Source organism: Anomaloglossus baeobatrachus, unplaced genomic scaffold (assembly GCF_048569485.1).
Source record: "Anomaloglossus baeobatrachus isolate aAnoBae1 unplaced genomic scaffold, aAnoBae1.hap1 Scaffold_78, whole genome shotgun sequence".
In the NCBI taxonomy this organism is placed as follows: Eukaryota; Metazoa; Chordata; class Amphibia; order Anura; family Aromobatidae; genus Anomaloglossus; species Anomaloglossus baeobatrachus.
The window spans coordinates 397,204-469,292 of NW_027445162.1; the positions used below are offsets into that span (position 1 = coordinate 397,204).

Below are 72,089 nucleotides of genomic sequence, written 5' to 3' on the forward strand. Positions count from 1 at the left end.
CCCAATTTTTGGCTGCCCTGCCTAAGGGCTATACTACAATAGACCCACTTCCTTACAATGGGCACTTCAGGTTTACAGGCCATCATGCACGTCTGTATGCAGGGGCATTGGTGAACCTCACAATTTTGGACTGCCCTGGCAAAGGAAAATACTACAAAGACTCAGTTCCTCAAAATGGGCACATTAGACTCAGAGGCCTTTATGTACGTCTCTTCTCAGGGACATCGGAGTGCCACACAATGTTTTACGTAAAATCTTTCATGTATTGATCTCAAAAAGTAACATACATTAGCTCTATCTCACTATTGGGTATGTGCCCTTAACATTTCCGCTATGAAAAATCATTTTGGTGTCATTTTGGAAGGTTTTCTGGTGAGTCCGTAAAAATGGCGTAAAACGCGGACAAAATTATTCACAGCTGTGACTTTTGAGTGATAAATGCTTCAAGGGGTCTTCCCCATGCTGTTGCCATGTCATTTGAGCACTCTTCGGAGACTTTTGTGCCATTTTTAGGGTTTCTACATGCTGCCGGTGGTCATTTCACAAAAATACTCGGGTCTCCCATAGGATAACATTGGGCTCGGTGCTCGGGCCGAGTACACGAGTATCTTGGGAGGCTCGGCCCGAGCTTCGAGCACCCGAGTTTTTTAGTACTCGCTCATCACTACTAATAAACCTAAAAAATAAAAATAAATTGAATAAAAATCATGAATGTTGTGTTATAACAGGAAATTCGGTGTAAGAATGAATATCCGGGATGAGAGTTCAGCGAATGAGTTATAGAAATTGTTACAAAAAGGAGTGTGTACGGTTTATGCGTAAATTTTCAGAATGCGTACATGAAAATTATATGTATGTGAGAATGTCCCCCATGCTTTGTAAAAAGTTATTTATGAAAATGTAAATAAGATATATAAAAATGCCTAATTATTTATAATTTATGAGAAAGATATATATGTATGGAAGAATGTTATAAGGTGTCCAAGAACCATAAAGAAAAAGGGTGCATATATAATGTTAGAGGTCTAGAGTTCCACCAGGCTATATCACCCCTAAAGAAATAGAAAGAAGACCTTACTACCTGTGTACCCCAAAAAAAGCTATATTTCTTAGCCAGGATTATGGTGGAGATATGCACAAGTGAAATAAGAATATAAAGTAATACAATAAGATTATAAAACCAATATGTGTGTAATACTATTGTATGTTTTGAGGATTTCGATAGCGTTAGGGCAATGACAACCAGAGACGAGTTTGTGGTACAAGATGTTTATAATATGTAACCACGGTAGATACACAGCGGAAATACACAAAACACATGAAAATACCTTTCTGAAACGGAGCGAAGGGGATTCCCGGGGCCACGCACCGGACTCCCCCAGGGAGACCACCAGAGCGAACCCCTATACAGGGACTGTCCGGCAATCAACCCCGGAAGGCCTAAATGCGCCGCAGCCGGGACACAAGGGGCAAGTGGTAAAGTCCAGAAGTGTCCGTACGGGATGAAAGTCCAGAATGGTTATGAGCCGGAAGAAACCGGGCAGACGTGCTGACCAAAGACGGCAGACGGAGTCCGGGCACAGCTTGAAGAAACCGGGTATGGTCCAGAGTCGGTCGGTAGACTTTCAGGAGGATCCAAAGGTAATCAAGAAGTAGCAGCAGCAGCAAAGCAGGAGCACACAGCAAGCCGTATACTCAGGCACTGGACTAGGCTTAGAGGCGGCCTTTTAAGCAGCTGGACAGGAAGTAGGGCAACAGAACATAAAACTCCATGTTAACCGAGGGCAAGCTCATGCAAAAAAGAGAACTGGAAAACCCGGAAACCTGACATTACTCCCCCCCCAGAAACGGCCTCAGGACGGGTCAGGGCCTGGCTTGTCCGGGTACCGTCGATGAAACTGAGCGATCTTCCGGGGAGCTCGAATGTTACCCACCGGTTCCCAGGAATCGTCCTCGGGGGCGTACCCCTGCCAACGTACCAGATACTGAAGCCGACGACGATGGAGCCGGGAGTCAATAATGTCCTCAACCACGAACTGCTCCTCGCCGTCGACCATCACAGGCGGAGGAGGAGGCACGACACGACCATGAAACGTATTGGGAGAGACGGATTTGAGGAGAGAAACATGAAAGACCGGGTGTACCTTGAGATGGTGCGGTAACCGCAGCCGACAGGCCACAGGGCTCACGATCCCGGTGATCTTAAATGGACCGATGAATTTTTGTCCCAGCTTCTGCGAAGGGACACCCAATCTCAGGTTCTTGGTGGACAACCATACAGAGTCCCCTACCTTATACATGGGTGCCGGTTTCCGGTGAGTGTCTGCCGACCTCTTGTAACGCTCCTGGGCCGTAGCCACACTGTCCTTTAGAACCTCCAGATTTTGTCGAAGCTCTGTCAATCTGTCCTCCACCGCAGGCACTGAGACCGCAACCGGTGACCTAGGCAAAATAGTCGGATGGTAACCCAAGTTAGCAAAAAAGGGCGTTACCTTAGTGGAGCTGCTCTGAGTGTTGTTATACGAGAACTCCGCCAACGGAAGCATCTTCAACCAATCGTCCTGCAGATGGCTGACATAACATCGAAGGTATTGTTCCAGGGTTTGATTGGTCCGTTCGGTTTGCCCATTTGTCTGAGGATGGTATGCAGAAGACAAACAGACATCAATCTGGAGTGCCGTACAAAACCCCTTCCAGAACCTAGACGTGAACTGCACGCCCCGGTCAGAGATGATCTCGTCTGGTACCCCATGCAATCGGAATACGTTCTGGATAACCAAATCCACTGTCTCTGCGGCTGAGGGAAGACCGGCACACGGAATAAAGTGAGCAGCTTTAGTCAACCGATCCACCACCACTAAAATGGTATTGTGACCGTCTGAGACGGGCAACTCCACAATAAAATCCATTGAGATAGACCCCCAAGGGCGAGATGGCACGGGTAACGGTTGGAGGAGTCCTGTAGGAGCCACACGAGGGACCTTGCACCGGGCACAAACCACACATGAGTGGACATAGTCCTTTACGTCCTTTAAACAGGTAGGCCACCAGAAGAAACGGTTCAGAAATTCCTGCGTCTTCTGTACCCCCCTATGACCAGCCAACACGGAGTCATGGACCAACTTGAGAACCCGAAGTCTTACGGCCTCCGGGACATAAATGCGTCGCTCTCTCAACCACACACCATTCCGAAGAACAAGAGTTACATCATTCGGGGGGGCAGCAAGAAATACGTCACCATCATAGGCCAGCTTGATGTCCTTCCACAAGTCCTGGTCCTGGATTACTCCAACGAAATTGGCATCCGATAACACGGTCTGAGACGGGGTTCCAGGCACGGAGTCCACGGCGTGGATTCGGGACAAGGCATCGGCTTTCCCATTACGTGAACCTGGACGGTATGTAACGACAAAATTGAACTGGTTAAGGAATAGGCTCCAACGGGCTTGCCGTGGAGACAGGCACCTGGCAGACTTAAGAAACTCCAGATTACGATGATCTGTGAGTACTATCACTTGCTGCGCGGCTCCCTGTAAGTGGTGTCTCCATTCCTTGAAGGCGGAAATAATCGCTAACAATTCTTTGTCCGCAATGTCATAGTTCCTTTCTGCAGGGGACAACCGGCGGGAAAAGAAAGCACACGGATGTAAGAGACTCTTGTCCCCAGTCCTTTGAGAAAGGATGGCCCCTAATGCGTAGTCGGAAGCGTCGACTTCCACGATAAAGGGAAGTGCGGGATTCGGATGTACCAATATAGGCGCTGAGGTAAAACAGACCTTGAGACGATGGAAGGCTTCCTGGGCCTGGGCGGACCACACAAACTTCTGTCCTTTCTTGGTTAACAGAGTGATGGGACGAACGATTTCTGAAAAATTACGGATAAAACGTCGGTAAAAGTTGGCAAAACCGACAAAGCGTTGTACCTCTTTGATGTTTCCCGGTTCCGGCCAGTCTAGAATCGCTTGTATTTTGCCAGACTCCATGTTCAGTCCCTGAGGAGAGATGACATAACCTAAGAATTGTATCTGTGAGCAATGGAATTCGCATTTCTCCAGTTTGATGTACAGGTGGTTTTCCCTCAGCCGGGTAAGTACGGTCTTGACGTGCTCCTGGTGTTCCTGTAGGGAATCAGAAAAGATTAGGATATCGTCCAGATAAATCACCATGAATTGGTCCATGATATCCCTAAAAATATCGTTAACTAGATGTTGGAAAGCCGCGGGAGCGTTACAAAGTCCAAAAGGCATCACTAGGTACTCAAAATGTCCATACCGACATCGGAACGCGGTCTTCCACTCGTCTCCGGGACGTATGCGGAGTAGATTGTATGCCCCACGGAGGTCCAATTTGGTGAATATTTTTGCCTGTTGGACCCTCTCCAATAGCTCAGGAATCAATGGTAACGGATACCGGTTCCGGATGGTTATTTTATTCAGTTCCCGGTAGTCAATACAGGGTCTTCGAGTCCCCTCTTTCTTTTTCACAAAAAAGATGGGTGCCCCTGCTGGTGAGGTAGACGGACGAATAAATCCCTTCGCCAGACTTTCATCAATGTAGTTTTTTAGTGCTTCTAGCTCAGGTGCCGCCAACGGGTAGACATGACCAAACGGGATCTCCGCCCCTGGGAGTAAGTCTATGGGGCAATCATACGGTCTATGCGGGGGAAGCCGATCGGCTTTTCTTTTGTCGCATATGTCCGCAAAGTCGTTATACACCGGGGGTAGAACAGGTACCTGTACAGTGCCCTCCGCATTCGGCGTTACTGGAACCGGAACAGTTGGACTAATGGTCGGAATACTCTGCGGTGGGAAGGATATTTCCTTAGTTTCCCAATCGATGACCGGATTTGTAGACCGTAGCCACGGAATACCTAAAATAATCGGAAAATGAGGAGAAGAAATTAGCATGAAAACAAGGGTCTCCTGCTGACCTGGCTTCATGACGCACTCTAGCGGTACGGTTTCCCGATCAACTGGTCCAGAGATTAACGGAGATCCGTCTACCGTCTCCATGGTAACCGGTGAGGCTCTTTGCTGAGTCCGGATACCGTGTTTCCTGGCAAAAGAGGAGTCCATGAAATTTCCCCCTGCCCCAGAATCTATCATTGCAGAGGTAGGTATTAGCTGTCCCTCCCACCGGATCTGAATGGGGAGCGAGCAATGGGTATATTTCCCTTCCGAGTCCTTCGGTGAGGTTGACATTACAGTCAAGGGAAATACCGCATCCAAGTGTCCACTTGCCTCAGAGATATCGGACTCTGCGTCCGTGTTGTCACACTCTGCCATGGCTGCCAATACCTTATTTGGGCGATTCGGACGTTTCGGGCAGTCGATCAAGAAATGGTCTGATTGACCGCAATAGAAACACAGACGCTCACGGAGCCGGTGTTCGCGACGTTCATTGGTCTCTCGCTTTTGCAGAGAGTCCACTTGCATAGGAACGTCCTCGGCCTCCCGTGGCGTCCTGAGAGCGGGTTCTCTGGAAGGAAATGCAAAGTTGTTTACACGGTTTACAGCTGCCCATTTTTCCTGTCTACGTTCCGTCAAGCGGGTATCAATACGCACACAGTGCTGGAGAAACAGTTCAAAATCCCCTGGAGATTCAGAACGAGCTAACTCGTCCTTGATGGTACCGGACAACCCCTTTCTGAAAACAGACAATAATGCATTGTTTCCCCAGTCGGTGTCTACCACTAACCTCTTGAACTCAGTGGCATATTCAACTACAGAACGCTTTCCCTGACGTAAGGAAAGGAGAGCCGATTCAGCGGTAGCACGGCGATTCGGATCATCAAACATCTGCGCCATTGCGGTCAGAAAATCATCTAGGTGATTTAAACGGATGTCCCGGTTCTCTATCATAGGATTAGCCCAAGCCAGTGCTTGTGAGGTTAATAACATAATTATACATAACACTTTGGACCGGTCAGAACGGTAATAATCAGCATGTACATCAAAAAACAGTATACATTGGTTCACAAATCCACGAAACTGACTACGGTCACCATTGAAACGGAATGGGGGTAACCTAGGCATACCGGCAGCTGATACGGACGTAGTGGGGCCGGCTTCCTGAGCCTCCACTCTGACTTGCAAGTCCTGTATAGCCGGACCCAGTACCTGGTGATCATGGCCCAGCTGTGCCTCCATATCTCTAAGTTTAGTCTGCACCACCTCCATCTCCTGCTGCAAGGAGTTAATCATAGAAAAGAGCTGATCTACTCCTCGTGTCTCAGTCATTGCCCCAGTGAAATCCTCTTGTGGCCTGAGTATAATGTAATACTATTGTATGTTTTGAGGATTTCGATAGCGTTAGGGCAATGACAGCCAGAGACGAGTTTGTGGTACAAGATGTTTATGATATGTAACCATGGTAGATACACAACGGAAATACACAGTATAACAAACACATGAAAATACCTTTCTGAAACGGAGCGAAGGGGATTCCCGGGGCCACGCACCAGACTCCCCCAGGGAGACCACCAGAGCGAACCCCTATACAGGGACTGTCCGGCAATCAACCCCGGAAGGCCTAAATGCGCCGCAGCCGGGACACAAGGGGCAAGCGGTAAAGTCCAGAAGTGTCCGTACGGGATGAAAGTCCAGAATGGTTATGAACCGGAAGAAACCGGGCAGACGTGCTGACCAAAGACGGCAGACGGAGTCCGGGCACAGTTTGAAGAAACCGGGTGTGGTCCAGAGTCGGTCGGTAGATTTTCAGGAGGATCCAAAGGTAATCAAGTAGCAGCAGCAGCAAAGCAGGAGCACACAGCAAGCAGTATACTCAGGCACTGGACTAGGCTTAGAGGCGGCCTTTTAAGCAGCTGGACAGGAAGTAGGGCAACAGAACATAAAACTCCATGTTAACCGAGGGCAAGCTCTTTCAAAAGAGGACTGGAAAACCCGGAAACCTGACAATGTGTGCATTCATGCACCACCCGGTACGCTACCCTTGCCAAATTGCTCACTCTAGATCCCCACACGATCCATGAAGCCGTTCCCCCGGTCACACCGCCTGCTGCCGGTTCCCACTCATCCCTGGGGGAGTTAGGCGAGTGGTATCGAGAGCTACATGTCGGCACTGATGATACCCCCATACACCACAAGGAAGGGGTATACCGGGTGGTACAGGAGTATGAGCGGGTTTTTAGCAAGCACCCTCTAGATTTTGGGCAGATTAAAGGGGTTCAACACCACATCCCTACCGGTACACACTCCCCTATTAAAGAGAGATACAGGCCTATTCCCCCTGGCCACTACCAATGCGCCAAAGACATGTTGAGGAACATGAAGGAGGCAGGGGTTATTAGGGACAGCTGTAGTCCCTGGGCCGCTCCGTTGGTGCTGGTTAAGAAGAAGGATGGCACCATGCGGATGTGTGTGGATTACCGGAAGATTAACCAGATAACGCATAAGGATGCTTACCCTCTGCCCCGCATCAAAGAGTCCCTGGCCTCGCTGAGAACCGCTAACTACTTCTCCACCCTTGACCTCACCAGCGGGTACTGGCAGGTGGCCGTGGCACCGGAAGACCGAGAGAAGACTGCCTATGGGACCGTTTTGCTGTACTTGGATGATGTGATTGTGTACTCACAGACGTATGAAGCCCACCTGGAGCACCTAGCCGAGGTGTTCGCGTCCCTTGCCAAGTATGGGATGAAGTTGAAGCCCTAAAAGTGTCATCTGCTGAAACCCAGAGTGCAGTACCTAGGACATGTGGTTGGTGCGGAAGGTGTCGCCCCCAACCCCGAGAAGATCACCACCATCCAAGACTGGCCGAGACCGACCACAGTGAGGGAAGTGAGGCAGTTTCTGGGCCTGGTGGGATATTACCGTCGCTTCATTAAGGGGTACACAAAGATGGCTGCCCCCATGCAAGACCTCCTCGTAGGACAGACCAAGGGTGGTAGATCCCTAGTAGCCCCATTGGTGTGGGAAGAAAAGCATGAGGAATCCTTCCGCCAGCTGAGAACAGCCCTGACCGGAGAGGAAATCCTAGCGTACCCTGACTACAGCCGCCCATTCATCCTCTACACCGACGCCAGCAATGTGGGCTTGGGGGCTGTTCTATCCCAGGTCCAAGACAGAAGGGAAAAGGTAATAGCTTATGCTAGCCGAAAACTCCGACCGACTGAGAGGAACCCTGAGAACTACATCTCCTTCAAGCTTGAGCTCTTGGCACTGGTGTGGGCTATCACCGAGCGGTTCCGCCATTACCTGGCAGCAGCCAAGTTCACCGCGTACACAGACAATAACCTGCTGACCCATCTAGATACGGCCAAGCTGGGCGCGTTGGAGCAGCGGTGGGTGACCAGGTTAGCCAACTACGATTTCACCATCAAGTACCGGGCCGGCCGTACCAACGTCAATGCCAATGCACTCTCCCGGATGCCCCACCTGTCGGAAGAGGGGCCAGAGGATGATGACCTCGAAGAGATCGAGTTGCCTGCATTTCACCGGCCATTCACTGAGAAGGTGCACGTCTACCAACAACGGGTGAACCTGGATCCGCTGCCCCGACAGGACTGGCAGGAAGCTCAGGACCAGGCACCTGCTGTCCGCCTGGTCAAGACTCTAGTGGAACAGGGTTCTGCTGGGATAGACCCTGCTGCCCCTGCCGAAGCCCAACGTCTGTGGCAAGAATGGACCCGGCTATACCAACACCAGGGGAAGTTGTATCGCGAGCTGATTAATCCAAAGACTCACGAGAAGATCCGCCAGCTGGTGATTCCCCAGGCTAACGTGCCCACCGTCCTGCAAGCATACCATGATGGTGCAGTGCACTTCGGGTGGAAGAAGCTAGAGATGTTGTTAAGAGAGCGGTTCTATTGGAGTGGAATGCGGGAATCTGTGGAGGCCTGGTGCCGAGAATGTGGCCCTTGCGCATTGAGAAGGAAGGACGAGGCCAGCCAGAAGGCACCCCTACACCCGATCATTACACACCAACCGCTGGAGCTGGTTGCCCTTGACCATGTAAAGCTCACCCCCAGCCGAAGTGGGTACACCTACGCTCTGACCATCGTAGACCACTACTCGAGGTTCCTGGTGGTTGTCCCAGTTAAGGACTTAACCGGCCGCACCGCTGCTAAGGCTTTCCAGGCTTATTTCTGTTGACCGCATTGGTACCCGGAGAGGGTGCTTACCGACCAGGGTCCGGCCTTTGAAGCAGAGGTATTCCAGGAATTCTGCCAGTTGTACGGCTGCAAGAAAATCCGGACCACGCCTTACCACGCCCAAACCAATGGCATTTGTGAAAAGATGAACCACTTGGTCCTGGGCCTCCTCAAGACGTTACCACTGGAAGAGCGGAACCTGTGGCTGGAGAATCTACCTGACCTGGTCGATATGTACAACAACATCCCTTCCAGCTCTACGAAATGCACTCCAGCATACCTGATGAGAGCTCGTCCCGGCCGGCTACCAGTGGATCTGGAAATGGGCTTGGAAGCTTCAGAAGCACTCCTGTCGACAGCTGAATGGGACACTCGGCGGAGGACACAGTACCGACAGGTCCAGGAGTATGTTGAAAAGAACTTGTGCCGGAGTCGGGGACAACAGGAGCAGTGCTTCAACAAGAAGGCGCCTGCCGGTTCCTTCCAACCTGGGGATGTAGTGCTGAAGCGGAAAAGAAGGGCCCACAAGCTGGATGATCAATGGGAAAAAACCCCGTATGTAGTCCAGCCCACAGGATGGGAGAATGGGAAGGCCTACCAGATCAGCCGTGACCAGGGGGGGACTTTGGCCACGGTTTCCCGAGACCACCTGAAGAAGTGCCCACCAGCATTGAGAGTAGCGGATGAGGCTCCAGTTCCCAGTCCAGTGGAGAAGGAAAAAGAGGTAATCCACACCATGATGGGTGATTTTCCAGCAGACTGGCCTACACAGAACGGTGCGGTGATCCTTCCAGTGATACTGTTCCCACAACCCGTGGATGAAGAAATGATGGAAACGGTTAACCGCGAGCCAGTGCCCAGGGATGTACCTGTACCCAGCTCCCCTACGCCTCCGCCTGCCCCACATGATAGCAGGGAGGAGGAACTGACTGTTCCCTCTGCCCCACTGCCTGTCACCACTGACACCGGATCCCGAAGGTCCACTCGCCCCAACCTAGGTAGACCCCCACTTAGGTACAGGGAAACTACTCTTTAAAAGGGGGGGGCTTTATGTGTTGAGTGTACCAGTTTGAAAGTTTTAAATGATAAGTAAAGATGATCAACCAAAGAAGTTTACCTGATTGAACCGTGATTAAACCGGCCGTTGCCGGCAACTGTTGTCCCCGTAGGGACTGTGCAACCATTGCGTAAGGAACTGCTTACGGACAAGCCCGAGAACTTGCAGGGCAACCACAAACTTAGTGCAATGTAAATAAAAATGTTTGTTGGCTTGACACCGTTACCGCCTCCGGAGAGGCTGATTTGGGAGGATGGGCCTGGAGGAAAGGGATGGCCTAGGCCCGCCACTACCGTAACCGGTGGCGATCCTCCGGGGGTTCAGGGGTCCCCTTGGACGTGGGCCCCCTGAAAGAGACAGAACCCGCTCGGGCAACTTGGTGCTGGACTGGGGTCAAGGGGTGCTGCCCGCTTCTTAGGGGCAGCATCAGGGCCAGGTTGTTTGGGTGGGAGAAGAGCGGAAGCTGTACCGTTGTAAAATGTTTATGATGCTTTTACATGTTTTACCGTTTTATTCTTTTTCAGTTGTGAAAATAAAACCGGTGATGGACGGGCAGCCCGCGGACGGTCTGCATTTTACTATAGGGGAATGTGGCGCCCTGGACAAGCCAGGTCGTCACAGGTACTACACCAACACGCTCTACACTCCGGCTAGGCACACCGAAGCTAAACACAAATCCTAGTTGCCTTCCTCCAGGGGCTGATGTCCACACCAGGGGGTGGGCCAGGCGGTTGATCCCACCCACCGAGGAGTTCACAGTCCTGGAGGCGGGAAAAGGAGTCAGATTAGAGATCAGTTTTGGAGTTAGAGAAGTGAAGAGGAGAGGAGACTGACCGTGTCCGTGTGTGTGGCCCGGGCACTCAGCAAGGTTGGCAGACGGTGGTGACCTTCTGCAGGAGAGGCTGATTGGAGTGAACCGTACGGACCGGGGATGGGCGGTGGCCCGCCGGTACCAGATCGGGGAGTGAAGAGAAGCCAGCACCATCCGGCAGGGCCTACGGACCCCGACCAGGCTAGGAGTCGCCGTAAAACCGGTCAAATCCGTTAGCGACAGGAACCTCCAGGGTTTCCCAGCAGTCAAGACCCGATTGAAGGCAACAGCTCACACCGTAGAGGGAAGCACAGTCACCGCCAAGGCTACAGTTCCCAGGGCCAGAGCCTGCGGGCAAAAGGGGCTCCCTCAGCATCCATCCAAGCTGGGGAGCGGGTTACCGGTGGGAAGCCCGCTAGATTTTGGGGGAATAAAAGGGGTCCACCACCACATCCCCACAGGTGCACACCCACCCATCAAAGAGAGCTATAAGCCAATACCACCTTCACATTGCCAGTGTACCAAGGACATGTTGAGCAACATGAAGGCGGCTGGGGTTATCCGTGACAGTTGTAGCCTTTGGGCAGCTCTGTTGATCCTGTTAAAAAAGAAGGACGGCACCATTCCCCGTATTGAGGAATCGCTAGCTGCATTGAGAACTGCAAATTATTTTTCTACCCTTGATCTCACTAGTCACTATTGGCAAGTGTCCGTTGCTGAGGCAGACCGGGAGAAGACCGCCTTCGCCACCCCTATGGGTCTCTGCGAGTTCAAAAGCATGCCCTTCGAGCTGTGCAATGCGCCAGGAACCTTCCAGAGGCTGATGGAATGCTGCTTGGGACAAGATTTTAGGGTGTATAAAAAGGGAGATTAGATCCCGTGATCCCAACGTATTGTTACACCTCTATAAATCACTTGTAAGGCTACATCTGGAATATGGGAACCAGTTTTGGGCTCCACATTTTAATAAGGACATTCAGAAGTTAGAGTCAGTTCAAAGGTGGGCAACTAGACTACTACAAGGAATGGAAGGCCTCCCATATGATGACAAGTTGAAAAAGTTATTAAGTGATTATTGGCTGCAATGGGGCTTTCTGGCTGGTGCCAGCCTCTCTTCTTAGCACACAGGAACCACAATCCCTACACCATGCTTCAATGGATTCTCTCATCCCAGCCCAGTAAAGCTACATATTTTACACAGTCATAAGCAGCCAAAAGGGATCTATTCTATTCAATTGCAAATGATCTAGATAAGACTGAGAATAAGATACTGCACGGGACATAGCAGAGTTGGTCAAGTTGAGTGGAGATGAGTTTGCTATTTGGCACAGCTTTTTGCATCAATAAAGCAAGTAAAAGGTGTGAAAGATAAAAAAAAGGGTGAAAGTGTGAAAAGTGAATTGGCCAAATTGAGGTGCATATAAAGTTTTTGCTTTCTTTCAATTCACTAATGGGGCTCATTTGAATCAGGTGAATTGAGTTCTGCTTTTGGAAACTGGGTTAAGAAGGGGTGCACCGGTCCTGGAGGTACTGCAATACCAGGTCAATGCGTGGAGTGGACAGAGCAAGATTTTTTCCATCTCCTTGTTCTAAAAATCCATTTAATATATGGTCCCCAGAGAGGGGACGTATCAGATATTAAACTGATAAGAACAGATTTAATTTTTTTTTTTTTCTGTTTATCAGTAGGACTTCAAAATAACAAAGGTGATCGCCTCCCGTTGCCTGGGAACCGTCCAGGCACAAGAGGGCTATGTGTCACCAGAAGGCGCACACACTTCCTCAAGGCCGGCAGACGTGCAATCCCAGGCACCTTCCAGTACCGACCAAGGTAGCGTCCTCCGAAACTACACTTGATCTTAGCCAAAAGGCCGAGAAGCTATAACCCGAATTGGTTACGGCCTTGAGTGGCACCCTGGCCTATACCGGACACATCTTAGGGAGAGGGAGACAAACCCACGCCTACAGAAGACATTTTGTCACCCAAGCCAACCCTTGAAAAGGCTGTTTTGCAGAGCAAAAACAAGAAGAATGGTGCTTTTTGCAGCCGCCGCCCACTGCAATGAATCTGAATAACTCCTCCTTTTGGACACAAGCACCTCCCCTCCCCCTTGCAGTCTTTCCAATTCATGATACAAAAAGACGGACGGACAGGACAGGACAGGACAGGCTGCCTGACTTTCCGTCACTGCCACCCTTTGCCATCCTTGCCCGTAGAAAGCCCTTTCATCATCCCCAAACCCTAATCTTTTCCCTTCCCTTCCCAGATGCGTCTCACTCCCTTTCATTAGGAAGTGAGCGCAGCCTTTTCTCCGTTCTGCACATGCGCGACGTTAAACACAAATGCGCAGGCGTGCGTTCCATTACCCTCACTGCATTCCACTCCCATACAGGAAGTGGGCGCAGCTATTACTACGGTCGCACATAAAAGAACCCACGGCCACCACTGCACATAGCTGACTCCACCACAGGACACCCACTTCTACACCAACACAGGTAAGACAGGATCGGCACCTCTATGCTCCTGTTACAATCAGGCTCAGTCACCATGTGATAACGCTCTCAACTCTTTAGTTGCAGGCTCCCCTTGCTTCACCTCCACTGGCTGTGCTGCCATTTCCTCTCCCACCTGGAAGGTATACTTTATTCCACTATTTTCCTGTTTCTCTCTTCCCCCTTTTCCCATAACCTACTTTTATCTGCATTTGTGGGGTATCTATATGCTATTTACATCATAGTTTTATTCATTAATATGGAAGGGAAGAGTGCCCATGAGAGTGTTGAACTGCGGAGAGCAAGAGATTAAGCTGCTCCGATTTGCCACCATTGATAAGCTGTTCTCAGTAGATACACATGCTATCCAAACAGCAGCATCCACCATTGCTTCAGCCCACCCATTCAGTGACAGCTCACCAAGTCAGCCAGAGGAGTGGTGTAAGGAATTACACGTAGGCACTGACTCCACACCTTCACATCACAAGAAGGGGGTCTACAGGCTAGTGCAAGAATACGAGCAAGTCTTCAGCAAACATCCGCTAGACTTTTGAAGAATAAAAGGGGTCAAACACTACATCCCCACAAGTGCACACCCACCCATCAAAGAGAGATATAAGCCAAAACTACCTGCACATTACCAGTGTACCAAGGACATGTTGAGCAACATGAAGGAGGCTGGGGTTATCCGTGACAGTTGTAGCCTCTGGGCAGCTCCGTTGGTCCTGTTAAAGAAGAAGGACAGCACCACTCCCCTGTATTGAGGAATAGCTAGCTGCATTGAGAACTGCAAATTATTTTTCTACCCTTGATCTCACTAGTCGCTATTGGCAAGTGTCCGTTGCTGAGGCAGACCGGGAGAAGACCGCCTTTGCCACCCCGATGGGTCTCTGCGAGTTCAAAAGCATGCCCTTCGAGCTGTGCAATTTGCCAGGAACCTTCCAGAGGCTGATGGAATGCTGCTTGGGACACCGAAACTTTGAAACGGTACTGCTATACCTTTATGATGTTATTGTTTATTCTAAAGCAAACAAGATTTTAGGGTGTATAAAAAGGGAGATTAGATCCGGTGATCCCAACGTATTGTTACCCCTCTATAAATGACTTGTAAGGCCACATCTGGAATATGGGGTAAAGTCCTGAGCAGGTTGATAACCATTGGTTTGAGCATGGTAGGGTGTAGTGCGCATCTTCCTGCATCGGTAAAAGCTGCAGAAGTCCTTGAAGATTTCCGCTTCAAAGGCTGTGCCTTGATCTGTGAGGACTCTCTCTGAGTAGCCATGAGGTCTGCATAAGTGTGCTTGGAAGACCTTCGCTGCAGTATGGGCCATTAGATCTTTGACTTGTACCACAACCATAAATCTCGAGTAGTTGTCTACCATCGTAAGTGCATACGTGAGCTCGCCTCGATATTCTGCAACAAAACTCCCTTTTTCGATTTCAGTTTCAGCAAACACTCCTCTTCCTGTAGAAAATATTTATCATTACCTAAGACAGTCATTCTAATGCATGACAATATTAAGGCAATTTAGTTAAAACTTGTTTTAACTCACCTTTAAGGGGATTGATGTATTTCATGGTCAATCCAGGTTTGTCAGTGATGGCACTGACATAATGTATGGCGTCTTTTTCGGGCGTTATCCTTTGCCTTTTCATTGTGAAAATCCAGTTGCCTATATCAAAGCAAATTCTACTACTTGTAAAGTATGCAGAAAATGAAATGTAGAACATATAACATCAACTGCTTAGGAACGCATCATAGGTTAGTACTTAAAAGGATATTGTCATGTTCTAGTCATAATGCAAGCTGGACATTTTTCATGTTACCCTGTAATCGCCGGCCTGTTCTAATGCTCACAAGCCAAGATATAGGCTCAGCTGCTAAGGCTTCCCTCTGCCTTCTGAATGAAACTTGAATATGTCTGGGTCACTGTGTATATAGCAGGTGCTCAGAAAAAATAAGAGTCAATTCAATAGAAATAGCTCTGGCACACTATAGTGATCAATAACGTAAGAAAAGAACTCTTGGAATGCTGAAAATTCTTTATTTGTGCAAAAGGATAATTCATCCAACGTTTCGACCTTGTTTTTAGGTCTTTATCAAGGATAAAGTTATCTAAGATCATAAAGGGTTACAAAACCATATAAACACGTAATTAGTACATAGTACAACATAACAGTACAATATATTGCTACTTGAGAGTACAATGGGTCAAATGACCATGATGCACATACAAAAAATTTTTCCAAAGCCATAGTGAAAACATTTGTACTGAGGAAAGAAAATTTCCACATGACCTATCTGGAGAAACATTCTGGATCAAACAACCAAAAATAGTCAAGCAGGTAAATACACACCTATATGGATAACAGGATGATATGTGTTCAATTGTATAGCGTCATTGCCATTAAGGTACAAATGGAAAACTTGCAATCCTATATAGTGAAGGAAATGAACACATATCATATCAAAGAACACAGGAACATGGGTGTGAGAAAAACCTCAATGTTTATACTTTGTTCTTTATAATGGTGTGAACATGTATATGTCTCAGTACCTTATGCACTTGAGAATTCTAGTGAGTAGATCATGAAAGCCTATTTCAGAACTGGAATCGGTAAATAATTGTAGGTGGAATCTAAATGAAAAGATGGTACAAGTGTTATCATGACTAGAGATGAGCGAACCGGTCGCGGTTCGGCTCGAGGTTGGTTCGCCGAACGGACCTCCCGTTCGAGTTCGGTTCGTCGAACGTTCGACGAACCGAACTCGAGCCAATAGGAAACAATGGCAGGCAATCACAAACACAGAAAAACACCTAGAAAACACCCTCAAAGGTGTCCTAAAGGTGACAAACAACTCAAACACATTGGAAAGTGACAAGGACATATACTCATGCGAAAACAAAACAGCTGGACAAGGAAAAAGAGGAGGACACACAGATATATGAGTATATGCAAGGAAACATCGATTCCATTAATGTGCAACTTGAGCCCTGCTCATTCTTGGCTTCCAATCTTGATAAATTGCCTGAGCTCGCTACGTACGTCTTGGGGATCTTGTCGTGTCCTGCAGCCAGCGTTCTCTCGGAACCTGTCTTCAGTGCTGCTGTGGGTCTGCTGGCAGATAAGCACACGTGTCTGTCCACTGACAATGTGGACATGGCTCTCAGAGGACTTTTCTTCCCCTGGGTCAGCCAGGGGACGGGAAAGGCACGCGTATTTTTGAGAGTGCTTCATGCAAAGCATCTTTTTCTTTTTCAAAAGGGAGCTCAACCGATGCCAGTCAAGTGGGGTGTGTGTGGCCCAGTGAGTGGAAACGAGGGAGACTGTGGTTGGAGTCCCCTCGCTGTGTCTCTAAAAGAACCAAGATGAACAAGTCATGGCTCTCAGAGGACTTTTCTTCCCCTGGGTCAGCCAGGGGACGGGAAAGGCACGCGTATTTTTGAGAGTGCTTCATGCAAAGCATCTTTTTCTTTTTCAAAAGGGAGCTCAACCGATGCCAGTCAAGTGGGGTGTGTGTGGCCCAGTGAGTGGAAACGAGGGAGACTGTGGTTGGAGTCCCCTCGCTGTGTCTCTAAAAGAACCAAGATGAACAAGTCATGGCTCTCAGAGGACTTTTCTTCCCCTGGGTCAGCCAGGGGACGGGAAAGGCACGCGTATTTTTGAGAGTGCTTCATGCAAAGCATCTTTTTCTTTTTCAAAAGGGAGCTCAACCGATGCCAGTCAAGTGGGGTGTGTGTGGCCCAGTGAGTGGAAACGAGGGAGACTGTGGTTGGAGTCCCCTCGCTGTGTCTCTAAAAGAACCAAGATGAACAAGTCATGGCTCTCAGAGGACTTTTCTTCCCCTGGGTCAGCCAGGGGACGGGAAAGGCACGCGTATTTTTGAGAGTGCTTCATGCAAAGCATCTTTTTCTTTTTCAAAAGGGAGCTCAACCGATGCCAGTCAAGTGGGGTGTGTGTGGCCCAGTGAGTGGCAACGAGGGAGACTGTGGTTGGAGTCCCCTCGCTGTGTCTCTAAAAGAACCAAGATGAACAAGTCATGGCTCTCAGAGGACTTTTCTTCCCCTGGGTCAGCCAGGGGACGGGAAAGGCACGCGTATTTTTGAGAGTGCTTCATGCAAAGCATCTTTTTCTTTTTCAAAAGGGAGCTCAACCGATGCCAGTCAAGTGGGGTGTGTGTGGCCCAGTGAGTGGAAACGAGGGAGACTGTGGTTGGAGTCCCCTCGCTGTGTCTCTAAAGGAACCAAGATGAACAAGTCATGGCTCTCAGAGGACTTTTCTTCCCCTGGGTCAGCCAGGGGACGGGAAAGGCACGCGTATTTTTGAGAGTGCTTCATGCAAAGCATCTTTTTCTTTTTCAAAAGGGAGCTCAACCGATGCCAGTCAAGTGGGGTGTGTGTGGCCCAGTGAGTGGCAACGAGGGAGACTGTGGTTGAAGTCCCCTCGCTGTGTCTCTAAAAGAACCAAGATGAACAAGTCATGGCTCTCAGAGGACTTTTCTTCCCCTGGGTCAGCCAGGGGACGGGAAAGGCACGCGTATTTTTGAGAGTGCTTCATGCAAAGCATCTTTTTCTTTTTCAAAAGGGAGCTCAACCGATGCCAGTCAAGTGGGGTGTGTGTGGCCCAGTGAGTGGCAACGAGGGAGACTGTGGTTGGAGTCCCCTCGCTGTGTCTCTAAAAGAACCAAGATGAACAAGTCATGGCTCTCAGAGGACTTTTCTTCCCCTGGGTCAGCCAGGGGACGGGAAAGGCACGCGTATTTTTGAGAGTGCTTCATGCAAAGCATCTTTTTCTTTTTCAAAAGGGAGCTCAACCGATGCCAGTCAAGTGGGGTGTGTGTGGCCCAGTGAGTGGCAACGAGGGAGACTGTGGTTGGAGTCCCCTCGCTGTGTCTCTAAAAGAACCAAGATGAACAAGTCATGGCTCTCAGAGGACTTTTCTTCCCCTGGGTCAGCCAGGGGACGGGAAAGGCACGCGTATTTTTGAGAGTGCTTCATGCAAAGCATCTTTTTCTTTTTCAAAAGGGAGCTCAACCGATGCCAGTCAAGTGGGGTGTGTGTGGCCCAGTGAGTGGCAACGAGGGAGACTGTGGTTGGAGTCCCCTCGCTGTGTCTCTAAAAGAACCAAGATGAACAAGTCATGGCTCTCAGAGGACTTTTCTTCCCCTGGGTCAGCCAGGGGACGGGAAAGGCACGCGTATTTTTGAGAGTGCTTCATGCAAAGCATCTTTTTCTTTTTCAAAAGGGAGCTCAACCGATGCCAGTCAAGTGGGGTGTGTGTGGCCCAGTGAGTGGCAACGAGGGAGACTGTGGTTGGAGTCCCCTCGCTGTGTCTCTAAAAGAACCAAGATGAACAAGTCATGGCTCTCAGAGGACTTTTCTTCCCCTGGGTCAGCCAGGGGACGGGAAAGGCACGCGTATTTTTGAGAGTGCTTCATGCAAAGCATCTTTTTCTTTTTCAAAAGGGAGCTCAACCGATGCCAGTCAAGTGGGGTGTGTGTGGCCCAGTGAGTGGCAATGAGGGAGACTGTGGTTGGATTCCCCTCGCTGTGTCTCTAAAAGAACCAAGATGAACAAGTCATGGCTCTCAGAGGACTTTTCTTCCCCTGGGTCAGCCAGGGGACGGGAAAGGCACGCGTATTTTTGAGAGTGCTTCATGCAAAGCATCTTTTTCTTTTTCAAAAGGGAGCTCAACCGATGCCAGTCAAGTGGGGTGTGTGTGGCCCAGTGAGTGGCAACGAGGGAGACTGTGGTTGGAGTCCCCTCGCTGTGTCTCTAAAAGAACCAAGATGAACAAGTCATGGCTCTCAGAGGACTTTTCTTCCCCTGGGTCAGCCAGGGGACGGGAAAGGCACGCGTATTTTTGAGAGTGCTTCATGCAAAGCATCTTTTTCTTTTTCAAAAGGGAGCTCAACCGATGCCAGTCAAGTGGGGTGTGTGTGGCCCAGTGAGTGGAAACGAGGGAGACTGTGGTTGGAGTCCCCTCGCTGTGTCTCTAAAAGAACCAAGATGAACAAGTCATGGCTCTCAGAGGACTTTTCTTCCCCTGGGTCAGCCAGGGGACGGGAAAGGCACGCGTATTTTTGAGAGTGCTTCATGCAAAGCATCTTTTTCTTTTTCAAAAGGGAGCTCAACCGATGCCAGTCAAGTGGGGTGTGTGTGGCCCAGTGAGTGGAAACGAGGGAGACTGTGGTTGGAGTCCCCTCGCTGTGTCTCTAAAAGAACCAAGATGAACAAGTCATGGCTCTCAGAGGACTTTTCTTCCCCTGGGTCAGCCAGGGGACGGGAAAGGCACGCGTATTTTTGAGAGTGCTTCATGCAAAGCATCTTTTTCTTTTTCAAAAGGGAGCTCAACCGATGCCAGTCAAGTGGGGTGTGTGTGGCCCAGTGAGTGGCAACGAGGGAGACTGTGGTTGGAGTCCCCTCGCTGTGTCTCTAAAAGAACCAAGATGAACAAGTCATGGCTCTCAGAGGACTTTTCTTCCCCTGGGTCAGCCAGGGGACGGGAAAGGCACGCGTATTTTTGAGAGTGCTTCATGCAAAGCATCTTTTTCTTTTTCAAAAGGGAGCTCAACCGATGCCAGTCAAGTGGGGTGTGTGTGGCCCAGTGAGTGGCAACGAGGGAGACTGTGGTTGGAGTCCCCTCGCTGTGTCTCTAAAAGAACCAAGATGAACAAGTCATGGCTCTCAGAGGACTTTTCTTCCCCTGGGTCAGCCAGGGGACGGGAAAGGCACGCGTATTTTTGAGAGTGCTTCATGCAAAGCATCTTTTTCTTTTTCAAAAGGGAGCTCAACCGATGCCAGTCAAGTGGGGTGTGTGTGGCCCAGTGAGTGGCAACGAGGGAGACTGTGGTTGGAGTCCCCTCGCTGTGTCTCTAAAAGAACCAAGATGAACAAGTCATGGCTCTCAGAGGACTTTTCTTCCCCTGGGTCAGCCAGGGGACGGGAAAGGCACGCGTATTTTTGAGAGTGCTTCATGCAAAGCATCTTTTTCTTTTTCAAAAGGGAGCTCAACCGATGCCAGTCAAGTGGGGTGTGTGTGGCCCAGTGAGTGGCAACGAGGGAGACTGTGGTTGGAGTCCCCTCGCTGTGTTATACATGCTTTTAGAAGGGCATGACATGGCTTGGAGGTTGACTTTCATAAAATGCAAACTGTTGGCTACCAAAATGCTGCCTTTCCAACAACTGTGGTTATAGGCAATGAGGAACATACTGATGAAGATGAGACGCAGATACCCGATTAGGATGACAACTTAAATATTCGGTCAGGGCAAGAAGAGGCTCGGTCTGAGGGGGAGGGTAGTGCAAACACAACAATTGATGATGAAGTTCTAGATCCCACCTACTGTCAACCCCCAGTCAGGCACTCGAGGAGGTCAACAGAGGCGGTGGAGGAGGATGCAACCGACGACGAAATTACCTTGCGCCTTCCTGGACAGAGTCGGAGCACTGGTAGCACGTCTACAACTGCATCCTCAGCCACCACTCTGCCTATGAGCATTATTCGGGGTGCATCAACAGGTCGCATGGCCTCTAAGCCTTGCCTAGCCTGTTCCTTTTTTGACATAGAAAAAGATCGCCCAAATCATGTGATATGTAAAATTTGTCATGATTCTCTTAGTAGAGGTCAAAACCTCAGCAGTTTGACAACTTCTTCCATGAATCGTCACATGAATAAATATCATAGGTCCCGGTGGGAAGCTCACTGTGCTGCAATGCGGCCTAGCGGAGCGAACCATCCACCGCCCGCCCCTTCCAGTGCATCCGCGCGCTCTTCATCTTCTAGGACTGTGGGGACAGCTGTCACACCTGTTTTTCCACGCAAAACTTCCACCACTGTAACCGCAACAGGCAGTTTGCTTGGTAGGTCGTCAGTTGGTTTGGAAGGGGAAACAAGTGAGTGTGTACAGCTCTCTCAGACATCGATAGCACCTACGTTGGATGAAGGCAACATCATGTCTCCGCCTGCACTTTCCTCACAAACCTGCATTTTTCCAGGGACACCCTACTCAACACCGTCTACACACAGCAGCCAGATCTCTGTCCCTCAGATGTGGTCAAATAAAAGGCCACTTCCTCCGACCCATGATAAAGCTAAGAGGTTGACTCTATCCCTCTGTAAGCTGTTGGCTACCGAAATGCTGCCTTTCCGCCTAGTGGACACACAGGATTTTAGAGACCTTATGTCTGTCGCTGTGCCCCAGTACCAGATGCCTAGTCGCCACTACTTCTCTAAGAAAGGTGTGCCCGCGCTACACCAGCATGTCGCACACAACATCACCGCTTCCTTGAGAAACTCTGTGTGTGAACGGGTGCATTTCACCACCGATACTTGGACCAGTAAGCATGGACAGGGACGTTACATGTCGCTGACTGGGCACTCGGTAACTATGTTGATAGATGGTGAAGGGTCTGCTGCACAAGTCTTGCCGTCCCCACGACTTGTGTGTCAATCCTCTGTCTGTCCAAGTTCCGCCACTGCTTCTGCATCCTCCACCTCATCTGGGTCCTCCACCTCCGCCCCAAGCCTGCCTGGTCAGGCCACCAGCGTTCTCACTGCGCAGAAGGAATCACGCACCCCTCATTACTATGCTGGCAGCAGAGCGCAACGGCATCAGGCGGTCTTTAGCTTGACATGTCTTGGGAATAAGAGTCACACAGCTGAGGAGTTGTGGTCAGCTCTGCGGTCCGAGTTTAATAAATGGTTGTCTCCACTCAACCTGCAGCCTGGTAAGGCCGTGTGCGACAATGCTGCAAACCTGGGTGCGGCCCTTCGCCTGGGCAAGGTGACACACGTGCCTTGTATGGCTCACGTGTTGAACCTTGTTGTCCAGCAATTTTTAACACACTATCCCGGCCTAGATGGCCTTCTGACCAGGGCACGTAAACTGTCTGCAGTGCTCACTTCCGCCGTTCAACCGCCGCAGCTGAGCGACTTGCATCGCTCCAGAAGTCTTTCGGCCTGCCGGTTCATCGCCTGAAATGCGATGTGGCGACACGCTGGAATTCAACTCTCCACATGTTACAGCGACTGTGGCAGCACCGGCGAGCCCTGGTGCAATACGTCATGATGGGCCAACGAGATGCAGAAGTGGGGCAGATCACCCTGATGGAGTGATCTCAGATCAAGGACCTATGCACCGTTCTGCACAGTTTCGACATGGCGACGAATATGTTTAGCGCTGACAATGCCATTATCAGCATGACGATTACAGTCATTTACATGCTGGAGCACACGCTAAACACTATTCGGAGTCAGGGGGTGGGACAACAGGAAGGGGAGGAACTACAGGAGGATTCATATGCGCAAGACACAACAACATCACCAAGGTCCAGACGTTCATCATCACCAACGCGGCAGGCATGGGACCATGGGGGACAGGGATCAACAAGGGCGCATGGTAGCAGGCGAGATGTTGAGGAAGGTGCAGGAGGACATGAAGATATGGAGGACGAACTGTCCATGGACATGGAAGACTCAGCGGATGAGGGAGACCTTGGTCAAAATTCAGTTGAAAGAGGTTGGGGGGAGATGTCAGAGGAAGAAAGAACGGTTAGCACCTCTATGCCACAAACACAGCGTGGACTTGGTCCGCATGGCTGCGCAAGACACATGAGTGCCTTCTTGTTGCACTACCTCCAACATGACCCTCGGATTGTCAAAATTAGAAGTGATGATGACTACTGGCTTGCCACACTATTAGATCCCCGGGACAAGTCCAAATTTTGTGACATAATTCCACCCATAGAAAGGGACGCACGTATGCTGGAGTATCAGCATAAGCTGTTACTCGATCTTAGCTCGGCTTTTACACCAAACAACCGTGCAGGTGAAGGGAGTGATTCTCCCAGTTGTAACTTGACAAACATGGGACGGCATCGTCATCTTCAACAGTCTACCCGTACCAGTAGGACCGTATCTGGTGCTGGTAACAGCAATTTTATGGAATATTTTCATAATTTTTTTAGACCCTCCTTTGCAAGGCCACCAGAGACAACAAGTCTGACACATAGTCAACGGATGGAGAGGATGATACAGGAGTATCTCGAAATGAACATCGATGCAATGACTTTGCAAATGGAGCCTTGCTCCTTTTGGGCTTCAAATCTAGAAAAATTGACAGAGCTCTCCAGTTACGCCTTGGAGATTTTGTCGTGTGCAGCTGCCAGCGTTGTCTCTGAACGTGTCTTCTTCAGTGCTGCTGGGTGTGTGCTGACAGATAAGCGCACGCGTCTGTCCAGTGACAATGTGGACACACTGACGTTCATCAAAATGAACAAGTCATGGATCCAGAAGGAATTTACTACCCCTGTGTCATCCTGGGGAGAGTAAATGCTTGTGGATTTGGAATGTGCTTGATGCAAATCAAAACATCCTGTTTGCAACTAGGGCACAAGTGCTGCCACTGATGGGGTGTCTGTGTGCCCAATGTTGGGAAAAAAGGTAGACTCCGCTTGGAGTAACCCTTGCTTGATGTGTTTTTTAAAAATGATACAAGATGAACAGATCTGAAGGCAAGATGAAGGCAACATCATGTCTCCGCCTGCACTTTTCTCACAAACCTGCATTTTTCCAGGGACACCCTACTCAACACCGTCTACAGACAGCAGCCAGATCTCTTTCCCTCAGATGTGGTCAAATAAAAGGCCACTTACTGCGACCCATGACAAAGCTAAGTGGTTGACTCTATCCCTCTGTAAGCTGTTGGCTACCGAAATGCTGCCTTTACGCGTAGTGGACACACAGGATTTTACAGACCTTATGTCTGTCGCTGTGCCCCAGTACCACATGCCCAATCACCACTGCTTCTCCAAGAAAAGCATGCCCGCGCTACACCAGCATGTCGCACACAACATCACCACTTCCTTGAGAAAATCTGTGTGCGACAGGGTGCATTTCAACACAGATACTTGGACCAGTAAGCATAGACAGGGTCATTACATGTCACTGACTGGGCACTGGCAAACTATGGTGAGAGATGGAGAAGGGTCTGCTGTACAAGTCTTGCCGTCCCCACGAGTTGTTTCAATCCTTGTTCTGTATGTAGAAGTTAATACACTGCTTCTGCCTCTTCAACCTCGTGTGGGTCCTCTACCTTGGCGCAAACCCTGTGTGGTCAGGCCACCCTTCCTTGCAACTGCGCACAAGGACTACCACACACCTCCTTACTATGCTGGCAGCAGAGCTCAATGCCATCAGGCGGTCAAAGCTTTACTTTGAAATGTATGGGAAATGTGAGTCACACCGCTATTACAGAGAATAGTAGTCAGGCAGGGTCAAAACATTAATTGAGGAACAGGAACAGAATGGGACGGCCAGGAAAGAATCAGAAAACAAGCAGAGTTGAAATGCGTATCGGCCAACAAGGTACATAAACAGCAAGCAGGAAAAGTAGTCAGGTAACAAGCACACAAAATCATAAAACTGAACTGGGGGTAAAATTAACCAGAGGTTCATAGCTATGTCTGGCAGTGGTCTGCAGACAGGATGGGCATAAAAAAGGGTGTGGTGTCTTCCCATTGGTTGTAGCTGAATGATGGTATTTCATCTGTGAGATACCCACCAGCTACATTCAGCCAGAGATTCTGCATCTGTCAAGGTAATGCAGCCCAGTGGGTGAGCATAACCTGCGTCCACCTGCGCCGCTGGCATCGACTACTCTCACATCATCAGCACTATTCATGAAAGGAACACGTTGTCACCTGGCAACCGGAGTACAAATTGACGGAGCGGACTACGTTGGTGACTTAACAGCCGTGTGCGGCAATGATGCAAACCTGGCTGCGGGCCATCCTCAGGGCAATGTGACACACGTGCCTTTTAGGGCTCACGTGTTGAACCGAATTCGCCAGCAATTTTTAAAACACCATCACGGCCTACATGGCCTTGTGCAGTGGGCACGCTCGCTATGTGCTCACTTCCATCGTGCGCACACAGCAGCTCAACAACTTTCATCACTCCGGAAGTCTTAGGGTCTGGCAGTTAAACGCCGTAAATGCGATGTTTCGACACGCAGGAATTGGAATCTGCACATGTTGCAGCGTGTGTGGCAGCACCGCAGAGCCCTGCTGAAATACGGTAAGACATATAGCCTGGGATAACTTGATCCAGAGGTGGTGCAGATCACGCTGCTGGAGTGGTGTCAGATCAAGGACCTATGCACCCTGCTACACAGTTTTGAAATGTCGACGAAGATGTTTAGCACTGGCAATGTCATTCTCAGCGTGACAATTCTGGTCATCTACATGATGGAGCACACTGTAATTATTATTCTGAGTCAGGTGTTGGGACAAGAGGAAGGGGAGGAAGTACAGGAGGAGTCATATGCGGAAGGGATAACAAGATCTACGAGGTCCAGATGGTCAGCGGCACCTATGCGGCATTCATGGTGAGGGAGAGGGATTAACAAGGGCGCATAGTATCAGCAAAAAGTGTTGATGAAAGTGCAGGAGCCCATGAAGAAATGGAGGACGAACTGGCGATGGGCATGGAAGACTCAGCAGATGAGTGAGAGCTTGCTCACATTTCGGTTGTGCGAGGTTGTGGGTAGAGGGCAGAGGAAGGATGCACGATTCTCACCTCTCTGCCACCAACACACCAAGGACTTGGTCCTCCTGGATGCACAAGACACATGAGCGCCTTCTTGCTGCACTACCTACATGACCCTCGGATTGTATGAATTTGAACTAATCCTGAATACTGGGTTGCCACACTGTTAGATCCCCGGTACAAGACAAAATTTGGCGAACTAATTCCTGCCATAGAAATAGACGCACGTATACAGGAGTATCTGCAGAATGTGGTACGCAATCTTAGATCTACTTGTCCACTAAACACCAGTGCTGCACAGAGTGAATCTCAACGCTTTGTCATGGATAGGAGGAAATGGTCTTTTACTTGTCCACATCGGAGGGACCGAGGGATGGCTGCTGTGCTGAGATGGCGTTGAGTACGGTGTCCCTGCACAGTTGCACTTTTGGTCATATCCCAAAATGAGTTGAAAAAGGACAGATGCTGTTGGAAAGGGGAACAGGTGTGTTGGAAAGGGGAAAAAAGTTTTGGTCCGTGGATTTGGTGGTTAAGCAACTGTAACATTTGCTGAAGAAACAACATCTGTTACAGTGGGACTGGCAGATTTGGATAAAGTGGTATATAATCTGTGACCGCTATATAACGAAAATTAATAAGAAAAGAAAGAGAAAGGTATATATCCCCATCACCAGTCAGTGTCCACCGTGCTCCCAGTTGGAAAAGGAGAGGTTGGCAACTTGAAGGTTTGGTGGAGGATACAGAGCTGTGTGGCTATGAAACTAATAGTAGCCTGAACCGAGTTAGACGCCATTCGATCTGGAGACTGTGAGCCCTGTTAGCGTCACAGGGTCCACATGCCCACCCAGCCCAGGAACTCCCTGTTAACAACACAGGGGCCATTGAGTACGCTGACCGTGTGCGTAGGGGCCACACCTGTGGACAGCAGGCGCATCAGCAGCAGCAGGCCTGTTAATGCCACTGGGCTGCACAAGCAGGACTGTTAGGACAGGAGCTGGTCTTAACCGTTCTGCGTTACCAACTGTGGTGGTGGCCTGCATCCACCACCCGATCCCTGCCTACCTCTGGCCTAAAGCCGCAATGGGTTCAACACATGGAGGTGTGCTCTTTCGGAGCATAATAGAAGACTGCGCACCTCCTGGTTGGCTCCAGCCCCTTTTATAACCTGGGTCCGCCCCAAACCAGGGTGAACCACAATGCACCTCCTGGAGACAAAAGTAGAGTGACACGTCATGAGTGGCATAACTAGCGTCCTATTTGGAAACGCAACTTCAATGATGACCTCATGGCTGCCATGACCCAAACACCTCACCAGTCATCGTCTGAGCATCAATAATGCGGTGACAAGTCATAGGTGTGGGCCTCTGCAAGCCATTTGGGAGGACACCTGATGCCCTGTGGTCTATATGGGACCCCCACATCAGGGCCAGGGCCAAAGAGTTCATTACCGGACCTAGTCTCTGATGCAGGAAGTGCCTGAGCATGCTCAGTAGCATGAAATACAGTCTCTGAAAAAAGACTATCAGCTTTAGCATGGTGTCTATGCCCAAAACAGGACTTAGACCCGGCACGGAATGCAAGCACCTGTGCAAAGAGGCTTTTCACACTTAGTGTGGGAGCATGCGCTGTATCCCGAAATGAAAACTTAGCGTCAGGAATGGCACAGTCAGGCTGAGCATACTCACTAGGCGAAACACTGTAATTATGCTGCAGCTGGGGTACATCGGCACACGCATGCGCACTAGCTGCCTCTCCACACTTAGACGTGGAGGGGAAATTTGTCTTGGAGATGCTGTCTATGAAAAGAAGGAAAAGCTAAAGGAAGCCTGACTTTCTATCCCTCCGAATTATGAAATGCAGCAATGAATTCCATGAGTTTGCTATAACATTAGCGTAGCAAAATGTGCATGAGGGTGTGATGTAGAGGTGCTAGAAATAGCTTGTCACCAGTGGGGCACTAATGGAATACAACAGCCAGTTCTATGATGCCACAAAATGGCAGTATTTTGTGCTATCATTATAGCTTATTAAAAACAGAGCACGAGGTTGTCATGCAGAGGTGCTGCACATAGATTTGCAGTAGTGTGAATTGACAAAAGTACAATAGCCACGTTTAGGATACAACTAGGTACAGTGAGTGTTTGCTAGTAAAATTGCTTAGTTTAAAAAAGTTGTAGTGTGCAATGCAGGCAGACGTGCTATGCAAATGTCTTTGCACTAGTGGGACTATAGCAAAGTCCAATAGCCACGTATAGGATGCCACTAGGTACACTGAGTGTGTGCTAGTATAATGGCTTCGTTATAATTTGTTGGAGTGTGCAACGCAGGCAGATGCGCTCTGCAAATATCTTGGCACTAGTGGGACTATAGCAAAGTCCAATAGCCACGTATAGGATGCCACTAGGTACACTGTGTGTTTGCTAGTATAATGGATGAGTTTAAAAAAGATAGAGTGTGCAATGCAGGCAGACGTGCTGCAAATAACGTTCCAATACTGTGAATTGACAAAAGTACAATAGCCACGTTTAGGATACAACTAGGTACAGTGAGTGTTTGCTAGTATAATGGCTTCGTTATAATTAGTTGGAGTGTGCAACGCAGGCAGATGCGCTCTGCAAATGTCTTGGCACTAGTGGGACTATAGCAAAGTCCAATAGCCACGTATAGGATGCCACTAGGTACACTGACTGTTTGGTAGTATAATGGCTGAGTTTAAAAAAGTTAGAGTGTGCAATGCAGGCAGACGTGCTGCAAATAACGTTCCAATACTGTGAATTGACAAAAGTACAATAGCCACGTTTAGGATGCCACTAGGTACACTGACTGTTTGCTAGTATAATGGCTGAGTTTAAAAAAGTTAGAGTGTGCAATGCAGGCAGACGTGCTGCAAATAACGTTCCAATACTGTGAATTGACAAAAGTACAATAGCCACGTATAGGATGCCACTAGGTACACTGACTGTTTGCTAGTATAATGGCTGAGTTTAAAAAAGTTAGAGTGTGCAATGCAGGCAGACGTGCTGCAAATAACGTTCCAATACTGTGAATTGACAAAAGTACAATAGCCACGTTTAGGATGCCACTAGGTACACTGACTGTTTGCTAGTATAATGGCTGAGTTTAAAAAAGTTAGAGTGTGCAATGCAGGCAGACGTGCTGCAAATAACGTTCCAATACTGTGAATTGACAAAAGTACAATAGCCACGTTTAGGATGCCACTAGGTACACTGACTGTTTGGTAGTATAATGGCTGAGTTTAAAAAAGTTAGAGTGTGCAATGCAGGCAGACGTGCTGCAAATAACGTTCCAATACTGTGAATTGACAAAAGTACAATAGCCACGTTTAGGATACAACTAGGTACAGTGAGTGTTTGCTAGTATAATGGCTGAGTTTAAAAAAGTTAGAGTGTGCAATGCAGGCAGACGTGCTGCAAATAACGTTCCAATACTGTGAATTGACAAAAGTACAATAGCCACGTTTAGGATGCCACTAGGTACAGTGAGTGTTTGCTAGTATAATGGCTGAGTTTAAAAAAGTTAGAGTGTGCAATGCAGGCAGACGTGCTGCAAATAACGTTCCAATACTGTGAATTGACAAAAGTACAATAGCCACGTTTAGGATGCCACTAGGTACACTGACTGTTTGCTAGTATAATGGCTGAGTTTAAAAAAGTTAGAGTGTGCAATGCAGGCAGACGTGCTGCAAATAACGTTCCAATACTGTGAATTGACAAAAGTACAATAGCCACGTTTAGGATGCCACTAGGTACACTGACTGTTTGGTAGTATAATGGCTGAGTTTAAAAAAGTTAGAGTGTGCAATGCAGGCAGACGTGCTGCAAATAACGTTCCAATACTGTGAATTGACAAAAGTATAATAGCCACGTTTAGGATGCCACTAGGTACACTGACTGTTTGGTAGTATAATGGCTGAGTTTAAAAAAGTTAGAGTGTGCAATGCAGGCAGACGTGCTGCAAATAACGTTCCAATACTGTGAATTGACAAAAGTACAATAGCCACGTTTAGGATACAACTAGGTACAGTGAGTGTTTGCTAGTATAATGGCTGAGTTTAAAAAAGTTAGAGTGTGCAATGCAGGCAGACGTGCTGCAAATAACGTTCCAATACTGTGAATTGACAAAAGTACAATAGCCACGTTTAGGATACAACTAGGTACAGTGAGTGTTTGCTAGTATAACGGCTGAGTTTAAAAAAGTTAGAGTGTGCAATGCAGGCAGACGTGCTGCAAATAACGTTCCAATACTGTGAATTGACAAAAGTACAATAGCCACGTTTAGGATGCCACTAGGTACAGTGAGTGTTTGCTAGTATAATGGCTGAGTTTAAAAAAGTTAGAGTGTGCAATGCAGGCAGACGTGCTGCAAATAACGTTCTAATACTGTGAATTGACAAAAGTACAATAGCCACGTTTAGGATGCCACTAGGTACAGTGAGTGTTTGCTAGTATAATGGCTGAGTTTAAAAAAGTTAGAGTGTGCAATGCAGGCAGACGTGCTGCAAATAACGTTCCAATACTGTGAATTGACAAAAGTACAATAGCCACGTTTAGGATGCCACTAGGTACACTGACTGTTTGCTAGTATAATGGCTGAGTTTAAAAAACTTGGAGTGTGCAATGCAGGCAGATGTGCTCTGCAAATGTCTTGGCACTAGTGGGACTATAGCAAAGTCCAATAGCCACGTATAGGATGCCACTAGGTACACTGAGTGTGTGCTAGTATAATGGCTTCGTTATAATTTGTTGGAGTGTGCAACGCAGGCAGATGCGCTCTGCAAATGTCTTGGCACTAGTGGGACTATAGCAAAGTCCAATAGCCACGTATAGGATGCCACTAGGTACACTGAGTGTTTGCTAGTATAATGGCTTCGTTATAATTAGTTGGAGTGTGCAACGCAGGCAGATGCGCTCTGCAAATGTCTTGGCACTAGTGGGACTATAGCAAAGTCCAATAGCCACGTATAGGATGCCACTAGGTACACTGAGTGTTTGCTAGTATAATGGCTGAGTTTAAAAAACTTGGAGTGTGCAATGCAGGCAGATGTGCTCTGCTAATGTCTTTGCACTAGTGGGACTATAGCAAAGTCCAATAGCCACGTATAGGATGCCACTAGGTACACTGAGTGTGTGGTAGTATAATGGCTTAGTTATAATTCGTTGGAGTGTGCAACGCAGGCAGACGTGCTGCAAATGTCTTGGCACTAGTGGGACTATAGCAAAGTCCAATAGCCACGTATAGGATGCCACTAGGTACACTGAGTGTTTGCTAGTATAATGGCTTCGTTATAATTTGTTGGAGTGTGCAACGCAGGCAGATGCGCTCTGCAAATGTCTTGGCCCTAGTGGGACTATAGCAAAGTCCAATAGCCACGTATAGGATGCCACTAGGTACACTGAGTGTTTGCTAGTATAATGGCTGAGTTTAAAAAACTTGGAGTGTGCAATGCAGGCAGATGTGCTCTGCTAATGTCTTTGCACTAGTGGGACTATAGCAAAGTCCAATAGCCACGTATAGGATGCCACTAGGTACACTGAGTGTTTGCTAGTAAAATTGCTTAGTTTAAAAAACTTGGAGTGTGCAATGCAGGCAGATGTGCTCTGCAAATGTCTTTGCACTAGTGGGACTATAGCAAAGTCCAATAGCCACAGATAGGATGCCACTAGGTACACTGAGTGTTTGCTAGTATAATGGCTTACTTAGAATGAGTTGGAGTGTGCAGAGGACAAGAGGGTACAGTGGCAGGATTGTGGTGCTCTGGGTAGAGGAATGGAAGCCTGCCTTTCTATTCCCTCCTAATGGTGAAATGCAGGGAGGAAATCCCTGACCTGGGCTACACAGACGCTGTTGCTGTTTGCAGGACCTGTCACCTATGGCTCTCTGACCCTGCCGGTACGAGCCCTTAAAAGGACTGCTAGAATGTGCTCTCCCTAAGCTGTCTAACGCTGTGTATGCAGCGCATACAGCTGTATCGGCGATAGGACAAAGGACGGATCTGCGACAGTGATGTCTGACACCAAAGACGCAGAAGGCAGATAATGGCGATCGTGAAGAAAATGTCCGGTTTTATAATGCAGGGACATGTGACATGCAGATCCTATCACACATGCCGTTGCTTCTCTGCCTCAAAGTCCACTTAGGTGTGTGTGTGTCTGTGATTGGCTGACATGCTGGCCAGCCCCACAAGACGCGCGCGCTTAGGGAAGGAAGACAAGAAAAAAAAAAAAAAAAATGGCGATCGCCATTATAGAAACAGCAGTGATCTGAAGGCGCTGTTCACGCACACTATACACTGAAATGTGATAATAGTTTGATTCACAGAGTGACTTACACTATTACAGCAGAAACCAAGCTAAGATTTAGCTGTTTTTTGGCTGCTAGAACCGTTCTCGAACGTTTCTAGAACTATCGAGCTTTTGCAAAAAGCTCGAGTTCTAGTTCGATCTAGAACATGCCCCAAAATCACTCGAGCCTAGAACTGGAGAACCACGAACCACGAACCGCGCTCAACTCTAATCATGACACGTGGGCTATAACACAATAGACCGTGTGACAAAGAAGAAAGGAGAGAAAGAAGAGGAAGAAAATGCAACTACCTGTAACATTACGTGATAGTCACTGGTAAGTATCACTTGACAATTCAAGTGAAAAAGGATTCCTTTATTAAAGGGTTCTCAGTCGCCTCAGGATCATGAAATACTAGGGTAAATGATATGAGAATGGGTAAGAAGCACCACTAAAGGAAATATGAGATGCAGGACATATATCTATAAACCCCTGAACTACATGATAGAAATAAAAAGAAGAAAAAAGAAAAAAAAGAAGAAAGAAGAAGAACACATAGAATGCGGAAAGAGAATGGGTACAACTACCTGAGTTACTGCAGGGAGGCCCCTGGTTGGTATTGTGAGGGTTAGTGGAATTCCTTCACTGAAGGGTTCTCAGTTGCCTCAGGTTCGTGAAAAATGCTATAGACAAATAATGCCCGGAGAAAAGGGGTTCATATACAGCGAATAATGGTAATACAAGGTACATGTGTCACATGTAATAGTATATATATATATATTGTACTAAGCTCTACACCAGAAATAGAAAGTAGTCCCTCTGCCTTCTGTCTAGGTGCCCTGAGTTATGTCCTGTAAACTGTCACAGGGACCCAGACACACATGTGTAGTAGGGGAATATCCCTGCTGAGATGCCAGTGCTAGAGCACTCGTTTGCTGTGGAGTTGAACGCTATGTGAGCAGTTCTTACCTTCAATGAGCAGAAGTCTCTTTTTTCAGATTTCAATATCTCTGTGGGTATCTGGCAGAAATATGGAATACTCTTTACTGCTAAGACCCTGTACACCACTCCCACTAAAGGGGGCTTTACACGCTGCGACATCGCTAATGCGGAGTCGTTGGGGTCACGGAATTTGTGACGCACATCCGGCCGCATTAGCGATGTTGCTGCGTGTGACACCGATGAGCGATTTTGCATCGCTGCAAAAACGTGCAAAATCGCTCATCGGTGACATGGGTCTCCATTCTCGATTATCGTTACTGCAGCAGTAACGATGTAGTTCGTCGCTCCTGCGGCAGCACACATCGCTCCGTGTGACACCGCAGAAACGAGGAACCTCTCCTTACCTGCCTCCCAGCCGCTATGAGGAAGGAAGGAGGTGGGCGGGATGTTCCGGCCACTCATCTCCGCCCCTCCGCTGCTATTGGGCGGTCGCTCAGTGACGTCGCTGTGACGCCGCACGGACCGCCCCCTTAGAAAGGAGGCGGTTCGCCGGTCACAGCGACGTCGCCGGGCAGGTAAGTATGTGTGACGGGTCTGGTCGGTGTTGTGCAGCATGGGCAGCGATTTGCCCGTGTCGCGCAACAGATGGGGGCGGGTATCCACACTAGCGATATCGGGACCGATATCGCAGTGTGTAAAGTAGCCTTTAATAAACTGTGTAAAGGATTTTAAGTAAAAATCCACAATAAACCAGCGCTAGATGGGTTTTTATAATTTTATTAATAGACCACAAATAAAAATTTTTTTGCTATCCTTGTTTCAAGACAGAGTATTTGATAATATACAATACACTGATTATTACTAAAACCAAGGACCACATAAAACAAGGACCACATAAAATAAAAAATGAAAGTAATGAGAATAAAATTATTTTGTATAACCAATTAACTTCGAGGTGATACAATATTCACATTCATTTAGTTTTACCAGTCTAATGTAATGCCCCGGCCGGTGGCATATATTTTGTTTGGTTAATAATTTAGACTTATACAATGAAAGAGTACTATACCACCCCTGGCTAACTTACAAGTTTTAAGTTGTACAATATAAGTTTGCGACGTTATATTCGCCCCCAGGGCCTGGGGGAATAAACCTCACAACAACTTGACCGCAAAAAACACCCCGGATTTCTCCGTTGATTAGGCTGGAACCGCTATGTACAGGATTGACCTGTTAGACTTCCAGAGCGGACGTTTTGAGGCCAGTGGCCGCGACTAGTGCTGGCTCTGGGGGAGATGTATGGTTACCGACATCCCTCTTTACAGAGCCTTTATAACACTTCACAAGGCCACAAACCAGCCGGTCCCGTATTCTCCCAAATGTACTTTCGAAATCAAGCAGTACGAAGCCACTGAAAGCACCAAGATGTTGGCTGCGGACAACAATAAGATCAGCGGTAACTACTCAGCCTCTCCAGCGGGCAGTCCAGACCGTATCCAGTGTCAGCTGACTGATTCCACACAGGAGGAAGTTGCTTGGCAGGTTAGCACCACACAAGGCTCCGATCCGCTTCCAAACGAGCAATGCAGAACCGCTGGAGGTACCAATGTATCCTGGTTGCAGACAAAGGAAATGTCAGCGGTAACCTCTCAACCTCTCCAGCAGGCAATCCGTACCGTGTCCAGTGGAAGCCGGTTGATTCCACACGAGGGAGAGATTACTTGGCAGGTTATCAACGCACAGGTGAGGTAGGCTAAAAAAAAGAAAACTGATCCGACGCGCGTTTCGGGGGCGTGTAACGGCCCCCTTCCTCAAGGATAACTCAGCTGTTGCCTAGAGCACTATTTATGCATATATTTAATTGGTTATAATTTGCATAAAATTAAACAATGTTTAAATTCAACCAACATTCAATGACCACTACATATATCAATTTGTGAAAGACCGTTCATAATAGCCATATAATATAATTATGTGCAAAGGTTTTTCTAAAGGTTTTTCTAAAAAGATATAGCCTTGCTTGTATCATCATATACTGGGAAGACAATGTGTATATATGCATATGCTTTCTTTCAACAATAAATTTAACAAAAGGACATCATAAAGGTGTAATATAAATTTGCTATAATATGAAAAGCCCCTTATATCTACATCAACCTTGGGCAAGTGAAGCACCAATTTTAATATATATTATGCATATATACACATATATCTCCATGACAATCGCTTTTTTTTTTTTTTTTTTTTTTTCCTTCTCTCCGTATTATTATCAGTACCTATTACTCCTCTACCTATAAAAATATAAATTAATTAAAAGCAAACAGTTCTATATCATTATTGAGTCCATATGGTTTCAAGGTGTTCAATTCAAAAATCCATTGGCTTTCTGCTCGTGACATTTTTTTAATGAAATCGCCACCTCTCCAATCCTTAGTTATTTTTTGTACGCCCCATACTTGGGATCCTTTAAAGGACCCTCCATGTTTTAACACATAATGTCTGGATAGGGGGTGCTTAGTACATTTATTTTTAACACTTCTAATGTGCTCACCCACCCTTTTCCATAGGGGTCTAATAGTTCTCCCAATGTATTTTTTCTGACAGGGACATTGAATGCAATATACTACTCCCTTTGATTGACATGTAATAAATTCTCTAATCATGACTTCTGACTGCCCCTGTAAGAAGGATTTCCGTGAAATATTTTTTGTATTCTTACATACTATACAGCTTTTGCATGGAAAAAAACCTTTCAGGCCAAATAATCCTCCCTTATTAGGTGCTGTAAGATTACGTATGGTGGGTGCCACTAAATTGCCAATATTGTTTGCCTTCCTATATATGAATATAACGTCGCAAACTTATATTGTACAACTTAAAACTTGTAAGTTAGCCAGGGGTGGTATAGTACATCTTTCATTGTATAAGTCTAAATTATTAACCAAACAAAATATATGCCACCGGCCGGGGCATTACATTAGACTGGTAAAACTAAATCAATGTGAATATTGTATCACCTCGAAGTTAATTGGTTATACAAAAGAATTTTATTCTCATTACTTTCATTTTTTATTTTATGTGGTCCTTGTTTTATGTGGTCCTTGGTTTTAGTAATAATCAGTGTATTGTATATTATCAAATACTCTGTCTTGAAACAAGGATAGCAAAAAATGTTTTATTTGTGGTCTATTAATAAAATTATAAAAACCCATCTAGCGCTGGTTTATTGTGGATTTTTACTTAAAATCCTTTACACAGTTTATTAAAGGCTACTTTACACACTGCGATATCGGTCCCGATATCGCTAGTGTGGATACCCGCCCCCATCTGTTGCGCGACACGGGCAAATAGCTGCCCATGCTGCACAACACCGACCAGACCCGTCACACATACTTACCTGCCAGGCAACGTCGCTGTGACCGGCGAACCGCCTCCTTTCTAAGGGGGCGGTCCGTGCGGCGTCACAGCGACGTCACTGAGCGACCGCCCAATAGCAGCGGAGGGGCGGAGATGAGTGGCCGGAACATCCCGCCCACCTCCTTCCTTCCTCATAGCGGCTGGGAGGCAGGTAAGGAGAGGTTCCTCGTTTCTGCGGTGTCACACGGAGCGATGTGTGCTGCCGCAGGAGCGACGAACTACATCGTTACTGCTGCAGTAACGATAATCGAGAATGGAGACCCATGTCACCGATGAGCGATTTTGCACGTTTTTGCAGCGATGCAAAATCGCTCATCGGTGTCACACGCAGCAACATCGCTAATGCGGCCGGATGTGCGTCACAAATTCCGTGACCCCAACGACTCCGCATTAGCGATGTCGCAGCGTGTAAAGCCCCCTTTAGTGGGAGTGGTGTACAGGGTCTTAGCAGTAAAGAGTATTCTATATTTCTGCCAGATACCCACAGAGATATTGAAATCTGAAAAAAGAGACTTCTGCTCATTGAAGGTAAGAACTGCTCACATAGCGTTCAACTCCACAGCAAACGAGTGCTCTAGCACTGGCATCTCAGCAGGGATATTCCCCTACTACACATGTGTGTCTGGGTCCCTGTGACAGTTTACAGGACATAACTCAGGGCACCTAGACAGAAGGCAGAGGGACTACTTTCTATTTCTGTTGTAGAGCTTAGTACAATATATATATATATACTATTACATGTGACACATGTACCTTGTATTACCATTATTCGCTGTATATGAACCCCTTTTCTCCGGGCATTATTTGTCTATAGCATTTTTCACGAACCTGAGGCAACTGAGAACCCTTCAGTGAAGGAATTCCACTAACCCTCACAATACCAACCAGGGGCCTCCCTGCAGTAACTCAGGTAGTTGTACCCATTCTCTTTCCGCATTCTATGTGTTCTTCTTCTTTCTTCTTTTTTTTCTTTTTTCTTCTTTTTATTTCTATCATGTAGTTCAGGGGTTTATAGATATATGTCCTGCATCTCATATTTCCTTTAGTGGTGCTTCTTACCCATTCTCATATCATTTACCCTAGTATTTCATGATCCTGAGGCGACTGAGAACCCTTTAATAAAGGAATCCTTTTTCACTTGAATTGTCAAGTGATACTTACCAGTGACTATCACGTAATGTTACAGGTAGTTGCATTTTCTTCCTCTTCTTTCTCTCCTTTCTTCTTTGTCACACGGTCCAGACTGCCAGGACCCAACTACCACCATTTTTCCCCCCTAGAAAGACACGACACCGTTCTCTTATAAATTAAAATACTTTTATTTGAATTTTCCATTTTGGAGAGAGGCATGGAGAAAAAACCACTCTCATCTTTTGGCATAAAATTTGGTCGCAGCTTTAAACCAGGCATTAACTTGCCAACATCACGGGGTTCAGGTAAATGTACCGCCTTCCGGCCGTCCGGCGCGGGTATTTCACCACCACTTTTTCTACCCCTTCCGCTGCTGCGACTTAAACACAGAAAACTCAATCAACTTGGAAAACAAAAAGGGAGGGAGGGTGGGAAAACAGGTCCGGGGCCTGCAGCCGAGAGGCTGGAAGCTGGGCAGCACGGTGATATGTATCCAGGAGGCGGGGCTTAGGCCAGTCACACCACAGGAGGCGGGGGCGGCAGGTCAGTGTCTTTCTAGGGGGAGACCTCTATTTAAACATGCATAGGGGCCAGCAGTCAGGGGGCAGCATCTCAAGTTTCTGGCTGCAGTGCCCCTCAGACTGCCAGGACCCAACTACCACCATTTTTCCCCCCTAGAAAGACACGACACCGTTCTCTTATAAATTAAAATACTTTTATTTGAATTTTCCATTTTGGAGAGAGGCATGGAGAAAAAACCACTCTCATCTTTTGGCATAAAATTTGGTCGCAGCTTTAAACCAGGCATTAACTTGCCAACATCACGGGGTTCAGGTAAATGTACCGCCTTCCGGCCGTCCGGCGCGGGTATTTCACCACCACTTTTTCTACCCCTTCCGCCAAGGAGCAGCACCGCGCCAGCAAGCTGCGACCCCCCCCAAAAACTGAAATACCTGAGCCGTCCCAGGCATTTCCGAAACCACCATATCCATAACATCATCATTTTGGGGTGTACCCATCCGAGCTTAAGGACAGCCAAATATTGCCTTCCAGCTGGCGGTGCCAGACCAACAACCTCTTTTTTTTTTTTTTTTTTTTTTTTTAAAAAACACTTTATTAACAGCACAACTTGGGTAGGCCCTGATCGACCATGCGCCAGGAGAGATCCTTATCACATTCTTCCATAGCTCCAAGCCACCTGGGCCAGAGGGTAACCTTCGACCGGATCGTTGTAACACTCCACACTAAAACAGGGAAACTTGTACCTCTCTGACCGGATAAGGGTAAGAGGCCTAGCTAGACGGCCTTGGACCAGCTACTTGAAGCCTATGTGTATCACCAAGTCGGTTGTAGAAAAGAGAGCTCACGCAATCTTGATCGCCTCTGATAGACCCACAGCTGAGCCAAGCTCCGGCAACCTTTCCAATTACTTTCACTGTAACAGGAACCAAGAACCGACCACCAAGGCGAAGAGGCGAAGATCCGCTCTCCTCGCAGACAACATACATGGAAGTAACCTCGGACCCAATCACTGGGCCGACTTGGATCTGAAAGGCAAAAACACTGTCAGAACAGGGAATTCTCGTAACCATCAAACACCTCGTCTCTCCAAGGTGGTACTGACAAAAAGACAAAAACCCACAAAAATTTTTTTTTTTTTTTTTTTTTTTTTTTTTTGGATAAACAAATCACAATCATGTCATTTTACATTAGCCCTGTACACTGTTCTGAATCTCCTTACGTGTCGAATAAAACCCGATTTCAAAAAACCAACTCCGACCTGACGTCCCTCATAATGCATTTCCATTGTCGTTACCTGATCCACTGAAAACTGTGCTCATGTATGCTGGCTCCTGAAGCCTTGTAGCACCCCAACTCTGGGAGAGTACGTGCCGGGTACCACGGCTGGCAAACACCAAAATAACGAGTAACCGTCGCATTACCAACCAAAAACCAGCCCACAAAATGGAGGACCAACTACGTAACGCTAAAATGAAGGGCCGTCGTCATGGGTAAAAACTGGTCCCATACACCCGCTCGCCTAAGAGACATAAACGACAACGTCGGGACACCCGCCGAGTGAGGGAAAAAGATCCAAAATATCAATGTATAGATTTGCAATGGGGCGAACAATCCAAACCCCCACTTTTTTCTTTTTTTTTTTTTTTTTTTTTTTTAAAACAAAACAAACAATCTTCGGCTAAAAAAGAATAGGCCTACTGTGCTCCACTCGCTTACCATAATCATCCAACCCTTCAATACCTTTCACCCCACAAGACCCTCATCGCTTCAGTACCGTTCCGCAATTTAAAAATGGGAAGACCGACCTCGTAACAGTTTGCTTGCAACCGAAATTGGTGCACATTCGCTGAATACTGCAGGGTGTGTATTACTAGAGGGTGGCTTGTAAAATCGTCACGCACATCAACCACCAGAGCAACACCCGCTGAATAACGTACCATCGAACCGTCAGGTCAATGCAAAATGGAGGCCCGGATCATAGGCCTAACTTCACCGAGCACCCCACCATCTAGCTGAGAACTCCAACCTTGATCCTGCTGGTGGGTTGAGTTACCAAAATACCTGAGATTGGGATTGCAATAAGGTGCCCGATACTAACCCGGAACCCAGATGCCTGTTTTGCCTTCAACCCTGCGTTGACCCATAATCATTCCAAGCCACAAAAACCAAATCAGCCTGATTACTTATTCGAGGAAAGGGCTGTAGTTGGTTAAGGCTTTTACCCACCGGCATCGTCGGACCACTGGTCATTCTCCTATTTCCCAGTCCACCCCCCCTTTTGTGTAGCTGGAACCGAAATAGGGGGAAAGGCGCAATCAAAGTTAGGTTAATGGACCATGTCCCCCCGGGCCCAGCATAAGGAGCATTTTTTTTTTTTTTTTTTATATATAACTATATAAACACTTTGTATCGCAAATGATCCCGAACAGCTGGCCCTGCAACGCCGTAATACTCCATCTACAAATCTGTCTGTTCCTGCTCTTGAAACTATTATGGCATGGCACGGTGGCTCAATGGCTAGCTGCAGCCCTGGGGTCCTGGGCCCAAATCCCGCCAAGGACACCATCCGCAAGGAGCCTGTACGTTCTCCCCGTGACTGCGTGGGTCTACTCCGGGCACTCTAGCCTCCTCCCACACCCCCATAAACATACAGATAGGGAATCCAGACCGTAAGCCCCGATGGGGCAGCGTCCCCAATCCATGCAACGCACACAAAAACTAAAAGTGAATTTATACCTTTTAGAATATGTATGTGGAAGTAATTGTCCAGAAAATATTAGCGGGCATAATTATTCTGCGAATAGCTAACATTGCCGGTTTTCCCATCTCACTTGTTTATTTTCAGTTCTTACGGTAAGGAAAACCAATTAAAACATACGTAATTAACCAAAGAGGGAAAATCTAGTAAAAAAGGATGAAAATTACTTCACTACAAAAAAGAAGCAGTTTTAGAAAAACAATCAAACCATGCAAATGTACAGAGATATACTTCTCACATTTCGATAAAACTAACTGTGACCAATATAGATCCCTTCTTTCAATTACAGCATGACATTAGGGGTAAAACAGGGGGGTTAGATCCCGTGATCCCATAATATTGTCACTAATCAATAAATCACTTGAAGGGTCAGTTAACCGGTGGCAACAAGATTATTACAAGGAATGGAGGCCGCCTGTATTAAACTAAGGTTGAAAAATTAAGATATGTTTAATTTTTGAAAGACGTCTCAGAGGATATCTCATTTGTACCTCTTCCGACAGGCCTACAAGCTGCCGTAACCCTCAGTCCGATACAGCGCCGCACAATCAGCTCTGCCCTCATCTACTGTCTCCTCACCCATCCCCTGTAGACTGTGAGCCCTCGCGGGCAGGGTCCTCTCTCCCCCTGTACCAGTCTGTGCCTTGTACGGTTTATGATTATTATACTGGTACCTATTATGTAAAAACCCCTTTCGCATGCAAAGCGCCATGAATTATATGGCGCATAATAAATAATAATAATTTGTATAAATACCCGTGTGGTCAATATAAATAAACTGCCACCAAACTTAATCCTCCGAAATAGGGAAGGCTTCTTTACAGTTAGAGCAGGTAGATTGTGGAATGCTGTCTACAAGGGGTAGGAATGCTAGATACCATCACAGCTTTTAACAGAAACGGGGGAGGGCGATTCCCTCAGCACCAATAACATTGTTATAAATAACTTAGTGACAACATGTAGAGCTGGGCGGGACGCCTGTTACCTGTGACGTCACGTTATCCTCCCTAGGGGGACTTATCCCACCCCGCATTCCCCATCAGGGTACTCACCTGGTGATTCAGGAAATGACAAGACGACTGGATCTAGATCTACCCACGTAACGCCTGCTACGACGACGCTCACACCTATCCAAGGGTTAAGATGACAGACTCCGGACATGGTGGCTACCCATGCCAAAGCTTGCTACCGTGACCCCTGCACATGACCGTACAACGCGATAGTCGGCACCGCACCCACCGCCGCCATAACATGCTGAAATCCCCTGTGTGACAACGGGGCGGGGCTGTTAACAGTCACCATTGTCATAATGTCAAATGGAGTGTGTTTTGGCCTGGGAGGGGGCTTGGTGTAGGTGTGGTATCAGCAGGAGGGAAAACACGCCACCTGCTGACTGTTGCTTCTTGCCCCTGTTCACTACCAGCCCCCCTCAATTTGAACATTGAAGTCCTAACAGAATCCCTTAACCCGCCCGCTCACTGGGAGACCCACATGGTCCCTGGTTCATTCCCAGGCTAGCCCCCTTGGCATTCCCGGGGCATACAAACGGAGGGGAGGGGAAGTTCAGTGCGTGTGGGATGGGGTGATTTGACTCTTGCAGGTTAGTGCCTGCATACTAGATTCTCCCCTACCGTGCCTCCAACCTGCGCTGTGACAGGGACTGCACTGAGTCTGCACTTCAATTAGGCTGTGTGCCTAATTCATGCGTCCTGCGTCCCCTGCACAGTCTATGGAGACTGTGTAGAGGCCGTACGCACGTTGCATAGTAGAACGCAGCGATTCAGCTGTTGCCCGAATCGCTGTGTTCTAAGAAGTGACATGTCACTTCCGTGCGCTTTGCCGGCAGCTCCTGCTCTGTCTATGGCAGGAGCTGCAGGCTGAGCGCACGTTCTCTACCGGCACCATGCGCCTCAGAACGGAGCTTTTCAGCTGCGCTCTGAGGCACACCTTTTAGGTGCCGTGCAGAGCGCACACAGCCCTACCCAGCTCCTCCTCGGCACTGGCGACGGTGTATGGTCGGCGGTTGCTGGGCGGCGGGTGGGCGGGGCCAATGACAAAGAGCGCGAAGCGCTCTTTTTCAAACTTAATGGCGGCTCAAGCTGACCGGCGGGCGGGTAGTTCCCTCAGAACGCCGCTCGCCGGCGCACGTAGCTTGAGCCTCAGCAGGGAGGGAGCCGCTCATAGCAAACAGCGCCGTGAGCAGAACGCTTTCCTCCATGCTGATTTTAGGGGAGGAGGGGGGGGGGTGGGAGGAGGGGGGGGGGGGTGGGGGGAGGGGGGGGGTGAGGTTGTTAAATAATGGCGAGCACAAGCGGACCAGCGGGCGGGTAGTTCCCTTAGAACGCCGCGCTCACCGGTCACACATCGCTTGTGCCTCAGCATAGAGGGAGCCGCTCACAGCTAACAGTGCTGTGAGCTGAAACGCTTACCTCCCTGCTGATAGCTCTCTTACCGCCTCCAGGAGCGGGTCCCTGTGTCCGGCTGCCCAAACAGGTCCGGGTCCTGCAGCCGAGAGGCTGGAAGCTGGGCAGCACGGTGATATGTATCCAGGAGGCGGGGCTTAGGCCAGTCACACCACAGGAGGCGGGGGCGGCAGGTCAGTGTCTTTCTAGGGGGAGACCTCTATTTAAACATGCATAGGGGCCAGCAGTCAGGGGGCAGCATCTCAAGTTTCTGGCTGCAGTGCCCCTCATTGTGTTATAGCCCACGTGTCATGATAACACTTGTACCATCTTTTCATTTAGATTCCACCTACAATTATTTACCGATTCCAGTTCTGAAATAGGCTTTCATGATCTACTCACTAGAATTCTCAAGTGCATAAGGTACTGAGACATATACATGTTCACACCATTATAAAGAACAAAGTATAAACATTGAGGTTTTTCTCACACCCATGTTCCTGTGTTCTTTGATATGATATGTGTTCATTTCCTTCACTATATAGGATTGCAAGTTTTCCATTTGTACCTTAATGGCAATGATGCTATACAATTGAACACATATCATCCTGTTATCCATATAGGTGTGTATTTACCTGCTTGACTATTTTTGGTTGTTTGATCCAGAATGTTTCTCCAGATAGGTCATGTGGAAATTTTCTTTCCTCAGTACAAATGTTTTCACTATGGCTTTGGAAAAATTTTTTGTATGTGCATCATGGTCATTTGACCCATTGTACTCTCAAGTAGCAATATATTGTACTGTTATGTTGTACTATGTACTAATTACGTGTTTATATGGTTTTGTAACCCTTTATGATCTTAGATAACTTTATCCTTGATAAAGACCTAAAAACAAGGTCGAAACGTTGGATGAATTATCCTTTTGCACAAATAAAGAATTTTCAGCATTCCAAGAGTTCTTTTCTTACGTTATTGATCACTATAGTGTGCCAGAGCTATTTCTATTGAATTGACTCTTATTTTTTCTGAGCACCTGCTATATACACAGTGACCCAGACATATTCAAGTTTCATTCAGAAGGCAGAGGGAAGCCTTAGCAGCTGAGCCTATATCTTGGCTTGTGAGCATTAGAACAGGCCGGCGATTACAGGGTAACATGAAAAATGTCCAGCTTGCATTATGACTAGAACATGACAATATCCTTTTAAGTACTAACCTATGATGCGTTCCTAAGCAGTTGATGTTATATGTTCTACATTTCATTTTCTGCATACTTTACAAGTAGTAGAATTTGCTTTGATATAGGCAACTGGATTTTCACAATGAAAAGGCAAAGGATAACGCCCGAAAAAGACGCCATACATTATGTCAGTGCCATCACTGACAAACCTGGATTGACCATGAAATACATCAATCCCCTTAAAGGTGAGTTAAAACAAGTTTTAACTAAATTGCCTTAATATTGTCATGCATTAGAATGACTGTCTTAGGTAATGATAAATATTTTCTACAGGAAGAGGAGTGTTTGCTGAAACTGAAATCGAAAAAGGGAGTTTTGTTGCAGAATATCGAGGCGAGCTCACGTATGCACTTACGATGGTAGACAACTACTCGAGATTTATGGTTGTGGTACAAGTCAAAGATCTAATGGCCCATACTGCAGCGAAGGTCTTCCAAGCACACTTATGCAGACCTCATGGCTACTCAGAGAGAGTCCTCACAGATCAAGGCACAGCCTTTGAAGCGGAAATCTTCAAGGACTTCTGCAGCTTTTACCGATGCAGGAAGATGCGCACTACACCCTACCATGCTCAAACCAATGGTTATCAACCTGCTCAGGACTTTACCCCATATTCCAGATGTGGCCTTACAAGTGATTTATAGAGGGGTAACAATACGTTGGGATCACCGGATCTAATCTCCCTTTTTATACACCCTAAAATCTTGTTTGCTTTAGAATAAACAATAACATCATAAAGGTATAGCAGTACCGTTTCAAAGTTTCGGTGTCCCAAGCAGCATTCCATCAGCCTCTGGAAGGTTCCTGGCAAATTGCACAGCTCGAAGGGCATGCTTTTGAACTCGCAGAGACCCATCGGGGTGGCAAAGGCGGTCTTCTCCCGGTCTGCCTCAGCAACGGACACTTGCCAATAGCGACTAGTGAGATCAAGGGTAGAAAAATAATTTGCAGTTCTCAATGCAGCTAGCTATTCCTCAATACAGGGGAGTGGTGCTGTCCTTCTTCTTTAACAGGACCAACGGAGCTGCCCAGAGGCTACAACTGTCACGGATAACCCCAGCCTCCTTCATGTTGCTCAACATGTCCTTGGTACACTGGTAATGTGCAGGTAGTTTTGGCTTATATCTCTCTTTGATGGGTGGGTGTGCACTTGTGGGGATGTAGTGTTTGACCCCTTTTATTCTTCAAAAGTCTAGCGGATGTTTGCTGAAGACTTGCTCGTATTCTTGCACTAGCCTGTAGACCCCCTTCTTGTGATGTGAAGGTGTGGAGTCAGTGCCTACGTGTAATTCCTTACACCACTCCTCTGGCTGACTTGGTGAGCTGTCACTGAATGGGTGGGCTGAAGCAATGGTGGATGCTGCTGTTTGGATAGCATGTGTATCTACTGAGAACAGCTTATCAATGGTGGCAAATCGGAGCAGCTTAATCTCTTGCTCTCCGCAGTTCAACACTCTCATGGGCACTCTTCCCTTCCATATTAATGAATAAAACTATGATGTAAATAGCATATAGATACCCCACAAATGCAGATAAAAGTAGGTTATGGGAAAAGGGGGAAGAGAGAAACAGGAAAATAGTGGAATAAAGTATACCTTCCAGGTGGGAGAGGAAATGGCAGCACAGCCAGTGGAGGTGAAGCAAGGGGAGCCTGCAACTAAAGAGTTGAGAGCGTTATCACATGGTGACTGAGCCTGATTGTAACGGGAGCATAGAGGTGCCGATCCTGTCTTACCTGCGTTGGTGTAGAAGTGGGTGTCCTGTGGTGGAGTCAGCTATGTGCAGTGGTGGCCGTGGGTTCTTTTATGTGCGACCGTAGTAATAGCTGCGCCCACTTCCTGTATGGGAGTGGAATGCAGTGAGGGTAATGGAACGCACGCCTGCGCATTTGTGTTTAACGTCGCGCATGTGCAGAACGGAGAAAAGGCTGCGCTCACTTCCTAATGAAAGGGAGTGAGACGCATCTGGGAAGGGAAGGGAAAAGATTAGGGTTTGGGGATGATGAAAGGGCTTTCTACGGGCAAGGATGGCAAAGGGTGGCAGTGACGGAAAGTCAGGCAGCCTGTCCTGTCCTGTCCTGTCCGTCCGTCTTTTTGTATCATGAATTGGAAAGACTGCAAGGGGGAGGGGAGGTGCTTGTGTCCAAAAGGAGGAGTTATTCAGATTCATTGCAGTGGGCGGCGGCTGCAAAAAGCACCATTCTTCTTGTTTTTGCTCTGCAAAACAGCCTTTTCAAGGGTTGGCTTGGGTGACAAAATGTCTTCTGTAGGCGTGGGTTTGTCTCCCTCTCCCTAAGATGTGTCCGGTATAGGCCAGGGTGCCACTCAAGGCCGTAACCAATTCGGGTTATAGCTTCTCGGCCTTTTGGCTAAGATCAAGTGTAGTTTCGGAGGACGCTACCTTGGTCGGTACTGGAAGGTGCCTGGGATTGCACGTCTGCCGGCCTTGAGGAAGTGTGTGCGCCTTCTGGTGACACATAGCCCTCTTGTGCCTGGACGGTTCCCAGGCAACGGGAGGCGATCACCTTTGTTATTTTGAAGTCCTACTGATAAACAGAAAAAAAAAAAAATTAAATCTGTTCTTATCAGTTTAATATCTGATACGTCCCCTCTCTGGGGACCATATATTAAATGGATTTTTAGAACAAGGAGATGGAAAAAATCTTGCTCTGTCCACTGCACGCATTGACCTGGTATTGCAGTACCTCCAGGACCGGTGCACCCCTTCTTAACCCAGTTTCCAAAAGCAGAACTCAATTCACCTGATTCAAATGAGCCCCATTAGTTAATTGAAAGAAAGCAAAAACTTTATATGCACCTCAATTTGGCCAATTCACTTTTCACACTTTCACCCTTTTTTTTATCTTTCACACCTTTTACTTGCTTTATTGATGCAAAAAGCTGTGCCAAATAGCAAACTCATCTCCACTCAACTTGACCAACTCTGCTATGTCCCGTGCAGTATCTTATTCTCAGTCTTATCTAGATCATTTGCAATTGAATAGAATAGATCCCTTTTGGCTGCTTATGACTGTGTAAAATATGTAGTTTTACTGGGCTGGGATGAGAGAATCCATTGAAGCATGGTGTAGGGATTGTGGTTCCTGTGTGCTAAGAAGAGAGGCTGGCACCAGCCAGAAAGCCCCATTGCAGCCAATAATCACTTAATAACTTTTTCAACTTGTCATCATATGGGAGGCCTTCCATTCCTTGTAGTAGTCTAGTTGCCCACCTTTGAACTGACTCTAACTTCTGAATGTCCTTATTAAAATGTGGAGCCCAAAACTGGTTCCCATATTCCAGATGTAGCCTTACAAGTGATTTATAGAGGTGTAAGAATACGTTGGGATCACGGGATCTAATCTCCCTTTTTATACACCCTAAAATCTTGTCCCAAGCAGCATTCCATCAGCCTCTGGAAGGTTCCTGGCGCATTGCACAGCTCGAAGGGCATGCTTTTGAACTCGCAGAGACCCATAGGGGTGGCGAAGGCGGTCTTCTCCCGGTCTGCCTCAGCAACGGACACTTGCCAATAGTGACTAGTGAGATCAAGGGTAGAAAAATAATTTGCAGTTCTCAATGCAGCTAGCGATTCCTCAATACGGGGAGTGGTGCCGTCCTTCTTTTTTAACAGGATCAACAGAGCTGCCCAAAGGCTACAACTGTCACGGATAACCCCAGCCGCCTTCATGTTGCTCAACATGTACTTGGTACACTGGCAATGTGAAGGTGGTATTGGCTTATAGCTCTCTTTGATGGGTGGGTGTGCACCTGTGGGGATGTGGTGTTGGACCCCTTTTATTCCCCCAAAATCTAGCGGGCTTCCCACCGGTAACCCGCTCCCCAGCTTGGATGGATGCTGAGGGAGCCCCTTTTGCCCGCAGGCTCTGGCCCTGGGAACTGTAGCCTTGGCGGTGACTGTGCTTCCCTCTACGGTGTGAGCTGTTGCCTTCAATCGGGTCTTGACTGCTGGGAAACCCTGGAGGTTCCTGTCGCTAACGGATTTGACCGGTTTTACGGCGACTCCTAGCCTGGTCGGGGTCCGTAGGCCCTGCCGGATGGTGCTGGCTTCTCTTCACTCCCCGATCTGGTACCGGCGGGCCACCGCCCATCCCCGGTCCGTACGGTTCACTCCAATCAGCCTCTCCTGCAGAAGGTCACCACCGTCTGCCAACCTTGCTGAGTGCCCGGGCCACACACCCGGACACGGTCAGTCTCCTCTCCTCTTCACTTCTCTAACTCCAAAACTGATCTCTAATCTGACTCCTTTTCCCGCCTCCAGGACTGTGAACTCCTCGGTGGGTGGGATCAACCGCCTGGCCCACCCCCTGGTGTGGACATCAGCCCCTGGAGGAAGGCAACTAGGATTTGTGTTTAGCTTCGGTGTGCCTAGCCGGAGTGTAGAGTGTGTTGGTGTAGTACCTGTGACGACCTGGCTTGTCCAGGGCGCCCATGTGGGGTGTTGGCAGTGTATTTGCGCCTGCGTTCAAAGGTTTGCTGAATGGATAACTGAACGCTGCGCTGGGACAAGGACGTGCTTGATGATGGTGTTATTTCTGAGTAGGCAACTGCAGGTGCAGGACCGGAGGAGGCTTGTTCGCAGGCAGCATGGACAGGGGATTGGCTCGCATGCACAACCAGCGAAGACGTAGCAGTGACATTAGCAAGCACTGCTCCTCGACTGTGTTGTACTTCCCACAAAGTCGGGTGCTTGGCTGACATGTGCCTGATCATGCTGGTGGTGGTCAGGCTGCTAGTTTTGGTACCCCTGCTGATGCTGGCACGGCAGGTGTTGCAAATGGCCTTTTTAGAATCATCTGGATCCAACTTAAAAAACTGCCAGACTCGGGAAGACCTAACATTTGTACAGGCACCATGTGTCGTGTTGTTGTTCCGGGGAACGGTTGCCTGACTTCTGCCTGGAGCCACCACCCTGCTTCTTACTTTCTGTTGGGATGCTACGCCTCCCTCCCCCTGTGCACTGCTGTCCTCGCTCTGCATATCCTCCTGCCAGGTTGGGTCAGTTACTGGATCATCCACCACGTCGTCTTCCTCTTCCGCACCCTGCTCCTCCTCCTGACTTCCTGACAATTGTGTCTCATCATCGTCCACCCCTTGTTGAGACACGTTGCCAACTTCGTGAGAACGTGGCTGCTCAAATATTTGGCCATCTGTACATACGATCTCCTCATGACCCACTTCAACATGAGCTGGCGAGAGGCCAGAATGTGCGAATGGAAATGTGAACAGCTCTTCCGAGTGTCCAAGTGTGGGATCATTAATGTCCGAGGACGTGTACTCAGCCTTGTGGTAGGAAGGAGGATCAGGTTCTGAAATGTGCGGTGCAGTATCACGGCTACTGACACTTGACCGTGTGGAAGACAGAGTGTTTGTGGTGGTGCCAATCTGACTGGAAGCATTATCCGCTATCCAACTAACAACCTGTTGACACTGGTCTTGGTTCAAGAGCGGTGTACTGCTGCGGTCCCCAAGAATTTGGGACAGGACGTGCGAGCGACTAGATGTGGCCCTTTGTTGTGGCAAAATTAGAGCTTGCCCACGACCTCGGCCTCTGCCTGCACCACCATCACGTCCACTTCCTTGTTCCTTGCCAACGCCCTTGCGCATTTTGCAATGCTGTGCTGACGTGTATTCACTAGACTTGGGCGTTATATCAAAGTTTGTGCAAATTGTGCACCTGTACGCTGCCACCGACAGGCACACACGTGCGGTTTTTAAATGCAAGCACGGACGCACTAAGAACCTAACAGGTTTTAGGAGCAAAAATTAATGACGAGAACTCTGACACTATCAGCCACTGCTGACTGACGTGTATTATACACTACACTTGTGCGTTATATAATAGTTTGGTAAAAACGCACACAAGTGCACCTGTATGCTGCCACCGACAGGCACACACGTGCGGTTTTTAAATGCAAGCACGGACGCACTAAGAACCTAACACAGGTTTTAGGAGCAAAAATTAATGACGAGAACTCTGACACTATCAGCCACTGCTGACTGACGTGTATTATACACTACACTTGTGCGTTATATAATAGTTTGGTAAAAACGCACACAAGTGCACCTGTACGCTGCCACCGACAGGCACACACGTGCGGTTTTTAAATGCAAGCACGGACGCACTAAGAACCTAACACAGGTTTTAGGAGCAAAAATTAATGACGAGAACTCTGACACTATCAGCCACTGCTGACTGACGTGTATTATACACTACACTTGTGCGTTATATAATAGTTTGGTAAAAACGCACACAAGTGCACCTGTACGCTGCCACCGACAGGCACACACGTGCGGTTTTTAAATGCAAGCACGGACGCACTAAGAACCTAACACAGGTTTTAGGAGCAAAAATTAATGACGAGAACTCTGACACTATCAGCCACTGCTGACTGACGTGTATTATACACTACACTTGTGCGTTATATAATAGTTTGGTAAAAACGCACACAAGTGCACCTGTACGCTGCCACCGACAGGCACACACGTGCGGTTTTTAAATGCAAGCACGGACGCACTAAGAACCTAACAGGTTTTAGGAGCGACAATTGCTGAGAAGTCTGACACTATCAGGACTGTTTTAGACTGTGTACACCAGCCCCAGATATGATGAAGGCTGGTATATGGTCACCAATAGGAATGGCTATATACCCTGCCTGCCTGCCTGCCTGCCTGTATACTGCTACAATAGTCCTGACAAGGACTCTTTTGGTCACTAGCCTGTATTCCAACCTGGCTATACCCTGCCTGTATACAGCAACAATAGTCCTGAGAAGGACTCTGCTACTGTACTCCGACCTGGCTATACCCTGCCTGCCTGTATACAACTAGAATAGTCCTGAGAAGGACTTTTGGTCACACTGTTTGCAGCCCTGCTACGGAAATAGCTATAAAGGGCCGCAAACCTTTCCCTGAAGCAGCGACCCTCTCCCTGCACTGACTGTCTGGATAGCTGTGAGCAGAGCACAGCGCGCCCGCCGGTATAAAGGCTCGGTCACGCTGTGCAGGCCGGCCAATCACTGCAATTCCACAACTAACAGGGCTGTGGCATTGCAGTGGTCTGCCAGCCAATCCCTGCATGAGGGCTGGCTCTCAAAAGAGCGCCAACATGCAGGGATGAAGACCACGAGTACAGCACGAGTATCGCGAGATTACTCGGTCCCCGTCGAGTAGACCGAGTACAGTGATACTCGTGCGAGTACCGAGTAGTAACAAGCATGCTCGCTCATCACTATTTATTAGTAAAATGGCTTACACTCCCCTTTTTTCCACTTTTTTCTTCACTACTTTTATAAAGAAATTTTTCCTTTCTTTATTCTTAATGCAATTTTATATAGCAACACCACCATTTTTTGCCACGAACATAATTTTTCTTGTCCGTCATCCCGTTCACCCTTACAGGGTTGTGGACAGATGCACTTGTCACTACACTTCTAAGACTCAATACAGGGTCTGGAGCTCAATGCTCCCTTTTTGTTTTTTTTTTCTTCTTTTTTTTCTTTTTTTCATTTTGTCCTTCTTCTTCTTCTTTTTCTGATTTTTGTCTCAAAAAGCTGATGAAATTTGAAACACTATACCCCAGTGATTTTATAAATGTTTCTCAATATATCACTTGAGAACTTTTATGGCCGGTATTGTAACAGTTGACCATCCCGGCAGTATTTGAAATACAGCAGTCAGTCCTCTGACGTAGCTCCATATGTGTATATATAGAGGTTCTTCCTCCTTTGATTGCATACTGTTCTTTTTTTGCCCTGATGAAGGAGACAGTGATCTCTGAAACACATTGACCGGAAAAAAGAATAAAGAGATGAAATAATTAACATCAGTTTCCTTTGGTGACAGCGCGGCACGCACCCGATTTTCCTCCTATACGTTATTGCTCTTCTACTAGGGGCTGCGGCTGTCGCCATTTGTAACGTGCATTTAGGGGTTGTGACTGGCACAACCTTAATAGGTGAGTGCAACTACTATTAATTATTTGTTACCTTACCAGGTAAGACCCTAATTTGTGCGTCTGCTCCAGAGTTATTTCCCTGATTATTAATATCTGACAGGCAGTGATTGATCCTGCATTCTCACCTTCCTCTCTGTTGCACATTCTTATTGTTCCTATATGCTCTCTATTTCCATCAGACTTTTTTTGTCCTTCGGTGGGGCTCTAACATATGTGCACCATTTATTATTTATTTTTATGGATTCCTTTCTTTTTTCATGCTAGCGTTCATTATGCAGTAGTCATTCATGATATATCTTATATTTGTGAATCCATTAGGGCTCTATATGTCTGGTGCATCACATTGGGTCTTTTCAGTGCACAATAGGCACCTTTTTCTGTTATGCTCTGCTGCCACCTTATGGACATCCTATCAGTGATGCCAGAAAAAAATGGACATGTCTCCGTGCAGCAATCACGGACACGCGGGTACGCCGCACGGAGACACGTGCAGTGAAAAATCACTGATGTGTGAGCAGACCCATTCATTATAATGGATCTGTGTATCTCAGTGATTCTGTTATGTTTAAAAAAAAGCACAAACGTACCAGAATCACTGACGTGTGAAACAGGCCTTATAGTGTTTTGATTTATGTATGTATTATACAACTTCTGTGGATCTTGTATGAGTGACTTTTCTTCATTTTATTGGATTGTTTTAAAATATTGAAATAAAGTCACGCTTCCTATGCATCCTTTTGTATTCTGATTGGCTACTATAATACAGTTTTTAGGCACTGAGATCGATACCAGAGGCATGGTCTTCCGCTTACCAGAGGATAAGCTCAAAAGGCTAAGGGACATAATAGAAGGGTTTAGTGCTGTTAAGAAGGTGGCATTAAGATAAATGAAATATATCTTCTCGGTCTTCTCGTTTTCTTGCTGAGTTGTGCCAATGGACAGAGTTTTTTCTAGACATTTGCTATTGGAAACTCAGGGAACCAAAGCTCCTGGATAGAGTTGAGCGCGGTTCGTGGTTCGTGGTTCTCCAGTTCTAGGCTCGAGTGATTTTGGGGCATGTTCTAGATCGAACTAGAACTCGAGCTTTTTGCAAAAGCTCGATAGTTCTAGAAACGTTCGAGAACGGTTCTAGCAGCCAAAAAACAGCTAAATCATAGCTTGGTTTCTGCTGTAATAGTGTAAGTCACTCTGTGAATCAAACTATTATCACATTTCAGTGTATAGTGTGCGTGAACAGCGCCTTCAGATCACTGCTGTTTCTATAATGGCGATCGCCATTTTTTTTTTTTTTTTCTTGTCTTCCTTCCCTAAGTGCGCGCGTCTTGTGGGGCGGGCCAGCATGTCAGCCAATCACAGACACACACACAGCTAAGTTGACTTTGAGCCAGAGAAGCAACGGCATGTGTGATAGGATCTGCATGTCACATGTCCCTGCATTATAAAACCGGACATTTTCTTCACGGACGCCATTATCTGCCTTCTGCGTCTTTGGTGTCAGACATCACTGTCGCAGCTCCGTCCTCCTGAGTCCTATAACCGATACAGCTGTATGCGCTGCATACACAGCGTTAGACAGCATAGGGAGAGCACTTTATAGCAGTCCTTTTAAGGACTCAAACCGGCAGGGTCAGAGAGCCATACGTGACAGGTCCTGCAAACAGCAACAGCATCTGTGTAGCCAAGGTCAGGGATTTCCTCCCTGCATTTCACCATTAGGAGGGAATAGAAAGGCAGGCTTCCATTCCTCTACCCAGAGCACCACAATCCTGCCACTGTACCCTCCTGTCCTCTGCACACTCCAACTCATTATAACTAAGCCATTATACTAGCAAACACTCAGTGTACCTAGTGGCATCCTATCTGTGGCTATTGGACTTTGCTATAGTCCCACTAGTGCAAAGACATTTGCAGAGCACGTCTGCCTGCATTGCACACTCCAACTTTTTTAAACTAAGCAATTTTACTAGCAAACACTCAGTGTACCTAGTGGCATCCTATACGTGGCTATTGGACTTTGCTATAGTCCCACTAGTGCCAAGACATTTGCAGAGCGCATCTGCCTGCGTTGCACACTCCAACTAATTTTAACTTAGCCATTATACTAGCAAACACTCAGTGTACCTAGTGGCATCCTATACGTGGCTATTGGACTTTGCTATAGTCCCACTAGTGCCAAGACATTTGCAGAGCGCATCTGCCTGGGTTGCACACTCCAACTAATTATAAGTAAGCCATTATACTAGCAAACACTCAGTGTACCTAGTGGCATCCTATCTGTGGCTATTGGACTTTGCTATAGTCCCACTAGTGCAAAGACATTTGCAGAGCACGTCTGCCTGCATTGCACACTCCAACTTTTTTAAACTAAGCAATTTTACTAGCAAACACTCAGTGTACCTAGTGGCATCCTATACGTGGCTATTGGACTTTGCTATAGTCCCACTAGTGCCAAGACATTTGCAGAGCGCATCTGCCTGCGTTGCACACTCCAACTAATTATAAGTAAGCCATTATACTAGCAAACACTCAGTGTACCTAGTGGCATCCTATCTGTGGCTATTGGACTTTGCTATAGTCCCACTAGTGCCAAGACATTTGCAGAGCGCATCTGCCTGCGTTGCACACTCCAACTAATTATAAGTAAGCCATTATACTAGCAAACACTCAGTGTACCTAGTGGCATCCTATACGTGGCTATTGGACCTTGCTATAGTCCCACTAGTGCCAAGACATTTGCAGAGCGCATCTGCCTGCGTTGCACACTCCAACTAATTATAAGTAAGCCATTATACTAGCAAACACTCAGTGTACCTAGTGGCATCCTATACGTGGCTATTGGACCTTGCTATAGTCCCACTAGTGCCAAGACATTTGCAGAGCGCATCTGCCTGCGTTGCACACTCCAACTAATTATAAGTAAGCCATTATTATAATTATTATTATTATTTATTATTATAGCGCCATTTATTCCATGGCGCTTTACAAGTGAAAGGGTATACGTACAACAATCATTAACAGTACATAACAGACTGGTACAGGAGGAGAGAGGACCCTGCCCGCGAGGGCTTACAGTCTACAGGTAATGGGTGATGGTACAATAGGTGAGGACAGAGCTGGTTGCGCAGTGGTCTACTGGACTGAGGGCTGTTGTAGGTTATAGGCTTGTTGGAAGAGGTGGGTCTTGAGGTTCCTCTTGAAGCTTTCCACGGTAGGGGAGAGTCTGATGTGCTGAGGTAGAGCATTCCAAAGTATGGGGGATGCACGGGAGAAATCTTGTACGCGATTGTGGGAAGAGAAGATAAGGGAGGAGCAGAGAAGGAGATCTTGTGAGGATCTGAGGTTGCGTGCAGGTAGGTACCGGGAGACTAGGTCACAGATGTAGGGAGGAGACAGGTTGTGCATGGCTTTGTATGTCATGGTTAGTGTTTTGAACTGGAGTCGTTGGGTGATGGGAAGCCAGTGAAGGGATTGGCAGAGTGGCGAGGCTGGGGAGTAGCGAGGGGAGAGGTGGATTAAGCGGGCCGCAGAGTTTAGGATAGATTGGAGGGGTGCAAGAGTGTTGGAAGGGAGGCCAGAGAGCAGGAGGTTGCAGTAGTCGAGGCGGGAGATGATGAGGGCATGCACTAATGTTTTTGCTGATTCTTGGTTAAGGAAAGCACGGATCCGGGAGATGTTTTTGAGTTGTAATCGGCATGAGGTGAAGAGGGCTTGGATGTGTGGCTTGAAGGATAGAGCAGAGTCGAGGGTCACTCCAAGGCAACGAGCTTGTGAGACTGGGGAGAGTAAGCAACCATCGAGTTTGATGGAAAGGCTTGTTGGAGGAGATGAGTGAGGAGGAGGAAAGACAATGAATTCTGTTTTGTCCATGTTAAGTTTTAGGAATCGCACAGAGAAGAAGGATGAAATAGCAGACAGACATTGTGGGATTCTGGTTAGTAGAGAGGTAATGTCAGGTCCATTATACTAGCAAACACTCAGTGTACCTAGTGGCATCCTATCTGTGGCTATTGGACTTTGCTATAGTCCCACTAGTGCCAAGACATTTGCAGAGCGCATCTGCCTGCGTTGCACACTCCAACTAATTATAAGTAAGCCATTATACTAGCAAACACTCAGTGTACCTAGTGGCATCCTATACGTGGCTATTGGACCTTGCTATAGTCCCACTAGTGCCAAGACATTTGCAGAGCGCATCTGCCTGCGTTGCACACTCCAACTAATTATAAGTAAGCCATTATACTAGCAAACACTCAGTGTACCTAGTGGCATCCTATACGTGGCTATTGGACCTTGCTATAGTCCCACTAGTGCCAAGACATTTGCAGAGCGCATCTGCCTGCGTTGCACACTCCAACTAATTATAAGTAAGCCATTATTATTATTATTATTATTATTTATTATTATAGCGCCATTTATTCCATGGCGCTTTACAAGTGAAAGGGTATACGTACAACAATCATTAACAGTACATAACAGACTGGTACAGGAGGAGAGAGGACCCTGCCCGCGAGGGCTTACAGTCTACAGGGAATGGGTGATGGTACAATAGGTGAGGACAGAGCTGGTTGCGCAGTGGTCTACTGGACTGAGGGCTGTTGTAGGTTATAGGCTTGTTGGAAGAGGTGGGTCTTGAGGTTCCTCTTGAAGCTTTCCACGGTAGGGGAGAGTCTGATGTGCTGAGGTAGAGCATTCCAAAGTATGGGGGATGCACGGGAGAAATCTTGTACGCGATTGTGGGAAGAGGAGATAAGGGAGGAGCAGAGAAGGAGATCTTGTGAGGATCTGAGGTTGCGTGCAGGTAGGTACCGGGAGACTAGGTCACAGATGTAGGGAGGAGACAGGTTGTGCATGGCTTTGTATGTCATGGTTAGTGTTTTGAACTGGAGTCGTTGGGTGATGGGAAGCCAGTGAAGGGATTGGCAGAGTGGCGAGGCTGGGGAGTAGCGAGGGGAGAGGTGGATTAAGCGGGCCGCAGAGTTTAGGATAGATTGGAGGGGTGCAAGAGTGTTGGAAGGGAGGCCAGAGAGCAGGAGGTTGCAGTAGTCGAGGCGGGAGATGATGAGGGCATGCACTAATGTTTTTGCTGATTCTTGGTTAAGGAAAGCACGGATCCGGGAGATGTTTTTGAGTTGTAATCGGCATGAGGTGAAGAGGGCTTGGATGTGTGGCTTGAAGGATAGAGCAGAGTCGAGGGTCACTCCAAGGCAACGAGCTTGTGAGACTGGGGAGAGTAAGCAACCATCGAGTTTGATGGAAAGGCTTGTTGGAGGAGATGAGTGAGGAGGAGGAAAGACAATGAATTCTGTTTTGTCCATGTTAAGTTTTAGGAATCGCACAGAGAAGAAGGATGAAATAGCAGACAGACATTGTGGGATTCTGGTTAGTAGAGAGGTAATGTCAGGTCCATTATACTAGCAAACACTCAGTGTACCTAGTGGCATCCTATCTGTGGCTATTGGACTTTGCTATAGTCCCACTAGTGCCAAGACATTTGCAGAGCGCATCTGCCTGCGTTGCACACTCCAACTAATTATAAGTAAGCCATTATACTAGCAAACACTCAGTGTACCTAGTGGCATCCTATACGTGGCTATTGGACCTTGCTATAGTCCCACTAGTGCCAAGACATTTGCAGAGCGCATCTGCCTGCGTTGCACACTCCAACTAATTATAAGTAAGCCATTATACTAGCAAACACTCAGTGTACCTAGTGGCATCCTATACGTGGCTATTGGACTTTGCTATAGTCCCACTAGTGCAAAGACATTTGCAGAGCACGTCTGCCTGCATTGCACACTCCAACTTTTTTAAACTAAGCAATTTTACTAGCAAACACTCAGTGTACCTAGTGGCATCCTATACGTGGCTATTGGACTTTGCTATAGTCCCACTAGTGCCAAGACATTTGCAGAGCGCATCTGCCTGCGTTGCACACTCCAACTAATTTTAACTTAACCATTATACTAGAAAACACTCAGTGTACCTAGTGGCATCCTATACGTGGCTATTGGACTTTGCTATAGTCCCACTAGTGCCAAGACATTTGCAGAGCGCATCTGCCTGCGTTGCACACTCCAACTAATTATAAGTAAGCCATTATACTAGCAAACACTCAGTGTACCTAGTGGCATCCTATACGTGGCTATTGGACCTTGCTATAGTCCCACTAGTGCCAAGACATTTGCAGAGCGCATCTGCCTGCGTTGCACACTCCAACTAATTATAAGTAAGCCATTATACTAGCAAACACTCAGTGTACCTAGTGGCATCCTATACGTGGCTATTGGACTTTGCTATAGTCCCACTAGTGCCAAGACATTTGCAGAGCGCATCTGCCTGCGTTGCACACTCCAACTAATTATAAGTAAGCCATTATACTAGCAAACACTCAGTGTACCTAGTGGCATCCTATACGTGGCTATTGGACCTTGCTATAGTCCCACTAGTGCCAAGACATTTGCAGAGCGCATCTGCCTGCGTTGCACACTCCAACTAATTATAAGTAAGCCATTATACTAGCAAACACTCAGTGTACCTAGTGGCATCCTATCTGTGGCTATTGGACTTTGCTATAGTCCCACTAGTGCCAAGACATTTGCAGAGCGCATCTGCCTGCGTTGCACACTCCAACTAATTACAAGTAAGCCATTATACTAGCAAACACTCAGTGTACCTAGTGGCATCCTATACGTGGCTATTGGACTTTGCTATAGTCCCACTAGTGCCAAGACATTTGCAGAGCGCATCTGCCTGCGTTGCACACTCCAACTAATTATAAGTAAGCCATTATACTAGCAAACACTCAGTGTACCTAGTGGCATCCTATACGTGGCTATTGGACTTTGCTATAGTCCCACTAGTGCCAAGACATTTGCAGAGCGCATCTGCCTGCGTTGCACACTCCAACTAATTTTAACTTAGCCATTATACTAGCAAACACTCAGTGTACCTAGTGGCATCCTATACGTGGCTATTGGACTTTGCTATAGTCCCACTAGTGCCAAGACATTTGCAGAGCGCATCTGCCTGCGTTGCACACTCCAACTAATTATAAGTAAGCCATTATACTAGCAAACACTCAGTGTACCTAGTGGCATCCTATACGTGGCTATTGGACTTTGCTATAGTCCCACTAGTGCAAAGACATTTGCAGAGCACGTCTGCCTGCATTGCACACTCCAACTTTTTTAAACTAAGCAATTTTACTAGCAAACACTCAGTGTACCTAGTGGCATCCTATACGTGGCTATTGGACTTTGCTATAGTCCCACTAGTGCCAAGACATTTGCAGAGCGCATCTGCCTGCGTTGCACACTCCAACTAATTTTAACTTAACCATTATACTAGCAAACACTCAGTGTACCTAGTGGCATCCTATACGTGGCTATTGGACTTTGCTATAGTCCCACTAGTGCCAAGACATTTGCAGAGCGCATCTGCCTGCGTTGCACACTCCAACTAATTATAAGTAAGCCATTATACTAGCAAACACTCAGTGTACCTAGTGGCATCCTATACGTGGCTATTGGACCTTGCTATAGTCCCACTAGTGCCAAGACATTTGCAGAGCGCATCTGCCTGCGTTGCACACTCCAACTAATTATAAGTAAGCCATTATACTAGCAAACACTCAGTGTACCTAGTGGCATCCTATACGTGGCTATTGGACTTTGCTATAGTCCCACTAGTGCCAAGACATTTGCAGAGCGCATCTGCCTGCGTTGCACACTCCAACTAATTATAAGTAAGCCATTATACTAGCAAACACTCAGTGTACCTAGTGGCATCCTATACGTGGCTATTGGACCTTGCTATAGTCCCACTAGTGCCAAGACATTTGCAGAGCGCATCTGCCTGCGTTGCACACTCCAACTAATTATAAGTAAGCCATTATACTAGCAAACACTCAGTGTACCTAGTGGCATCCTATCTGTGGCTATTGGACTTTGCTATAGTCCCACTAGTGCCAAGACATTTGCAGAGCGCATCTGCCTGCGTTGCACACTCCAACTAATTATAAGTAAGCCATTATACTAGCAAACACTCAGTGTACCTAGTGGCATCCTATACGTGGCTATTGGACTTTGCTATAGTCCCACTAGTGCCAAGACATTTGCAGAGCGCATCTGCCTGCGTTGCACACTCCAACTAATTATAAGTAAGCCATTATACTAGCAAACACTCAGTGTACCTAGTGGCATCCTATACGTGGCTATTGGACTTTGCTATAGTCCCACTAGTGCCAAGACATTTGCAGAGCGCAACTGCCTGCGTTGCACACTCCAACTAATTTTAACTTAGCCATTATACTAGCAAACACTCAGTGTACCTAGTGGCATCCTATACGTGGCTATTGGACTTTGCTATAGTCCCACTAGTGCCAAGACATTTGCAGAGCGCATCTGCCTGCGTTGCACACTCCAACTAATTATAAGTAAGCCATTATACTAGCAAACACTCAGTGTACCTAGTGGCATCCTATACGTGGCTATTGGACTTTGCTATAGTCCCACTAGTGCCAAGACATTTGCAGAGCGCATCTGCCTGCGTTGCACACTCCAACTAATTTTAACTTAGCCATTATACTAGCAAACACTCAGTGTACCTAGTGGCATCCTATACGTGGCTATTGGACTTTGCTATAGTCCCACTAGTGCAAAGACATTTGCAGAGCACGTCTGCCTGCATTGCACACTCCAACTTTTTTAAACTAAGCAATTTTACTAGCAAACACTCAGTGTACCTAGTGGCATCCTATACGTGGCTATTGGACTTTGCTATAGTCCCACTAGTGCCAAGACATTTGCAGAGCGCATCTGCCTGCGTTGCACACTCCAACTAATTATAAGTAAGCCATTATACTAGCAAACACTCAGTGTACCTAGTGGCATCCTATCTGTGGCTATTGGACTTTGCTATAGTCCCACTAGTGCCAAGACATTTGCAGAGCGCATCTGCCTGCGTTGCACACTCCAACTAATTATAAGTAAGCCATTATACTAGCAAACACTCAGTGTACCTAGTGGCATCCTATACGTGGCTATTGGACCTTGCTATAGTCCCACTAGTGCCAAGACATTTGCAGAGCGCATCTGCCTGCGTTGCACACTCCAACTAATTATAAGTAAGCCATTATACTAGCAAACACTCAGTGTACCTAGTGGCATCCTATACGTGGCTATTGGACCTTGCTATAGTCCCACTAGTGCCAAGACATTTGCAGAGCGCATCTGCCTGCGTTGCATACTCCAACTAATTATAAGTAAGCCATTATTATTATTATTATTATTATTTATTATTATAGCGCCATTTATTCCATGGCGCTTTACAAGTGAAAGGGTATACGTACAACAATCATTAACAGTACATAACAGACTGGTACAGGAGGAGAGAGGACCCTGCCCGCGAGGGCTTACAGTCTACAGGGAATGGGTGATGGTACAATAGGTGAGGACAGAGCTGGTTGCGCAGTGGTCTACTGGACTGAGGGCTGTTGTAGGTTATAGGCTTGTTGGAAGAGGTGGGTCTTGAGGTTCCTCTTGAAGCTTTCCACGGTAGGGGAGAGTCTGATGTGCTGAGGTAGAGCATTCCAAAGTATGGGGGATGCACGGGAGAAATCTTGTACGCGATTGTGGGAAGAGGAGATAAGGGAGGAGCAGAGAAGGAGATCTTGTGAGGATCTGAGGTTGCGTGCAGGTAGGTACCGGGAGACTAGGTCACAGATGTAGGGAGGAGACAGGTTGTGCATGGCTTTGTATGTCATAGTTAGTGTTTTGAACTGGAGTCGTTGGGTGATGGGAAGCCAGTGAAGGGATTGGCAGAGTGGCGAGGCTGGGGAGTAGTGAGGGGAGAGGTGGATTAAGCGGGCCGCAGAGTTTAGGATAGATTGGAGGGGTGCAAGAGTGTTGGAAGGGAGGCCAGAGAGCAGGAGGTTGCAGTAGTCGAGGCGGGAGATGATGAGGGCATGCACTAATGTTTTTGATGATTCTTGGTTAAGGAAAGCACGGATCCGGGAGATGTTTTTGAGTTGTAATCGGCATGAGGTGAAGAGGGCTTGGATGTGTGGCTTGAAGGATAGAGCAGAGTCGAGGGTCACTCCAAGGCAACGAGCTTGTGAGACTGGGGAGAGTAAGCAACCATCGAGTTTGATGGAAAGGCTTGTTGGAGGAGATGAGTGAGGAGGAGGAAAGACAATGAATTCTGTTTTGTCCATGTTAAGTTTTAGGAATCGCACAGAGAAGAAGGATGAAATAGCAGACAGACATTGTGGGATTCTGGTTAGTAGAGAGGTAATGTCAGGTCCATTATACTAGCAAACACTCAGTGTACCTAGTGGCATCCTATCTGTGGCTATTGGACTTTGCTATAGTCCCACTAGTGCCAAGACATTTGCAGAGCGCATCTGCCTGCGTTGCACACTCCAACTAATTATAAGTAAGCCATTATACTAGCAAACACTCAGTGTACCTAGTGGCATCCTATACGTGGCTATTGGACCTTGCTATAGTCCCACTAGTGCCAAGACATTTGCAGAGCGCATCTGCCTGCGTTGCACACTCCAACTAATTATAAGTAAGCCATTATACTAGCAAACACTCAGTGTACCTAGTGGCATCCTATACGTGGCTATTGGACTTTGCTATAGTCCCACTAGTGCAAAGACATTTGCAGAGCACGTCTGCCTGCATTGCACACTCCAACTTTTTTAAACTAAGCAATTATACTAGCAAACACTCAGTGTACCTAGTGGCATCCTATACGTGGCTATTGGACTTTGCTATAGTCCCACTAGTGCCAAGACATTTGCAGAGCGCATCTGCCTGCGTTGCACACTCCAACTAATTATAAGTAAGCCATTATACTAGCAAACACTCAGTGTACCTAGTGGCATCCTATACGTGGCTATTGGACATTGCTATAGTCCCACTAGTGCCAAGACATTTGCAGAGCGCATCTGCCTGCGTTGCACACTCCAACTAATTATAAGTAAGCCATTATACTAGCAAACACTCAGTGTACCTAGCGGCATCCTATACGTGGCTATTGGACTTTGCTATAGTCCCACTAGTGCCAAGACATTTGCAGAGCGCATCTGCCTGCGTTGCACACTCCAACTAATTATAAGTAAGCCATTATACTAGCAAACACTCAGTGTACCTAGTGGCATCCTATACGTGGCTATTGGACTTTGCTATAGTCCCACTAGTGCCAAGACATTTGCAGAGCGCATCTGCCTGCGTTGCACACTCCAACTAATTTTAACTTAGCCATTATACTAGCAAACACTCAGTGTACCTAGTGGCATCCTATACGTGGCTATTGGACTTTGCTATAGTCCCACTAGTGCCAAGACATTTGCAGAGCGCATCTGCCTGCGTTGCCCACTCCAACTAATTATAAGTAAGCCATTATACTAGCAAACACTCAGTGTACCTAGTGGCATCCTATACGTGGCTATTGGACTTTGCTATAGTCCCACTAGTGCCAAGACATTTGCAGAGCGCATCTGCCTGCGTTGCACACTCCAACTAATTTTAACTTAGCCATTATACTAGCAAACACTCAGTGTACCTAGTGGCATCCTATACGTGGCTATTGGACTTTGCTATAGTCCCACTAGTGCCAAGACATTTGCAGAGCGCATCTGCCTGCGTTGCACACTCCAACTCATTATAACTAAGTTGCATTGTCAGGGATATTTATTCTTTATTATTCTGCTGTTAATAAAGCTAGACCACCACTGCAATCTTCACCACCTCTCAATTTTTACTACCACATTTTCAGTCCACAATCTTGTCGCAATCAACATGAGTGGCAAAATGACAGATGCTGGTGGAAAGGGGAAGAGGCGTGGTGGAAAAGGCAAAAAAGGTTTTGTCTGTGGGGAAAGTGCAGCAGCACTGAATACACGTTCAGAGACAACGCTGGCAGCTGGACACGACAAAATCTCCAAGGCGTAACTGGAGAGCTCTGGCCATTTTTCTAGGTTTGAAGCCCAAAAGGAGCAAGGCTCCAGTTGCACAGCCATGGCATCGATGTTCATTTGGAGATACTCCTGTATCATCCTCTCCAGCCGTTGAGTATGTGTCAGACTTGTTGTCTCTGGTGGCCTTGCAAAAGAGGGTCTAAAAAAATTATGAAAAGATTCCATAAAATTGCTGTTACCGGCACCAGATACGGTCCTACTGGTACGGGTAGACTGTTGAAGATGACGAGACCGTCCCATGTTTGTCAAGTTACAACTGGGAGATTCCCTCCCTGCACCTGCACGGTTGTTTGGTGGAAAAGCCGAGCTAAGATCGAGTAACAGCTTCTGCTGATACTCCTGCATACGTGCGTCCCTTTCTATGGCTGGAATTATGTCACAAAATTTGGACTTGTACCGGGGATCTAATAGTGTGGCAATCCAGTAGTCATCATCACTTCTAATTTTGACAATACGACTGTCATGTTGGAGATAGTGCAACAAAAAGGCACTCATGTGTCTTGCGCAGCCATGCGGACCAAGTCCACGCTGTGTTTGTGGCATAGAGGTGCTACCCGTTCTTTCTTCCTCTGACATCTCCCCCCAACCTCTTTCAACTGAAATTTGACCAAGGTCTCCCTCATCCGCTGAGTCTTCCATGTCCATGGACAGTTCGTCCTCCATTTCTTCATGTTCTCCTGCACCTTGCTCAACATTTCGCCTGCTACTATGCGCCCTTGTCGATCCCTGTTCCCCATGGTCCCATGCCTGCTGCGTTGGTGATGATGAACGTCTGGACCTTGGTGATGTTGTTGTCCCTTGCGCATATGAATCCTCCTGTAGTTCCTCCCCTTCATGTTGTCCCACCCCCTGACTCCGAATAGTGTTTAGCGTGTGCTCCAGCATGTAAATGACTGGAATCGTCATGCTGATAATGGCATTGTCAGAGCTAAACATATTCGTCGCCATGTCGAAACTGTGCAGAAGGGTGCATAGGTCCTTGATCTGAGACCACTCCATCAGGGTGATCTGCCCCACCTCTGCATCTCGTTGGCCCAGGCTATACGTCATGACGTATTGCACCAGGGCTCTGCGGTGCTGCCACAGTCGCTGTAACATGTGGAGAGTTGAATTCCAGCGTGTCGCCACATCGCATTTCAGGCGATGAACCGGCAGGCCGAAAGACTTCTGGAGCGATGCAAGTCGCTCTGCTGCGGCGCTTGAACGGCGGAAGTGAGCTGACAGTTTTCGTGCCCTGTTCAGAAGGCCATCTAGGCCGGGATAGTGTGTTAAAAATTGCTGGACGACAAGGTTCAACACGTGAGCCATACAAGGTACGTGTGTCACAATGCCCAGGCGAAGTGCCGCACCCAGGTTTGCAGCATTGTCGCACACGGCCTTACCAGGCTGCAGGTTGAGTGGAGACAACCATTTATTAAACTCGGACCGCAGAGCTGACCACAACTCCTCAGCTGTGTGACTCTTATTCCCAAGACATGTCAAGCTAAAGACCGCCTGATGCCGTTACGCTCTGCTGCCAGCATAGTAATGAGGCGTGCGTGATTCCTTCTGCGCAGTGAGAACGCTGGTGGCCTGACCAGGCAGGCTTGGGGCGGAGGTGGAGGACCCAGATGAGGTGGAGGATGCAGAAGCTGTGGCGGAACTTGGACAGACAGAGGATTGACACACAAGTCGTGGGGACGGCAAGACTTGTGCAGCAGACCCTTCACCATCTATCACCATAGTTACCCAGTGCCCAGTCAGCGACATGTAACGTCCCTGTCCATGCTTACTGGTCCAAGTATCGGTGGTGAAATGCACCCGTTCACACACAGAGTTTCTCAAGGAAGCGGTGATGTTGTGTGCGACATGCTGGTGTAGCACGGGCACACCTTTCTTAGAGAAGTAGTGGCGACTAGGCATCTGGTACTGGGGCACAGCGACAGACATAAGGTCTCTAAAATCCTGTGTGTCCACTAGGCGGAAAGGCAGCATTTCGGTAGCCAACAGCTTACAGAGGGATAGAGTCAACCTCTTAGCTTTGTCATGGGTCGGAGGAAGTGGCCTTTTATTTGACCACATCTGAGGGACAGAGATCTGGCTGCTGTGTGTAGACGGTGTTGAGTAGGGTGTCCCTGGAAAAATGCAGGTTTGTGAGGAAAGTGCAGGCGGAGACATGATGTTGCCTTCATCCAACGTTGGTGCTATCGATGTCTGAGAGAGCTGTACACACTCACTTGTTTCCCCTTCCAAACCAACTGACGACCTTACAAGCAAACTGCCTGTTGCGGTTACAGTGGTGGAAGTTTGGCGTGGAAAAACAGGTGTGACAGCTGTCCCCACAGTCCTAGAAGATGAAGAGCGCGCGGATGCACTGGAAGGGGCGGGCGGTGGATGGTTCGCTCTTGCAGCATTGCAGCACAGTGAGCTTCCCACCGGGACCTATGATATTTATTCATGTGACGATTCATGGAAGAAGTTGTCAAACTGCTGAGGTTTTGACCTCTACTAAGAGAATCATGACAAATTTTACATATCACATGATTTGGGCGATCTTTTTCTATGTCAAAAAAGGACCAGGCTAGGCAAGGCTTAGAGGCCATGCGACCTGTTGATCCACCCCGAATAATGCTCATAGGCAGAGTGGTGGCTGAGGATGCAGTTGTAGACGTGCTACCAGTGCTCCGACTCTGTCCAGGAAGGCGCAAGGTAACTTCGTCGTCGGTTGCATCCTCCTCCACCGCCTCTGTTGACCTCCTCGAGTGCCTGACTGGGGGTTGACAGTAGGTGGGATCTAGAACTTCATCATCAATTGTTGTGTTTGCACTCCCCTCCCCCTCAGACCGAGCCTCTTCTTGCCCTGACCGAATATTTAAGTTGTCATCCCAATCGGGTATCTGCGTCTCATCTTCATCAGTATGTTCCTCATTGTCTATAACCACAGGTGTTACAGTTTGTGACAAAGGGTCAACATTATGCTCAGAAACTTGGTCCTCACGGCCTGAATCAGAGTCACAAAGGTTCTGGGCATCACTGCAGACCATTTCCTGTTCTGTACTCACTGTAGCTTGGGAGCAGACCTCTGATTCCCAGGCTATAGTGTGACTGAACAGCTCTGCAGACTCAGCCATCTCAGTTCCACCATACTGTGCAGGGCTGATGGAGACTTCAGAGCTGGGAGAAATCAAGTGTGATTGGGATGACAACTCAGAGGACTGGTGTTTTTTGGATGCGGTACTTGAAGTGGCTGAGAGGGCACTTGTTGGACCACTTGAGATCCATTCAAGCATTTTCCTTTTTTGCCCATCATCTACCTTTCTTCCTGTTGTTCGTGTCCGTAAAAAAGGGAGCACATCGGATTGTCCACGGTAAGTAGTAGACATCTTACTTTTGCTGGTAGATGGTCTATCTTCAGCAGATGATAATGGAGCTTTGCCACTTTCCCCACAGACAAAACCTTTTTTGCCTTTTCCACCACGCCTCTTCCCCTTTCCACCAGCATCTGTCATTTTGCCACTCATGTTGATTGCGACAAGATTGTGGACTGAAAATGTGGTAGTAAAAATTGAGAGGTGGTGAAGATTGCAGTGGTGGTCTAGCTTTATTAACAGCAGAATAATAAAGAATAAATATCCCTGACAATGCAACTTAGTTATAATGAGTTGGAGTGTGCAACGCAGGCAGATGCGCTCTGCAAATGTCTTGGCACTAGTGGGACTATAGCAAAGTCCAATAGCCACGTATAGGATGCCACTAGGTACACTGAGTGTTTGCTAGTATAATGGCTAAGTTAAAATTAGTTGGAGTGTGCAACGCAGGCAGATGCGCTCTGCAAATGTCTTGGCACTAGTGGGACTATAGCAAAGTCCAATAGCCACGTATAGGATGCCACTAGGTACACTGAGTGTTTGCTAGTATAATGGCTTACTTATAATTAGTTGGAGTGTGCAACGCAGGCAGATGCGCTCTGCAAATGTCTTGGCACTAGTGGGACTATAGCAAAGTCCAATAGCCACGTATAGGATGCCACTAGGTACACTGAGTGTTTGCTAGTATAATGGCTAAGTTAAAATTAGTTGGAGTGTGCAACGCAGGCAGATGCGCTCTGCAAATGTCTTGGCACTAGTGGGACTATAGCAAAGTCCAATAGCCACGTATAGGATGCCACTAGGTACACTGAGTGTTTGCTAGTATAATGGCTTACTTATAATTAGTTGGAGTGTGCAACGCAGGCAGATGCGCTCTGCAAATGTCTTGGCACTAGTGGGACTATAGCAAAGTCCAATAGCCACGTATAGGATGCCACTAGGTACACTGAGTGTTTGCTAGTATAATGGCTTACTTATAATTAGTTGGAGTGTGCAACGCAGGCAGATGCGCTCTGCAAATGTCTTGGCACTAGTGGGACTATAGCAAAGTCCAATAGCCACAGATAGGATGCCACTAGGTACACTGAGTATTTGCTAGTATAATGGCTTACTTATAATTAGTTGGAGTGTGCAACGCAGGCAGATGCGCTCTGCAAATGTCTTGGCACTAGTGGGACTATAGCAAGGTCCAATAGCCACGTATAGGATGCCACTAGGTACACTGAGTGTTTGCTAGTATAATGGCTTACTTATAATTAGTTGGAGTGTGCAACGCAGGCAGATGCGCTCTGCAAATGTCTTGGCACTAGTGGGACTATAGCAAAGTCCAATAGCCACGTATAGGATGCCACTAGGTACACTGAGTGTTTGCTAGTATAATGGCTTACTTATAATTAGTTGGAGTGTGCAACGCAGGCAGATGCGCTCTGCAAATGTCTTGGCACTAGTGGGACTATAGCAAGGTCCAATAGCCACGTATAGGATGCCACTAGGTACACTGAGTGTTTGCTAGTATAATGGCTTACTTATAATTAGTTGGAGTGTGCAACGCAGGCAGATGCGCTCTGCAAATGTCTTGGCACTAGTGGGACTATAGCAAAGTCCAATAGCCACGTATAGGATGCCACTAGGTACACTGAGTGTTTGCTAGTATAATGGCTAAGTTAAAATTAGTTGGAGTGTGCAACGCAGGCAGATGCGCTCTGCAAATGTCTTGGCACTAGTGGGACTATAGCAAAGTCCAATAGCCACGTATAGGATGCCACTAGGTACACTGAGTGTTTGCTAGTAAAATTGCTTAGTTTAAAAAAGTTGGAGTGTGCAATGCAGGCAGACGTGCTCTGCAAATGTCTTTGCACTAGTGGGACTATAGCAAAGTCCAATAGCCACAGATAGGATGCCACTAGGTACACTGAGTTTTTGCTAGTATAATGGCTTACTTATAATTAGTTGGAGTGTGCAACGCAGGCAGATGCGCTCTGCAAATGTCTTGGCACTAGTGGGACTATAGCAAGGTCCAATAGCCACGTATAGGATGCCACTAGGTACACTGAGTGTTTGCTAGTATAATGGCTTACTTATAATTAGTTGGAGTGTGCAACGCAGGCAGATGCGCTCTGCAAATGTCTTGGCACTAGTGGGACTATAGCAAGGTCCAATAGCCACGTATAGGATGCCACTAGGTACACTGAGTGTTTGCTAGTATAATGGCTTACTTATAATTAGTTGGAGTGTGCAACGCAGGCAGATGCGCTCTGCAAATGTCTTGGCACTAGTGGGACTATAGCAAGGTCCAATAGCCACGTATAGGATGCCACTAGGTACACTGAGTGTTTGCTAGTATAATGGCTTACTTATAATTAGTTGGAGTGTGCAACGCAGGCAGATGCGCTCTGCAAATGTCTTGGCACTAGTGGGACTATAGCAAGGTCCAATAGCCACGAATAGGATGCCACTAGGTACACTGAGTGTTTGCTAGTATATATGGCAAAATTATAGATGGAAAGGGAGAAGGGGAGGGGGGGAGAGAGGAGGATGTAATTGACTACAAGGGTATGAGTTATGAGTGATCATAGGGATAGTGTTACATAAGTGGAAATACCTATGGAGGACCGGATGTGTAAGCGCATACCTTATACAAACCTATAGAGTGCTGATGGGTGAGAGTGTGATGTTAGATATAAGACATCCTATAGTGAATAGTGAGCCGTAATCAAGTGCAACAGGGATATTTCACGTGACTATGGGAACATGGAAGGTAAAGAAAGGGGAGAAAAAACTGTTAGACAAGGTAATCAGACATAATGTAACCAGTTGATCAGACATGACAAACATGACAAATAAAAAACAAGGAAGAATGGAACTCCATACATAGTGGAACCATATATAGTGTGAACACGAAAAAGAACCGGGCGTTAGAAAAAATGTGCACGGCCCAATGAATCAAGTCGGTTCTTCATATTCATGGTTTAAGCCCTTGGGTTCCAACGTGCCCAGAGTATATATCCAGAAAGATTCCCTTTCTTTGAGCTTCCTAATTCTATTGCCTCCTCTGCGTATGGCTGGGACATGTTCGATGACTTGGAATCTTAATTGGGCCACTGTGTGATTATGCGTCACAAAATGGTGTGGGACTGGTAATAGAATCTGCTTACAATGTATTGTTGACTTGTGCTTAGCACAAAAAAAGGGAATCTTTCTGGATATGTACTCTGGACACATTAAAACCCAAGGGCTTAAACCGTGAATATGAAGTACAGACTTGATTCATTGGGCCGTGCACCATGTCACCATGTGTGCAATTGCATTGTCCAATGGCTCACAATGGTTATGCGTTTTCATTGGATGGATAATCGAAGCCATGTTTTTTTCCTTTCTCTTGGGTTTGTTGTGTGAGTAGCCTATAGGATTAAGTTAGTTACCGCAGGCAGTGGATTTAGCTTCCTGTCTTTGGTCCAGTGGTAGATTGATTGTTTGGTCTATGAGCTGTTATGGGTTTTAATCCAGGTGAATGCCCATGGGCTGCCTATAACTGTGTGAAATATGTAGTTTTACTGGGCTGGGATGAGAGAATCCATCGAAGCATGGTGTAGGGATTGTGGTTCCTGTGTGCTAAGAAGAAAGGCTAGCACCAGCCAGAAAGCCCCATTACAGCCAATAATCAACCGCTAGCCGCTGGAACTCGTTGCTCTAGATCATGTCAAACTCTCACCAAGCAGGAATAGATACATTAGCCCACCATCCCACCCAAAGAGCAACTTCTGCTGCGCAGCTGGCTTTCTAGGCAGCAGCGCTATTGTGATGTCAGCGGGGGACATTGTGACAAGCCAGTGTTCCGTCACTTCATGTTGTGCACTGTTCAAACGGAAAATACATCAACAGGCAGACTACAGAAAAGCTTACTGACAAAGGATAGAGAGGGGCTTTCTCAGAGGGCTTTTTACAGTTTGTCTATTCCCAATTAGCCGTTTAAGTATGCTTAATGAAAGTACTAATTCTTTCATAGGCCGCCCATTCTTAGTATTTGACGTTCCTT

General features: G+C 47.4%; 2 pseudogenes; one reads left to right on the forward strand and one right to left on the reverse strand.

Annotated features, from left to right (window-relative positions):
- Nucleotides 1–12,485: 12,485 nt before the first annotated feature.
- LOC142288120 (U2 spliceosomal RNA) lies at nucleotides 12,486–12,692 on the reverse strand (annotated as a pseudogene).
- A 34,570-nt stretch (nucleotides 12,693–47,262) lies between these two features.
- On the forward strand, nucleotides 47,263–47,469 carry LOC142288116 (U2 spliceosomal RNA; annotated as a pseudogene).
- Nucleotides 47,470–72,089: the final 24,620 nt, after the last annotated feature.